The following is a 52,276-nucleotide window of genomic DNA, read 5'->3' as shown; positions in this document are numbered from 1 at the left end:
ACCCGCCAGGCTGTGTTTCTTTCCAAGATGTTCCCTGCCCTGTGTCCTCCTTCACTCCCTTTCGTGAATCTGAGACAACTGGGTAGGTGTAAGAAATAGCTCCACCACCTAGTTTCTGCCATGTTGCTTTAAGATATCCAGTCTGATCAGGTATTTTAAGGGTAGTGAATAAGGGTAGAGTGGAGGAAACACCTTCCTGGAATGAAGAGTAGCCCGGAGCGAGCCAGGCAAAGACAAACAATGGGCGCCTTCCACATTGCAGCCAACTTTAAAGGCGAGTCGAGGCTGACTGATCTACAAATCATATTGCATCATACATACAGTGCCTCATAAGTATAAGTAACCCTCTTGGATGTTATTGTGTTACAAAGTGGGATTAAAATGGATTTAATTGTCATTCAAATGGATTTAATTGATGTATACATAATAATCTGTAATGGCAAAGTGGAAGAAAAATGCTATGTATTTAAAGATTTAAAGAAAAATAAAACACTATTTACCTTCATCAGATAAGTATTCAACCCCCTGAGTCAATATATGTTAGAAAGACCTTTGGCAGTGATTACAGCTGTGAGTCTTTTGGGGTAATTCTCTAAGAGCTCTGCACACCTTGATTGTTCAATATTTGCCTGTTATTCTTTTTAAAATTCTTCAAGCTCTGTCAAGGTACTGGTGATCATGATCATGATCAGCAAGTCTTGCCATATATTTTCAAGCAGTTTTAAGTCAAAACTGTAACTCGGCCACTCAGGAACATTCACTGTCTTCTTGGTGAGCAACTCCTGTGTGGATTTGGCCTTGTGTTGTAGGTTATTGTTCTGCTGAAAGGGGAATTCCTCTCACAGTGTCTGGTGTAAAGCAGACTGAAACAGGTTTTTCTTTAGTATTTTGCCTGTGCTTAGCTCCATCCCGTTTCTTTTTATCCTGAAAAACTCCCTTCTTTGCCGATGTCAAGCATACCCATACCATGATGCAGCCACCACAATGCTTGAAAATAAGGAGGCAGTTACTCAGTCATGTGTTGTGTTGGATTTGCCCCAAAGACAAGACTTTGCATTTAGGCCAAAAAGTGTGTTGCTTTGCCGTGTTGTTTTGCCGTACTACTTTAGTGCCGTGTTGCATGTTTTGGAATATTTTTATTCGGTATATTTTATTCTTCTTTTCACTCTGTTATTTGGGTCATTATTGTGGAGTCACTACAATGTTGTGGATCTGTCCTTCGTTTTCTCTCATCACAGCCATTGAACTCATGGTGACTTCCCTGAGCAGTTTCCTTCCTGTCCCGCAGCTCAGTTCAGAAGGATGACTATCTTTGATGTGTCTGGGTGGTTTAACACATCACCACAGCATAATTATTCACTTGACCATGCTTAAAGAGATACTCAATTTCTGATTTGTTATAGTTACCCATCTACCAATCACTGCCCTTCTTTGTGATGCTTTCGAAAATCTCCCTGCTCTCTGTAGTTGAATCTGTGCATGAAATTCAATACTTGACTGAGGGACCTTAAATATGTTGTATGTATAGCGGACAGAAGGGGTAGGCATTCAAACATCTTTGTCAACCCCTATTACCATGTACCATATGTCATTTGTTAAAGCCTAATTTAGGCTTGCCTAAACGAAGGGAGTGAATACTTGTGCAACAACTATATTTTAGTTATTTAATTTGTATTAATAAGTAACATTTTCTTTTCGCTGACATTATAGAGTATTTTGCGTAGATCAATTACAAAAAGAATCACTGTTAAGTCTATTTCAATCCCACTTTGTAACTCATAAAATCTGAAAACAATCCAAGGGGGGATAAATACTTACGATACCCACTGTAACTACTACTACTATTAACTCGTATTATTTGTCGAGCGATTGGTCAGGTCACAATTTACCCACGATGCATCACGGTTTTGACGCTCTCGACCGTGGCCTTTCCCCGCAGCGGGGTGACATCTCGCCTGTCCTGGTCTGACGCTGACTGTGGGAGAGGAACAGTTGTGCAAACAGACTGTCGTGATAGGGGTGTCACAGCACCTGAAGGCCTCGGGTGTCACAGAAGCATTGTGTGGCGTAGGTTTTGGTGGTCGTTTGTACCCTTTACTCAAGTTAACCATCAAGCTACATGATCCGTTTTACAACATTGAAAGACTCTATATCGAATGGATATTTTTGTTCCACCTTTTAAGGTCAATCACATTTAAAATAGTTGTAATGTATTTCTAAAAAGATTGGATTGAAAAATATAATCATATTTTTTGATTATTATATTAAAATCAGCAGAAATGTTATAACTCAAAACCTTCACATGAAAGGAAGAAACTATTTTGGCAGAGGATCCTAGGCCTATCCCAGTCCGGAGTTAGTGCTATCAGTACTGTGCAGTAATTAGGGCAATGCGTTCAGAACCTGCTATGACCTCTAGAGCAAACAGCCATGAACCTTTTGAGATCCTGCACTGTCTGCTTTCCCTGTCTGCCTGCCTGCCTTGCTTGCCTGTCTGTCTGACACCCATCTGAAATGGAGGACAAGGGATCCAGGAAGTAGCGCTGCATTAGAGAACAGCCAGAATTTCCTCGTTCTCACTCTCTCCTGGGCGTACATACCCAAATGAGAGAGCACAGCACAACACACAATCCTACTGTACAGAAACTGTTACTGTAGAGCATGAGATCGTGTGGTTCAGTCGTAGAAAGATTTTGATCCTCAAAACCAGAAAAAGGTGCCTGGTTACTGTGTACTGCCTAAGCTGGCACTGCCACGAGAGGGGTGGCTGGGAGTGGGCACTACCCCCGAAGCTTTCCCCACATGAGGGCGGAGTGTGAGAGCGAGAGCAGAGAGAGCCAGCTTGTACTGCCTTACAGAGATGTGTGTCCCCAGCACAGTGCTTTAAGAAACAAGCAGCACTCTTTTGAACCGCTGCCAATGGAGGCTGGCCCATGCTGTTGCAGCTGAAACTTTTACAAGCTCACTGCTCGCGAGCAGGAAGAGAGAGACACGGAGAAATATTTGTAAAGGGAATTTGCATGCGCAGCTCCTCTATTCTCCAGTTCTTGTCTGCGCTCGTTCCTGAAATATTGGCAAGCTTATTTCTTTGTTGATCATTGTTAGTGTTTATTAAAAGGGGAATTCATATAAGGAAACATAACTATTTTTTTGGGAGGAGTTTGCATGAAGGTTTAAATGCAAGGTACATTTGAAGGACAGAAATAAATGAGAAAATAACAAAAGAATAGATGACGTCACAGAGAGAGCTGCCCGGGATTATGCCTGAGAAAAGATGATGATGACAGTTTTTGACTGCAGCACTTGTCTATGTGACATACGTGTCTATGTCTCTCTCTCTCTCTCTCTCTCTCTCTCTCTCTCTCTCTCTCTCTCTCTCTCTCTCTCTCTCTCTCTTTCTCTCTCTCTCTCCCTCTCTCACTCTCTCTCTCTCTCTCTCTCTGGTGGACAGACGGAGGCGGAAGGGGGTGAAATACACTTTGGCACAGTGACTGGATTATTTTGGTGACTTTAACTTATTTTGGCACAGAGTCCTGCGGAACTCTGTCATTCGGGTTTATCTTACTACTACCGTCTGTTTCCAGAAGTTGACCCTTTCCTCACCCTCTGTTTTGCTTTTTCGCAGCACAGCTTGTTGCTGGGGTATCATTCCTGCAAACCACATTTAACGTACACATACAGAAACGCCCATCTGTTAGGTTGACAAAAAAGGACACTTTTTTAAAACTCACAGGTTGTTTTCTTTCTTTTCTTTTCTTTCATCTCATTGCGACCCGGGCAATTTTACCATCTTATCTGAAAGCGTGAAAGGGGTTCAAATCAAAACAAAAACACAGGCAGGTGCAGAACAGCTAAAGACGTCTGTAATGACTACTGAAAATGGGAACCGTGAGGCATGTACTACCTGGGACTGATGCCAACTGCTGACAAAAGGCTTCACTGCACGCTCTGAGAGAAGTCTTTAACTCGTTCTTTCTTCCCCCCCCAAATGCATCAGAAATCTACGGGATTGAGTTGTTTTGATGTCATAAGTCTGGCAACACTTTTTGCCATAGGTACAACAACCGATGTAAGTATTTCATTCTGGTACCTCTCTCTCCGCTCGTGTGTTTTTCCCTGCTTTCTCTGCCTCAGTGTGTTACTGTGAGATTCATTTATGATGATAGACTGTCAGTCTCTAGGTTTAAGGGCCATGTGAGGTGTCTTTTGTTTTGTTGTTCCTTACAGCCATTCTTTTAGAGAGGATTTCAAAGTTTAAGATCTCAATTTCCGCTATGAAACTACTTGCGGTTCGAACCCAAAATAAGATTTTTCTTTTTCGAAAGTCATCTGTTCGAGCAGGCTGTTGTGACCTCATGCTTTCTCTCTCTCTCTCTCTCTCTCTCTCTCTCTCTCTCTCTCTCTCTCTCTCTCTCTCTCTCTCTCTCTCTCCTTCTTTCTTCCTCTCTTCCTCTCCCTGTTTCTGCCTCTTGGCAGCTGGGCCAAAGTGGGCAGGGAGAGAGGAGGGCACGGCCGAGACTGCTCTCAAGCCCCAGCCCTTGTTCGAGTGGGGTTGCTCGCCAGCACGCTGCTCAGCCTTTCCCTCATCTTGCAGACGAAAGAGAGGGACGTGGAAATGCGCTCTCCTCTCTTTTCTTCCCCGCCCTTTTTTTCACCACCACCATGGCCTGTTCACTTCGGGTCATCTCTGCGGAGATCCCTGCTCTGTCCTTTACAAAATCTACTTCCAGGTATTTCCATTTTTGATACTGCTTCTATGCCAGGGCCCTGTAACTTTTCGTTTTTGATCTACCTCTCCTTTACTCGTATCGTTTATATTTTACCCTTTTGCACTTTTCCTATTTTTCACCATCATCTTCCTCCTGTACACGTGTCTGCCTCGCCCCCGCCGCAATGTCGAAATCCTTGCCATTACTGTATGGTAGAAATTATGCTGATTTCCGTATGAAGAAGTAGAGAGAATTAGTTAGACCATGAGCATATTGTGCATTTTGTAAACCCATTGAAGGTTGATATAGTGATAGCTATTCACTTCGGGGTACAATAGAGCATAAGACAGCGCCCAGGACAAGATGCGTTATTTTGGGCAATGTTGTTTGTGTAGAAGGTTTTAAATACAACAGACACCAAAGAAAAATAAATAGGCCTCTTAGTGGTCTCGTGGTCGGGTCTGGCCTTTGAAGTACCTTTTTGGTTATTTCCTTTTGTTGTGTGTGAACAATAACATTTAATGCATCGTTATAAGGCAAAGAGAGCTTAGTCACACTATTATGCCATAAATCCTATCCCCAAAGCCCTAAAAAGAAACAAAACGGCACCAGTACTACCTCTCGAAGGTTTAAAAGGGAAATATTTTGAGACAAAATGTCTTCTGCAATATTTACACTGCGTTTTATCTTTCGTGCAGGATTCAATTCCATAAGGTTTTTAAACATAGTGAACAATCCACAACCAGTCTCCTACATTGTCCATAGTGGAGGAAACACTGGCATATACAATAGGTATGACCAAAAGATGAGGACTCCCAGAAAAAAGAGAAGCTCGAGTGAACATAATGAACTCAAGAAGTTTTCCCATTTTTCAAATCCTCTGACTCTCGTATTAGCAGCCACAATATGAATATATAAAAAAATGTTGTTCTTTTGATTATATACCAGCATTCAAAGTCTCTTACTGCAAATATGTTACGGACACATTGTATCTCCACACACAAAACACTTACATGCTGATGTTTTGGGTGATTTGATTTCTTTTCAACGCGGAGACCCTGATCTCGCCTCAGAGTTTTTGTGTGAATTATTATGACAGTTCAAGTCATAATACAGTCACATAATCTAAAAAGGTAACCAGTTAGAAGGGCCCCCGGAGGCTTTGTTTCACAATGCGACGAATGTGTTAAAAGGTGAAACAGAGATGTCAAACTAAATGACAACGTTAATTGAGCTAAAAAAAAAAAGAAAAAGAAGTGTTGGAACAATTGCTATCTACTAATTTGGTTGCTAAACAGTCAAGTTGCTGCTGTTCCTCTAGACCTGTGCAGAAACCAGTATGAACCAGATCATTCTGATGCAAGCATTGTTCTATACGTGAAGGAGCTTGTATTGTCGGCTCTCAATTTCGGATGGAGCACGTTTGAATGCTTTTTCAGCCTTTCTGCACTAACAATTGAGGTTTAAGTTGTTATTGTTGTTGGCATGTCGTTTTTTGTTAGATCCTGCAGAATTATCACATTAATGGGGACGACTTTAAAATAAAATAAAAAGTATGGATTTATGTTGAAGTGGCTCGTATTTATTTATAGTAGATCTACTTTCAGTAAAGGAGTACATGTAGGTCTACTACAATGCACAGCATTCAATTGCTCAAGTAGCCAAGTTCTACTGTACCTACAAAATGTTTCTCTAGTTTTTGTATGTTACCTACAGTCTATTTGCTTAGTCTGCGAGTGCGTTTGTGTATGTGTGCGTGTGAAAGAGAGCATGGCATACAGAAAGTCAAAGCTACAGTAATAGAGGAAAATAGAAAAAGGGTGGGGGTGGGGGGCAGGGAAGGGAAGGCGGGGAGACAGAAAGAGAGACAGAAAATGAGCTGATTTCCCTCCTCCCCCATCCGTTCTGTTTTCCTCAGATGAACTTGTCATGTTACTTGATGATATGTTTTTTTGGAAGCCAGGCCATTCATATCCCCTACTATTTGTGTGTCTCACCCCCCCCCCCGGTTACACGGACGTGTTGGTTACCAGGAACAAAGTCTGTTTGCCTTTATCAGGAACTATAAGCATACTCAAACACTCCAATTTGATAACACTTGAAGGCCACTGAGAAGGAAAAAAAGTAACAATATTGAATGTTTCGTTTTAACTCTTTGACGTATTCAACTTCTACAAAATAGAGGGAACAGTTTTAGATTTAGGTGAACATATTTTATTGTTTTTTTGAAATAGTAGACAATGTAACATGATTCTGAAAAAATAAATAATTGGTGTTGTACTAACAAGCTTGGTAACTTGAATTCAGAAGAAGACCTCAATTGTCACATTTGATATCAATATGCATAAGTGATATGGGCCTGTATAAAATACAATTATTTGTGTTCTTTGTAACTATGGGGATGAGTATTGAACAAAGTGAAACATGCCGCTATTAAATATTAAACAGCCATCTAGGCCTGTCTCGTGGTTGAGTGCAGTTAGGTGCTGCATGTTATCACAAACAGAGGGATGGCTATGCTACGCTGAGGCCTCCGGAGACCACATGATGGAGTCAAACAAGGTCAACGCCAGACATACTTCCTGTTTGGGGCCCGCTATTTTTGCAACCAGGGCGTTCTCCCCCGGTCGAGCCGATTTGACATTATGAATCGTTTCTCTCTCAGTCAATATAGGGAACAGAAGTAGGCTACTGTAATACAGAAAAGTTGACTTGCTTTAGCCCATGTGTTAAACATATAGTATGCTTCTATTTATAGTGGAGGACTTTACAACTCTCCTACAGTAGGCTCAATAGGAAATTGAACTTTGGGGGGGGGGGGGGGACACGTGTGGAGCCTGATTCTGGTGTTAGCAGAAAAGGTAGTCTGGAGGGCTGGGACATGAACACGAGGAAGACGGTGAACTTGGACTACTTGGCTAGGTGAAGAAGGATCCCACCTGGTCCAGTGTACAGTACAGAACACTATGGTAATCTTTTTTTCATTGTACATGCATAGTTAATATGTTATATTGTTTATATATTATAGTTAAGACTGGAAGACGAATGCTGATTGACTCCCAACAATACATTAACTTAACAATGCGGACTGATTTTTATTGAAAGCGTGTTTGACAGATCAACTCTGGGATCAACTATTTGTCTACTGGGGATTTGATCAACTGATCTCTGCTAAGTCTATTTTGAATATATGTGAAAAGCAAATGTTTTATCACCAGTGATTTCTGGCTTGAAAGCATTGTTCATAATTGATTGAATATGTCTTGACACAGATACTAAATAGCGTATTGTTCTTAATAAAATTAAATATTAAAATGGTCAGTTGCTTGCAAATGGGCGAGCTCAACCTGATAATAGCCACTTCCTTTTCAATAATTACCATACTGAAGTGGCAGGCGATCAAAAACGTTTCTAATTGTGAACGGGGGAAAAAAAGATCGGAAGATCAATGTAAATTCCTGGCAAATGCAGAGAGAGGAAAAATATACAGGAAATGTCACTTTAAAAAATATAAATATATATTTTAACTAGGCAAGTCAGTTAAGAACAAATTCTTATTTTCAATGACTGCCTAGGAACAGTGGGTTAACTGCCTGTTCAGGGGCAGAACGACAGATTTGTACCTTGTCAGCTCAGGGATTTGAACTTGCAACGGTTCGGTTACTAGTCCAACACTCTAACCACTAGGCTACCCCGCCGCCCCAAACCTAGTGAGATGATCATCTTCATTAGATGGAGCAGCACACAAACACTCTAAGTATTTTACTGCATTGGCATTAGACCTGTATCTGGACATTTCTCCGAATTGAAAACTTGAGTTCTGTATCTAACTGTTTTTGCGATGGTGTAAGTCTGGTCCAATTGTAAGCAATGCCATAGTAGCTACTGTATTGTCAAATAGAGACTCCCACAAACTCCTATGGCAGACTCCCATTGCTTCGGTGCCAATATTCCCCTCCCCCCTCAGTGGCGAGCATTGCCATGCTCCCTCCACTACATCACCCGCTTTTTGGTTCATTGAGATTCAGCTTGGCACACAGACAATGCCCATTTCATGGCACCCGGATATTGAAGAGAGGAGCATGCAAGATTCTTCCCCAGTCTCTACCCTCTCGGTCGTGACCAGTGTTTCGCCATGGACCACCACTCATGTTAGATATTTTTCATATTGCGCCCGGGACAAAATATTAATTGCGAGCAATTTGTTATCCAACAAATTACACCGTATGGAACATGCTAACCAAGTTAGTTTTTTGTTTTGTGACGGCTGTTTTACTCGTCCTCACAAAGATGAGAAGAGCGACTTTCTATAAGGCGACGCACAGACCGAGCATTCTGATGATGTCTTTCCCAGGGAAAGTGTGCAGCAAGTGTGACAGGAACACAGCTCCTCTCGCTTACCGCGGCAGCCATTTTATTTTGTGCAACATAGTCAGTGAGTGAGCAGTCTGGGATTTGAACACTTGATAATAAGAATACAGGTTTATAGCTGACTTGAACATTGAGTTTTTGTGAGTTTTGTCTGTCATTTTTGTTGTTGGAACGTGCTTGTTTTGGTAGGCTATATATTATGTGTACAAATATGGATTTTACTATATATCTACCAAGCCTGCAGATCTGTGTTTCTGTCATTAGGACTCGTACAGGGATCCAGTTAATACACTCAATCATTGAACATAATCTGGATTCTCAGTCACCTCCCATCCCCTGTTGTCACGCATTGAATCTTCAGGCATGACAACAAGTATCTGACAGACCTATGAGGCCCATCATTATCATGAGGCACTGTTGAGTGGCTAGTCGCCGCCTACAAGCATTTCAAGCAGGATGATGTGTTTCATACAGAAAGAAAATGGTGTGCGAAAGGTTCTATAGCTCCTTGGTACTAAACTTGGTACTAAAACGATACAAGCGATTATTGCAACGTTTATTTTGGATCAAGCGTTACTAATGTGTTAAGCTATTTTACCAAGAAATGTTTTGAAATTGGCAGCCATCTTATTTTAGGTTAGCGTGCTGTTTTGTTTGTTATTCATAAACAACCATTTGGAATTACCCCAACAAAATCCAAATGCATATCAAAATGCATTTCTTATTTGACTTCATGAAGACATCTAAGTAAGTGTACACAGTCTGGATATGACCTAAATGGTGACACTTTCTATGAAGCTTAATTTGCATAATGCATTATACAGCATGACATGTACTCACAATGCACTACGATAGAGTAATAATGCATTATAAGCATAGCTGTAGACACAGATCAAGACTCATATAAACACATCATTCCATATACCAATACTCCTAATGCACTATAGGTGTAAGCTTAATCAATTATAATGCACAACAATGTAGTGCTTCAGAATTGGGAGTCAAACCCACAACCTTAGTGTTGGTAGCGCCATGCTCTACCAGCTGAGTAACAGAGGACCACCATTTAATAACGAAGAAGAGCAGCAATATCAAGCGGAGCAACTTCTTATTTAGGACCAGCAATGGGCAACAGCTCTCCGTCCATTTTCATGTGTGAGATCTTATTTTCATCATTTGTGGTCATGGCAGAGCGGCATCTCTCCACAAAAGAGGACAGCTTCTCTACCCTCTCTGCAACATCTAGGGGCCTAAATCCTTAAATGCTTTTACTGCAGTGGGCTAAATATTGGTCAAGCAGTGTTTCTTGGTAGTCTTAAACAAATCTACTTTGAAGTAGAAGTATACACCTCACACACATGGTTATGGGCTTTAAAAAAGAAGACACCTGTACCATTTCAGATATAGAGCTAAAATGTATTACACTTTGGAGTTTGCATCCCAATATTACACTTTATATATATATCCCAGAAGACTGAAGCAAAACTGTTTGACATAGAAACACTGGATTTTGGGCTGTTTAAAAAACAATAATGGTAATTAAATAAGAAATTATGAAAAATATGAAAAACATTCCACCCATGAGGCCACTAGGTCATTTGACTGCAGGAAAGGGCTACGAATGTCTGGCGCTGCCAGATGCAGCTCGGCAACTGGAGCTGTACGGTCAATCGTGGCCCGGTCCAGTCCAACAAAGACGGGAGGCACATTAAATGTGGTTAAATAAACATTCAGGAATAACAGACAATCCACTAACACAAGTTTTAATGAATGTGTATTTGTTATCAATGATGTTGTGCTATTCATTCAAATCTCACTTATTTGCCACTTGAATCTAATTGGGCATCTTTGAGTGTGGCTTCCTTCCAATCTGTTTGTGCACTCTATGTGAGTGTTTCGGAGCAGATCTCTTCTGTTTCACTGGGCCTCTCTTGGGAGTTGAATCCACCGACGAGTCAGAAAGGGCAGAGGTGTCATGAACATCTGAATCATCAGCTGAGTGATCTGAAATATCCACTTTGGACTGCTTCACATCTGCAGATTCCAAATGGATACTTTTGACGGGGTCAAGCCAGAGAAAGAGGCTAACACAATATCCTGTACACATATCCAAGATGCATGTTTTCAAATGTGCTTTCAAGTCTGTACTTTGTCTTATTTTCATTTCTACTTCTCATACATTTTCCTAACCTAAGTGGCTTCAAGTGATTCTTCTTTTTTTTCACACTGGTGACCTCTCGGATGAAGTACTCCTTCTTGAACAGTTCCCCTTGGAGTAAGACTTTGTAATCTTTCCGGATTTTTAATTAGTCTCGTCTCGTATAGCACCTTTTTCTCTCCCTCTCTCAGTCCAGAAGCTGTGTGAGCTGTCTCACCTGGTGAACAGCAGTCGGCGCAGCAACTCTGGTTATTCACACCAACACTGGGGTTTACACCACTGAGTGTTCATTTCTGAGTCAATTGAAGTCCTGAATCAACACTAGAAATGTTACACTGAAAAATCAACCCTGGCCAGTTTGTTGGGCACTTTGTAATTGTATAGCAACAACCTATGGTGTATAATATGTGTCTGCCTTAGGCTTTTCATCACTTCACCTAAAGCAATCAAAGATGACTTTTCGTGGCTTATAAGTATGCTGCAACACACCATAACAAAGATGATGATGCAGCAATATGCTCATTGACAAAAACGTTTGAAATGCATCACACTGATGGCCATTAGAATGCTATGTGGTCCTTGAGGAAAAAGCGACCGGCAATGATTATACTCATAATGCATTAGGAGTATTGGCTATATGGAATTATGTGTTTTTAGGAGTTCTTATGTGTGTCTATAACTATGCTTATACTGCATTATCACTCTGTCCTAGTGCATTATGTGTCCATGTATAATGCTGTGTATGGACCTCATAGAAAGTGTTCCTGAATTAATCTCTCTTTCTCAAAAAGCTGAATCAAGATCAAAGTAACTCAAACTAACAAACGGACAGAAATCAAGTTAGGACTCAGATTCAGAAATCTGACTCACATTCAGAAATCAAGTTAGGACTCAGCTCTAAGCCTTCAACCATTGCCATGAACTTATTTTTTTGTCGATAGAAATCAGTGTCCCCCCTCAGTCTGTCTTATCTGTGTACAGTGGCCAGTCAAGGGAGACTGATGCCATTCAGAGTCTAATTAATTCAACATCTCAATTAAGGCCTCCACTCCCTCCCTGCCCCACTACCTTCTCATTCGGCCCCACTGAGCAGGCCCTGACACTCCTACAAACAGCCTCGCGGCCTGCCAAAACATTTCAATCACTGTCTGCCTTAATTACGCCAAAGAGGAATTCAGAATGTTAATGAACTGCCCTGGTGCCTTTCAGAGGCTATGGTTTACATGCTAATTTATGCAAAGTGGCGGGGCCTCTGCATGGTTTGACCATCGTCTCCCATAACACTGCCTGAGCCGGCCCAACCCACCCAGCCAAAGCATTGCCCTGGGGGGCATGGCTGCACTGCCCAGCTGGTACTTCAAACTCTAGTTGGCACAGTTAACACTGAGCTCTTTTTCAAAGAACTGAATGGCTTTCACACTGATAAAAACAACAATATTGTATTAGGGGGGGACTGAGACTAGGTACACAAATAGTTCACTACCAAATACCATGTCAGCATAAAAAACGATGGAATTTTATCGGTTTTCATTCATCTTCATCTCTTTAAAATTAAGGAAGCTGGAAAGTAGTAAAAGTAATTTATCTTATCCACTCAGATGGGCATAACAGTGCCACCTTTTATCCGGATAAAACAAACAGAAAAATCCATCTGGGATCCAATACGATGGATTAAAAGAAGCAGTGAGAGAGTTTCACAGGTTTCTGCCCCACAGATGTTGTCACTTAAGAATGCCAAGCAACTCCCTAAAATGGCCGAATCGCTGCCATTTTGTTTTCATCCTTTCCCCTTCCTTCCTTCCTTTGCATTTCTTGCAGGCTATCCACACTGCTCTGTGCAGGCTAGGGGGAGGCAACCGGGGGAAGCCATGTTTAAATAAGCTACCAATTAAACAGCAAGCTTCCGTGGGGTTGTAGGGCTGGAAAGAGCCAAGTTACTCGAAAAAATGGGCACTAATTCCTGGCGCGGCTCTCCTTTATTACATGCCAACCTCTCTGGATGCCAGTGAGTTACGCTTTAGGCTTGCCGAAATTAGCACACTTTCCTTAGCGCCTGCATCGTTTCGTCTTTATTTCGTTAATCTTTTGGCAAAAGCTATCTTATGCGATTCCGTTGCGATCACATGACACACCTTCTGTCCATATAACTGTAGAAGTGGCACAGACACACCTGTCGATGCCATAATACCAACGGATGATTCCTCTGGATGTTGTGAACTGACGCAGTTTAGTAGCACAGTTCACACGAAGGAAAGCAGTCGAGCTTTCACAGCTTCGTTCTGTAGTGGCGAATTTGAACCAGGCCCAGGATTAAACAGCAGAGCCAGAACCAGAGAGGAAATTGCTCCTTTGAGGTAATTCCCTATAAAATTGTTACCAGGCTACCTCCTCTTCAGTCCATTGCGAGGGATGTCATTTTAGTAAACTGGATATGTGCAGGGTTTCTGTTAATGCCTGAATTTAATTCAAGTTGGCTTCATGCACTGTCCTATAGTGTGTTTGTGTGTGTGTGTGCGTGTGTGTGTTTTGAGCTTTTGTACGAGTGCAAATGTGCAAGGGTGTGCGTATGTGTTTATGTACGGTAATGATCAACCACTAACCATACAAAACGCTCTCTTTCTCTATCTGTCTCTTTCTCCCACAGTTCCCTAGTAAGAACTGCTAAACCTCATCTCTGGGTCAACGCCAGACTAAGCACCTGTCCTTGAGGCTGAGGTAGTAGATTGAATAGTTGTGGGGTATATGTCCTCCCTCTGAGATAACTATACAATCTACTGTCTTTCCTAAGGAGACAGACTGATCGTCAATAACCCTGAAGAGTGACCGTTCTCCCCTGACCGTAGCACCCATCTTCCCAGCCTGGACACCTGCCTGCAGCCGGTCTCTGCTCTGTGGGGAAGTTACCCCATTATAGCATATCACCTCCATTTACACCCATTCACAGACTGTTGCAGGACAAAATGAGAACGGGTAACATTTCCTTTGTTAGACCACCCGATGCTTTATTTTGGTTATTGGGGCCTGTTGTGTTTGAGTGAAAGTGTACTTTAGGGTGAGAGCGTTTGTGTTGTCGCCTCTCGCTGTATCTATTTGAGTGTGTCTGAATGACATTCCCCCTTCATCCGTCAGTCTTTCAGGTGAATGTGTCCTGGCGAGGTGAGGTAGTAGGTTGTATAGTTTGTGGGAGGGATTTAATCCTATTCAGGTGATAACTATACAGTCTATTGCCTTCCTTGAGAGGCACAATGACAGTCTGCAGCAATGAGGAAGTCCACTGCTCTCTGAATTCCTCAATGCGTTTGATGCAATCTCACTATGATAAAGCAACAGCTGGAGCACAAATGGGTTTATAGCCTCTCCAGCGCCACTTGGTGGCCAAGGAGCAGCAGGACTCCAGAGACCTTGTAGGTTCAGGATTCAGAGCTTCTCAAGAATGAAAGGATATGAAAAGCACTCAACAGAGAATGCATCAGTGTTACAACATCTAAACAATAAATGGTTGGTTCTCCAGAACCAAATCAAGCCCTAAATAAATGTGTATAGGCTTGTGATATGTTTTATGGTAACATTATTCAATGTTGTATTAATTAATAAAGGTTAAATATAGCTATTAAACTTGCATCTAGTCTTTTAATCTGACTTTTTAGGGCATTACATACATCTGATTACTCCTAATTTCAATTCTGAAGATATGTTTTGTTGCTGTTGTCAGTAATTATACATGCTATAGGGCTATAAGGGGCGGCAGGGTAGCCTAGTGTAAAGCTTGCAAGTTCAAAGGTGTCAAGTTCAAATCCCTGAGCTGACAAGGTACAAATCTGTCGTTCTGCCCCTGAACAATGCAGTTAACCCACTGTTGCTAGGCCGTCATTGAAAATAAGAATTTGTTCTTAACTGACTTGCCTAGTTAAATAAATAAAGGTAAAATAAGCTTTATTTTGTGGTCAGTAACCACACATGATAAAGGTTTATACATTACTACATACTGCCAGTCAATTCAAAAGTTGCTGAGAGGGCATTAGTGTCGTTCCACAAAAAGAGTGTCTTTTTGCATCTCTTTGATATTCTAAGTAGAAATTGTGCACCAATATTGAATTTTAAGAGCCCGTTATACTAAATCAAGTGCCCTTTTAATATAGACCACACAGAGAATTCAACCAATCAGATATTTTATGTGAATAAAGGCTTGTTAAAGTGCCCCTTTGTCAGCCCTGTGTCACTTGTGTCACAAGATTCCAACCCCCTTTGTAGACATAAGTTGGAAAGCCCTAGTTATAAAGCCTGATTTCATCATGGGGGACAACTACATCTAAATGTACCACACCGATGACTTGAACAGACCTAGTTTGAAGTTTGACCAAACTAAACGTATGTAGCTACTTCTCTTTCAAGAAAAGAGAAACAACTGCCAGGAAGATCAGTTGAGTTCTGATACAGAGTACCCGGACATGTTGTCATTATGGCAGGAACACAATGTGTTCGTTCATCTATTGCAATATGCCGTATCGCAATAATAAAATACATATCCCACTGCCATCTACTGTGCTTACACAAGACCAGGGGAATAAATGCCCGGAGATAGGGATGTGCGGCGTGCCAATGGACGTTAAATCAAGACTCAATATTGTCATTACAACATTTGTATAATACATAACAATGTAATAATATGTCTTTTTTTACAAACCCTTTTGAAATAAAAACGTTACTTTAGATTGGATTTCTTAATCTCTGAAAATATATGATGATATCGAAGAATGTCAGAGCTATATGTATACTGTAGGTCTACACACTCTTAACGTTAAGCACAAATTTATGTGAAAAGTTGAAGTGTAAATGGTTGTGTTAAAAATAACCATAATCATAAAAAAGTTCATTAGAGAAGGGTTTCTTTATTGGATAACTGTAAGAGTACATATTATCTCCAAATCCTGGGATATCACTGTATAGAAGGTAACAATTATAAGAAATAGACAAACTATTTGATACAATACATTTTGAGGAACTGGCATTTAGACCCAGGAAATGCAACATTGAAATGAAACTTGCAAGCTTTTCATCCTCTCCTTCAGTTTCATTCACAAGACATGCAATTTGCTGTGTAATGCCAACACCGTTGAACAATGCTAAAATAAAATACGGACCTATAACAGTTATACTGTACTGGTGGGTCTCATCCTGAATGGTGATTGGTTAAAACCGCATTCCAGCCGGTGTCTATTCCTCAAGTTACCACCGGCTAAATCTATAACATTAAAATGCCTATAATTTTCTGAAATTCTACCCGTTTTGCCACGGGAGGAAAGACGTGTGCAGTTTTAAAACACATTTTATGCAACTCTACATATGTTCTTTATTTTGTAATGACTTATGCCATGTTAATATGATATCTGAGTGAGAATGACTAACAAAATCAATGGGGATCCCCTGGAGGTCAGGCCCTAACTATATAATGTATATTCCACCATGTAATGATCAGAATTAGTGTAAACGTTACAGTTTTGAAAACATTTCGACACAGGCTTAACACCTAACAAACACAAAAACGGATTGCTGTCATTTCTTGTACATAGAACGTTTACCGGGTAAAGAAAACCAATATATGATTTTTTTTTCATTTGGGTGTACTATCCCTTTCACTTTTACTGCTGTGGGCTAAATCTGGTTCACACAGAGTGTTTCTTGGTGGTCTTAAACAAATCTACTTTGGAACAATAATAAACACCTCACAGACATGGTTTAAAAAAAACACCTGTACCATGTCAGATATAGAGTTGAAATGTATTCCATTTTTGAGTTTGCATCCCAATATTACACTTTATATACATTATGGAATACTGAAATATAGCAAAACTGTTTGACATAGAAACATCAGATTATCAAAAAGAATCATGTTTATTAATGAAAAAATAGAAATAACATTCCACCCATGAGGCCATTGGGTCATTTGACTGCAGGAAAGGGCTATGGTTAATTAAAGCTGGAATCTGCATGTGTGTTATTGTTTTTGTTTTGTTGGGGGAAACAGAGAGGAGCGTCCAGCATCATGGTAAAAACATGCAGTACGTACGCTGATGTTCTATCGCGCGTGCAATGATGTCAGAGGGAGATAATAAATAATAAAAAGAGTCGCACACTCTATATATAAACTCCCTGTAATTTATTGGGTAAATCACAAACGTTTCGGCATCCACTGTGCCTTCTTCAGGGTAGTGATTCCGTAACGTTGGATGATTTACCCAATAAATTACCGGGAGTTTATATAGAGTGTGCGACTCTCTTTGTTTTTATAGCTTAGTTTATTCACAGCTTTAGTTTATAGTTTATTCAACAACTCTACATGAAATCATTTTCTCTGGGTGTGCGCCAGCTCATGTTGTTTATTCGAGTAATATCGCAAACGGAAATGTCGGTTTCGCCATTAAGGTGAAGCATAATTTTGTGATGTTAAGGTAAGGGTTAGGGAAATGCATAGAAGTTACCATTGCTAGCTTAATTTAACCCCGTCCGCTGCCATTCATTTTCTACCGGTCTGTTACAAACAGAGGGTGATGATAGTACATGATGACTTGTCATATACTGTTTAAATGTATCAACAAATCAACAACCTGCTGAATTTCCGTGGCACTGCACACACAAATTTCACTATCGTGACGTCCCCTCTCTGTCTCACACTGGCAAAGAATATAGGCTACCTATCGACATAAGATGGAGCAGCCCGTTTGTTTGGTATTATCTGTTTCCAAATCAGACAAACTCACGCACATTTATTGATCCCTTTCTTGTAGTTCTACCTTTTCAGGAGGTCTGATTTAAAACAACGAAAATCCAGCATGGATTGTAATAACTACCATCCATCGCAGACAGCTTGTGCCATTCAAAGCACGGAGACGAGACAAATCCAACATGTGGTCGTCTGTATAATGTTTGATCAAATCAATGAAAACAGAAGTGAAAACGTAAAAATAACCATTTTTTGCCAGCTAAGGTTTTTAGTAGAGAATCCAAATATAATGGGTGTATGGTTTTGATGATAAGATCATGCTCGTTATGATATTAATGATGTAGACCACTTTATCTGATCTGCATCCCTGGGATTGTCTTTTTCAAAGTATCAGAGAATAAATCTGCGGGATTAGCGTTTAGCGCATCGTTGACTATCCCTTGCTCACATTGTTAGGGTTGCTGCTGATATTGTGCTCAGTGGAACGATTGCTCTGAGAGCCCTGGTTGTCATCACGACACACAAAGAACCTCCTCCAGATCCTCAGGTACGCTCCCTGGATCCTGCGGATCTTGAAGGCATAGACGACTGGGTTGACCGCTGAATTGGCATGGGAAAGGAGGATGCCCACATAGAAGGCGGTGTGGGGTATGTCTGACGGGCTGCCAAAGTAGGCAGCACAGTTCATAATGTGCAAGGGGAGCCAGCAGAAGGCGAACAGCACCAGGACCAGAGCCAGGGATTGGGCCAGGCTCCTCTCATTCCTGAAGTAGGTGTGGGACTGGGCTCCGTGCCCTGCTTTCTCCCTCAGGTTCCTCCAGATGGTACAGAAGATGTAGATGTACAGGACAGCCATGACAATTAACGGGGTGAGGATGCAGAGGAAGAAATTGAAGTAAACAATGTATGACATGGGGATCACAGCCAGGAAATGGCAGAGGATTGCGGTCGAGTTCTCTGAGTGAGACAACGTTTCTCGATTGTACCATCCAAACATGGGAGGGAAGCTCAATATAAAAGCAACAAACCAACATGTTGCTACTACCACCCAAGATCTTCTCTCTGTTACTGTCTTCTTGTAGCTGTTGAAGCAGAAACATGTTGAGGTGTTTTAATGAATTGCTTTGCAAAAGAAAACAAGGAATCTGATTCCACTCAAGCATGACTTCCTTTCTTAGAATGTGGTTAACATGGGACACAGCTAAGAGAATAATATGTCCAACTGTAAACGTCCTGAAATGTCACCTTAACAGCTCACCTGAGAGGGATGAAGACGCGTAGGTATCGGTCCACAGCAATGGCTAGCAGTGACAAGACTGAGGCCACTGTCAACATGATGACCACACAGCTAATGAAGAGACAGACATTGAACGAGGTCTGCACCCGTCCATCCACCAGTACAGCCAGCGGCATGGCCACAGACCCTACGAGGAAGTCAGCCACAGCCAGAGAAACCATAAAGCAGAAGATGGGCTGCCGCAGAGCACTGCTTGACCACACTGCCCAGATAACCAGCACATTTCCCAGGCAGCAGGCAATGGCGATCAGCACCTCCAGCACTGTGTAGACCACCTCTCCTCCAGACATCATGTCAGCTGTCCAATGGAAGTTTACTCTATGACTGAGTATGCTTTATTGTGAATTGTTCCTCTATGACCGGCAGGCTTTTGAGGAAGTTTTCTTGCTCACTGAAAAAATTCATGAAAATGCTACGCCCCTTTGCAATTGTTCGGCGCTGTTGATATAAGGATCTGAAAGCACAAATACATCAAAACAAATATATCACAAACATTCATACACCTGCCGAGCAAACATTATAGCCCATTGACAATACATGGTAATTGTTTCAACTATGCAGAAAATAGAGTAACATTTTAGATATCCTGTGTCATAATGTTTGTAGTATATCATTGTTTCAGAAGCAAGGGCATTTTTGAACATCCTTTAAATTTAACCCTACACAAAATGTCACGAGTCACAGGAAATGCGAAAACCACAATGCGACCAGAGCTAAATATTAAAAGCCTCGCAAATCGGCCTGATCTCCCGAGCTTCCATATATGGTTCGCTGCACGAATACATTCTTGTCATTCTGGCTATTGGGAATCCTTGGGACGTACATACCCTAAACCCTTACCCTAACCTTAACTAGGCAAGTCAGTTAAGAACAAATGATTATGTACAAAACCCTGACCAAACCCTCCCCTAACCCGGACAACGCTGGTCCAATTGTGTGGCGCACTATATGACTCCTGATCACGGCCGGTTGTGATACACGCCCGGGATCAAACCCGGGTCTGGAGTGACACCTCTAGCACTGCAGTGCAGTGCCTTAGACCGTTGCGCTAAATTATTTCGCAGGCAATTGGATCAACCTTCCACCAATCAGACCAATGAACCACATGACGTAGTACCAGAGCACCGTTTCACTACATTCTCTGAGACCTAAACCCCAGCTGGAGTTTAAAGGGTTTGACCATCGAGCCTGTTGAGGAAGCTAAACTCCTACATATGACAAAAGTATATCGTTGTATTTACATTTGTGTGACTGTCCTATATCAGTGTATCAGTGTTTAGGTACTTGTCATGTTTTATTGTTGTTGTGCATCCCAGGAAGAATAGTTGCTGCCTCTGAAAACTGTATCGGGGGATCCAAACAAACAAATAAATGAACAAATATACAGGCGTCTATGTAGGCAAACAACATTACTACTAGCAGCAATTGTCAGGGAAGCAGGTCCGTGTAACTACTTAGCATGTCTCTGCCCGATTCTCGCCATCTTTGACATGAAAATGTGCGCATAAAAGGCGCCTTAGCAAACACCAATACATTATTTGATTCGACATAGGCAGCAAATTAGAGCATTTTGAACGATTGACTGATGTAATTAGGATTAACATTGCCTCGGTTCCAGGACGATCGATGAGAATTGATTAGAAGTGCCTTCGCTTGGTTGGTAGAGTAGAAGAGGATTTTGCCATTTTTAAAAGGTGGAAAGAAGCAGAGAAAGAAACAAGTCCCAATGTCGAAGCAACAACTTCAACGGATGACAAACGGGGACCGAGAGCCTACACCTTCAAAGATCCAAAGGGCTCTAAAAAAGTTGTGTCCCCCAAACCCAGGTCAGAACAAGTTGTCTACCGAGATGCCCACACAGCATAGTCTGAAGGTGGTAAGTTGTATGCTGTTGAGGAACAGAACAGAAGACACTGCAAAGTGCACCTGTTCAATTTGGGACTTTTCCTGCTTTCAACAGTAATTTAAAAATATTACAGCTATAATCTACACAATGATTCTAGAACAACACAACAAAAGTAGCACACAACTCTATTACACCTTGTCAGTCCAAATCCAATGTTGTGTATTTCATTATTTATGTTGGTTTTGTCATTTGATCTTAGTGTAGAAGAGAGCAGCTCTCATAAAAGGGAACTTTATTGCCAGAGGACATATGGGAATGATGAGGTTTTGCATCACAAATGTCCACTTGGAGTAGAACCAAGGAGCCACTGCACAGGCACTCCAGGGGGAAGTTTCCCTGAGGTACAGCTCTGCCTCCCCTCCCCTAAACCTAACCTTAACCATTCATGGGAGAAAAGCCAAATTTGCCCAAGGTTATCATCTAGGGACAACTTTACCTTACACCTGCACAAGCAGGAGGGGCCTTATAGACAGATTAGATTACTACATGGGGTTGTGGATTGGACAGTAGTGTGCGGTGATAGATAGTGAGAGAGGGACAGCAAAACCTTGTGGAATTCCCAACCCGGTACGTCACAGTATACAAGATACATATCAGTATATGTAGTCAATCACAATGTTAATCATTAGGCCTAACACATGTCATGAGTCAGTTATGCCTACTACTGATGAACCCTTTGCTTTATCTTTCAGGGCCTGGGTCCGAACATGACTGAGCAGACAGGATTAGGAAGTCTACTGGTGTCATCAAGGACTTGATGGACACAGCATATAATGAGTTGGAGGTGTCAAAGTCTAGTGGCATCCATCATGCTGCTCGCCAGACCAAGGACATTCTAGTTAGGGAGGCAGAGCTGTTAAACCATGCAAAGCGTTCACTACATTCCCTGGTTTTAACAGAAACATTCTAGCTGAAGTCAGCAAGTTGTGTGGGAGGTTAAGGTCCAAATTGAAGGAGCAGACCAAGGTACCTGATTGAATTCAATCCAATTGGTTGCCAGGCTAGCAGGGGATGAGGGCAGCTTAGTCTGACCATCAAACAATCTCTAAGAGGGAAACAGGGTAGAGGGAAAGATGGTGATTGGTAGTTAGTAATTAGCGCTAGCATGCTAACAGATACCCATTGATTCCAGCTATTTTGCTAATGCTAGTTAGCATTGGTCTTGCAAAACTACCTCTAACATCCTTCATAGTAGACACAGACATAAATGGTATCCATGAGTTCATCTGACTCTGGGGATGTAGATAAATGGCCTCATGGCCAAAATCCTGAAGTTTCCCTTTATGTTGTCACTGTCAATATGTTTTAATAATCTGTATTTGTAGACTGTTTTGTATTTATCACTACACCTTTCTCTTTATCATTGCTGTGTCTTCTGTAACAAAGTAAAAATCTAACTTTGATTTATGGTTCTTGATTAATGCATCATTATTTTAAATCCATAATGTTGACAGTTGAAATGAAACACCACTGACAGCTTTGAGTGACAGTTTTAATCAGTTGCTGTAACAATGTACGCTGAGAGAGTTGGGAAACAAGTTCAGGGAGTGAATACATTTAATTAATTAATTAATAAATGAACAAAACAAGAAACAAACAGCACACCAATACAAAGCAAAAACATACAATGACGACTGGGGAAGAAACCAAAGGGAGTCACATATAAAGGGCAGGTAATCAAGGGGCTGATTGAGTCCAGGTGAGTGAGTGTCATTATGCGCATAATGCTGGTGACAGGTGTGCGCCCTAACGAGCAGCCTGGTGACCTAGAGGCCGGAGAGGGAGCACACGTGACAGTACCCCCTAACCCGAAGCCTGGCTCCAGCCGCAGGATGTCGACCAAGATGATGAATCAGATGACCAATCACCTCTGCTAAGGCGCAGGAACCTGTCAATCCGGCTGAGGCGTGGGAGCATGACGACCTAGAGTGCTGGAGAGAGTGCATATGTGACAGTACACCCTCCCCGGCGCGTTCGGCTCCAGCTGCAGGACGCCAACCACATGGATGATCCTGGGGATCTGGAGCGGACCAGTTGCCTCTGCTGAGGCACAGAAACCTGACTAACCGGTTGCCTCGGTTGAGGCCTGGGAACCTGTTCACCCAGCTTAGGCATGGGAGCCTTCGAACAGGCTGAGGCCTTCCAGGTAGCTCCGACTCCAACACCCGGACCCGACATCACCCCCAACACAAAAACCAACAAAACAACACTCCTTGATGCTTCCCTTTGTTGAGTCGTCATTCTGTAACTATGTACGCTGAGAGTCGAGTTCAGAGAGTGAATACATTTAATAAATACATGGACAAGACAAAACAAGGAACAAAAAAAGAAACAAACAGCGCACTAACAGGAACAGAAACAATGACAGCTGGGGAAGAAACCAAAGGGAGTAACAAAAAAAAGGCAGGTAATCAAGGAGGTGATGGAGTCCAGGTGTGTGTCATTATGCTCGTACCGCTGGTGACAGGTGTGCGCCCTAATGAGCAGCCTGGTGACCTAGAAGCCGGAGAGGGAGCACACGTGACAGTTGCATTTGGACATAGTAACACAGTCTCATTGCTGAGCAGTCATCCAACTAACTAACTGGTCACGGACCCCATAAAGGGACAGTTGTTCTACAGCAGCTTCTAGTGGCTTACTGCCACATTTGTGGTGCCACATTTGTAAGTGTCCCTTTTATTTATGTCAGAGCTGTCCTCATATTCCTCATTAAAGTAACCCATGTAATCATCATCTAGCTCACTGAAGCTATCATGATGGGAAGTGGGCTCTACGTACTGTCTTTTACTACTGCCTCTATTAGTTCAGTGCTAAATCCAGCACAGGCTGCCTTGCAAGTGTAGAGGTGTGCTGTGTCCTTAACCAAATGACTCATGTACTCCTCTAACATGTCCTACCTCTCTACATTTCACTGGATTGCAAGCGTCTCCTTGTAATAACTCATGTTTGGGGTTAGGCTCTCCACAAACATCAGATGCACATGAACATGATGTATGGCAATAGGTGCAGCACATATGTCCTGGCTTAAAGCTTGTGGGGTGCTTTTTCAAAGTGACCGTATAGGGCTATTCGAAAGCAGCTCTTTGTGCCTGTGTCAAGCAGTCCTTTAAGTCTGCTTTTTTATCAACCAACATTGTTGTGTTTGACGGCATACTGAATTGCATACGATTTCAACCCATTTCTACCAGCCCTGCCAACCTGTTGAACAATAGCCTCAACAACCTCTTGTGGCCCATACTTTACATAACTACATCTCATTGAGTGCGGTTTTAGTGCCAGCATCGGTCTGTGGTATGTAAGGCAGCTACGGAAAATACAGATGAAAACTTTCTAGGTAGATAGTGTCGTCTACAGCTTATCATGATGAGATACTCTACCTCAGGTGAGCAAATCCTTGAGACTTCCTTAGATATCGTGCACCAGCTGTTGTTTACAAATATACATAGGCCGTCACCCCGTGTCTTACCAGAGGCTGCTGTTCTATCCTGCCGATAGAGTGTATAACCTGCCAGCTGTATGTTATTAATGTCATTGTTCAGCCACAACTCGGTGAAACATAAGATATTACAGTTTTTAATGTCCCGTAGGATATACGTGATTTCAGTTCATCCCATTTATTTTCCAGTGATTGAACGTTGGCTAACAGTACGGCTGTCAAAGGCAGATTAGTCTCTTATCACCGGATCCTGATCTACAGTGCCTTGCGAAAGTATTTGGCCCCCTTGAACTTTGCGACCTTTTTCCACATTTCAGGCTTCAAACATAAAGATATAAAACTGTATTTATTTGTGAAGAATCAACAACAAGTGAGACACAATCATGAAGTGGAACGACATTTATTGGATATTTCAAACTTTTTTAACAAATCAAAAACTGAAAAATTGGGCATGCAAAATTATTCAGCCCCTTTACTTTCAGTGCAGCAAACTCTCTCCAGAAGTTCAGTGAGGATCTCTGAATGATCCAATGTTGACCTAAATGACTAATGATGATAAATACAATCCACCTGTGTGTAATCAAGTCTCCGTATAAATGCACCTGCACTGTGATAGTCTCAGAAGTCCGTTAAAAGTGCAGAGAGCATCATGAAGAACAAGGAACACACCAGGCAGGTCCGAGATACTGTTGTGAAGAAGTTTAAAGCCGGATTTGGATACACAAATATTTCCCAAGCTTTAAACATCCCAAGGAGCACTGTGCAAGCGATAATATTGAAATGGAAGGAGTATCAGACCACTGCAAATCTACCAAGACCTGGCCGTCCCTCTAAACTTTCAGCTCATACAAGGAGAAGACTGATCAGAGATGCAGCCAAGAGGCCCATGATCACTCTGGATGAACTGCAGAGATCTACAGCTGAGGTGGGAGACTCTGTCCATAGGACAACAATCAGTCGTATATTGCACAAATCTGGCCTTTATGGAAGAGTGGCAAGAAGAAAGCCATTTCTTGAAGATATCCATAAAAAGTGTTGTTTAAAGTTTGCCACAAGCCACCTGGGAGACACACCAAACATGTGGAAGAAGGTGCTCTGGTCAGATGAAACCAAAATTGAACTTTTTGGCAACAATGCAAAACGTTATGTTTGGTGTAAAAGCAACACAGCTCATCACCCTGAACACACCATCCCCACTGTCAAACATGGTGGTGGCAGCATCATGGTTTGGGCCTGCTTTTCTTCAGCAGGGACAGGGAAGATGGTTCAAATTGATGGGAAGATGGATGGAGCCAAATACAGGACCATTCTGGAAGAAAACCTGATGGAGTCTGCAAAAGACCTGAGACTGGGACGGAGATTTGTCTTCCAACAAGACACTGATCCAAAACATAAAGCAAAATCTACAATGGAATGGTTAAAAAATAAACATATCCAGGTGTTAGAATGGCCAAGTCAAAGTCCAGACCTGAATCCAATCGAGAATCTGTGGAAAGAACTGAAAACTGCTGTTCACAAATGCTCTCCATCCAACCTCACTGAGCTCGAGCTGTTTTGCAAGGAATGGGAAAAAATTCAGTCTCTCGATGTGCAAAACTGATAGAGACATACCCCAAGCGACTTACAGCTATAATCGCAGCAAAAGGTGGCGCTACAAAGTATTAACTTAAAGGGGCTGAATAATTTTGCACGCCCAATTTTTCAGTTTTTGATTTGTTAAAAAAGTTTGAAATATCCATTAAATGTCATTCCACTTCATGATTGTGTCCCACTTGTTGTTGATTCTTCACAAAAAAAAACAGTTTTATATCTTTATGTTTAAATCCTGAAAATGTGGCAAAAGGTCGCAAAGTTCAAGGGGGCCGAATACTTTCGCAAGGCACTGTATGTATTAACACACAGAAACAGCATATCCATATAATTCATCTCATAGGCATAATAGTATTGTAAAGCTCTTTTTTACCCCATCTTGTCCCTAGGGGTCCACCACCCTCCAACACCCCAACCCAACACACCCCACTCAGATGAAGGATATTAGTTAAATATTCATTATTGGTTTTGAGTGTGCTTTGCCAAGGTCAGAGTGACAACCCACAGTACCGGCAGACCCCCAGGGCAAGGACTGAGCAGCCCAGCAGCTAGGGATTGCCTAAATACGTAGCTCCCCTGACATGGGCATGTTTTCAATACAGACTCCTTTAGTCGTACCTTATGAAAGTTGCATAGTATACCCTTAATCTTGTAATGAATAAAATCCAGTGATACATAACTTGACATTTCTGCCATCCGTTGTGACATTGTGGGAGCATAACCAACCTTCCAATTAATGGCAATGCATTTCTTAGATGCTTGGTTACAGTTTCATTTGATAACAGTCCCCAGTTTCAACATTTCCAAGCAAACAAAAACAGGGAGAAGGGAGAATCTGTAGACACGCTGAAATACTCTCCTTTTGTGTTTTACACCTCCAGCAGAGGAATTACATTTCTGAGTGCATGTTATTTAGTTACACTGGCATATAGTACGTTCTATGGATGGTCTTAAACTGCAGTTATTTATGTCTGAGATTATGTGAACATTACTGGGCATTCAAACCTATCTGTATCCATTCATCATTATAGTCATCGTCAATAGTTTCCACCAGGTCTTCCTCACATTATTGTTTCACATGCTTTGTATCATCGGGAAAGCCTTTATCAACCCTTGTTACAGTTTAGAAATCAACTTTGGTGGTGTGTCAGATTTTCTTAAAATAGTTTGAAGCTTTGAAGCATCTGGCTTGTCCAGTGTTTGCTGGAAAGTGAGAATAAAGTGTTGTATCTGCAAAAAATGATCATTAGCTCCGTCACAGATTGGTCTTCCCTGGCTGCCTGACCCTGCTGAGACCCGTCACCATCTGATCCTCCTAAGATGAGGCATGACCAAGAATTACATTGGTGTACATGTATACATTATATTATCCAATAATATAATCAATGGTTCAACAATTGAAATTACCATTATGCCCAGATCCCAGACTGTAGCTTTAAAATTAAGCTGCTTTCCTGTTGATACCCATCAACTCAAGATGGAACTTTGTATCATTCACTGATAATGTGAATACACTGTGTACTGCAAAATTTAACTGAGCTCCATAGACTGGTCTTCCCTAGCTGTCTGACCCTACTGGGACACCTGTCTAAATCTAATCCAGCTAAGACATTATGATCATAGTCTTGTGTACTGATGGTCCAACATGACAGTGAAGCCTGAAGAGCTGTTTATTACTGTGTCGGTGTGAAAAGTAGGGAATTAGCTAGGGAAACTGACAAATCAACATTACATTGCTATACTGACTATAATAAAAACTCACATTGCACAAAAGAAAAGTCAGAATTATCGATCTTCAATCGTTTGCTATAGTCTGAATGAGGCAATATAATACCTACTTTCGGCCAATGGTACATCAACTGGCAAAAGCTAGATTAGTTCATTTACTTCTGTTGAAATGGGACAAAAAGGCTACAAAATATTTCCATACAAACAACAGCTGTTATACAGTAATGATAGCCACCTCATATCGCTATCTGACAGGTAGCTACGGGCTAGATCTGAACTGGCTGTGGTAGCTACTAGCTAACTAATTAATTCACCTCAGTCAAGAGAGGATGAAACATTAGCTAACGTTACATCTCAGTTACACTATTAGCAGCACTGGGAATAAAAACTAGTTTAGTTTTTTTCTATTAAGTTAAACAGCAGTTACCTTGCCAGCTACATCAGTCAACTAAAGAGTAGCCAGTTTCTCCTCTGCTTGCTTTTACAACTCGGAGAAAAAGCGCAACACATACAGATTGACAGCAGCTGCTTCTGTTCAACTCTCCCGTGATGGTCCAAAAATCCTTTCAGAAGCTTTGCCTTCACACAGCACATCCGCAAGCTCTGTGATGTCCTCATGGTCCTAATTCCAGCCGGCTGAATCTCCAAACAGCCTACCTGACCACTCTGAAGCGTCGCATTGTCCTAAAGCACACCGATGCCATTTTTGGTATTAGAGTGCAATGATATCACAGTGCTATGATATAATGCAATTCCAGAATTTCAGAACGTGAGAGTCCCTACCTCCCGACTGTCACACAAGCACCAACGATTTTCCTTAAGCATATTAATATAAACTTCTTCAGAAACTCCAGAAATGACTCCTTTATTGGGTGCCCTGCTCCATAGCTCAAGGCACGACAAATCATGATCTCCAAATTGAGTGAGTTCCAACACCTGCTTTTTCTAATCCTCAGAAACCCACAAAATGGAACAAGCTCACTTCATGTGACATTCAACGATTTAACTTTACCCAAAGTTTTCTCCACCACTTTGGACATCTTCAATAGGTTCACCAAGTCAGGTGTACATAGTCCCAGAAAACGTACTCCTACCAGATATGATGGGAAATGACCACCACAAGACGTTTCCTTTCCCACGTCAATTTACATTTGTATTCTCACTGATCGAAGGTAACCTGCCTAACCTGCCTCACGTCGGTAGCGTTGAAAGGCTGGTCATGGCTCACATCAACACCATCATCCCGTACACCCACTCCAATTTGCATACTGCCCCAACAGATCCACAGATGACACAATCGCAATCTCAATCTCACTCCACACTGCCCTTTCCCACCTGGACAAAAGGAACGTCTACAGTTGAAGTCAGAAGTTTACATACACCTTAGCCAAATACATTTAAACTCAGTTTTTCACAATTCATGACATTTAATCCGAGTAAAAATTCCTTGTCTTGGGTCAGTTAGGATCACCACTTTATTTTAAGAATGTGAAATGTCAGAATAATAGTAGAGAGAATTATTTTTTCAGTTTTTATTTCTTTCATCACATTCCCAGTTGGTCTGAAGTTTACATACACTCAATTAGTATTTGGTAGCATTGCCTTTAAATTGTTTAACTTGGGTCAAATGTTTCGGGTAACCTTCCACAATTTTGTCCCATTCCTGACAGAGCTGGTGTGAGTCAGGTTGGTAGGCCACCTTGCTCGCACACCCTTTTCAGTTCTGCCCACAGATTTTCTATAGGATTGAGGTCAGGGCTTTGTGGCTACTCCAATAGCTTGACTTTGTCCTTAAGCCATTTTGCCACAACTTTGGAAGTATGCTTGGGGTCATCATGTTGTGGGGGTGCTTTGAGTAGTGGCTTCTTCCATGCTGAGCGGCCTTTCAGGTTATGTCAATATAGGACTCGTTTTACTGTGGATATAGATACTTTTGTACCTGTTTCCTCCAGCGTCTTCACAAAGTCCTCTGCTGTTGTTCTGAGATTGATTTGCACTATTTGCACCAAAGTACGTTCATCTCTAGGAGACAGAACGTGTCTCCTTCCAGAGCGGTATGACAGCTGTGTGGTCCCATGGTGTTTATACTTCCGTACTTTTGTTTGTACAGATGAACGTGGTACCTTCAGGCATTTGGAAATTGCTCCCAGGGATGAACCAGACTTGTGGAGGTCTATAATTTTATTTCTAAGGTCTTGGCTGATTTATTTTGATTTTCCATTGATGTCAAGCAAAGAGGCACTGAGTTTGAATGTAAGCCTTGAAATACATCCACAGGTTGTTATGGTTTTCTTCTGGTGAAAGAGAGGAGGACCAAAATGCAGCGTGGTTATCTTTATACATCTTTAATGAAAGATGAAAAATACAAACAATATACAAAACAAGAAACGTGAAAAACCGAAACGGCCCTATCTGGTGCAACAAACACAGAGACAGGAACAATCACCCACAAAATACCCAAAGAATATGGCTGCCTAAATATAGTTCCCAATCAGAGACAACGATAAACACCTGCCTCTGATTGAGAACCACTCTAGGCAACCATAGACTTTCCTAGACTACTTAACTACTTGACTTCCGGCGCCGACAGAGATGGCTGCCTCGCTTCGCGTTCCTAGGAAACTATGCAGTTTTTGGTTTTTTTCCCGTGTTATTTCTTACATTAGTACCCCAGGTCATCTTAGGTTTTATGACATACAGTCGAGAAGAACTACTAAATATAAGATCAGCGTCACCTCACCATCAGTACGACCAAGAATATGATTTTCACGACGCGGATCCTGTGTTCTGCCTTTCAACCAGGACAACGGAATGGATCCCATGCGGCGACCCAAAAAAACGACCCTGTAAAAGAGGGAAATGAGGCGGTCTTCTGGTCAGACTCCGGAGATGGGCACATCGTGCACCACTCCCTAGCATTCTTCCCGCCAATGTCCAGTCTCTTGACAACAAGGTTGATGAAATCCGAGCAAGGGTAGCATTCCAGAGGGACATCAGAGACTGTAACGTTCTTTGCTTCACGGAACATGGCTCACTGGAGAGACGCTATCGGAGGCGGTGCAGCCAGCGGGTTTCTCCACGCATTGCGCCGACAGAAACAAACATCTTTCTGGTAAGAAGAGGGGCGGGGGCGTATGCCTTATGGCTAACGAGACATGGTGTGATGAAAGAAACATACAGGAACTCAAATCCTTCTGTTCACCTGATTTAGAATTCCTCACAATCAAATGTCGACCACATTATCTACCAAGAGAATTCTCTTCGATTATAATCACAGCCGTATATATCCACCCCCCAAGCAGACACATCACTGGCTCTGAACGAACTTTATTTGACTCTTTGCAAACTGGAATCCATTTATCCGGAGGCTGCATTCATTGTAGCTGGGGATTTTAACAAGGCTAATCTGAAAACAAGACTCCCTAAATTTTATCAGCATATCGATTGCGCAACCAGGGGTGGAAAAACCTTGGATCATTGTTAATCTAACTTCCGCGACGCATATAAGGCCCTGCCCCGCCCTCCTTTCGGAAAAGCTGACCACGACTCCATTTTGTTGATCCCTGCCTACAGACAGAAACTAAAAAAAGAAGCTCCCACGCTGAGGTCTGTCCAACACTGGTCCGACCAAGCTGACTCCACACTCCAAGACTGCTTCCATCACGTGGACTGGGATATGTTTCGTATTGCGTCAGATAACCACATTGACGAATACGCTGATTCGGTATGCGAGTTCATTAGAACGTGCGTTGAAGATGTTGTTCCCATAGCAACGATTAAAACATTCCCTAACCAGAAACCGTGGATTGATGGCAGCATTCGCGTGAAACTGAAAGCGCGAACCACTGCTTTTAATCAGGGCAAGGTGATTGGTAACATGACCGAATACAAACAGTGCAGCTATTCCCTCCGCAAGGCTATCAAACAAGCTAAGCGTCAGTACAGAGACAAAGTAGAATCTCAATTCAACGGCTCAGACACAAGAGGCATGTGGCAGGGTCTACAGTCAATCACGGACTATACAAGAAGAAAACCAGCCCAGTCACGGACCAGGATGTCTTGCTCCCAGGCAGACTAAATAACATTTTTGCCCGCTTTGAGGACAATACAGTGCCACTGACACGGCCTGCAATGAAAACATGCGGACTCTCCTTCACTGCAGCCGAGGTGAGTAAGAAAAACGTGTTAACTCTCGCAAGGCTGCAGGCCCAGACGGCATCCCCAGCCGCGCCCTCAGAGCATGCGCAGACCAGCTGGCCGGTGTGTTTACGGACATATTCAATCAATCCCTATACCAGTCTGCTGTTCCCACATGCTTCAAGAGGGCCACCATTGTTACTGTTCCCAAGAAAGCTAAGGTAACTGAGCTAAACGACTACCGCCCCGTAGCACTCACTTCCGTCATCATGAAGTGCTTTGAGAGACTAGTCAAGGACCATATCACCTCCACCCTACCTGACACCCTAGACCCACTCCAATTTGCTTACCGCCCAAATAGGTCCACAGACGATGCAATCTCAACCACACTGCACACTGCCCTAACCCATCTGGACAAGAGGAATACCTATGTGAGAATGTTGTTCATCGACTACAGCTCGGCATTCAACACCATAGTACCCTCCAAGCTTGTCATCAAGCTCGAGACCCTGGGTCTCGACCCCGCCCTGTGCAACTGGGTACTGGACTTCCTGACGGGCCTCCCCCAGGTGGTGAGGGTAGGCAACAACATCTCCACCCCGCTGATCCTCAACACTGGGGCCCCACAAGGGTGCGTTCTGAGCCCTCTCCTGTACTCCCTGTTCACCCACGACTGCGTGGCCACGCACGCCTCCAACTCAATCATCAAGTTTGCGGATGACACAACAGTGGTAGGCTTGATTACCAACAACGACAAGATGGCCTACAGGGAGGAGGTGAGGGCCATCGGAGTGTGGTGTCAGGAAAATAACCTCACACTCAACGTCAACAAAACTAAGGAGATGATTGTGGACTTCAGGAAACAGCAGAGGGAACACCCCCCTATCCACATCGATGGAACAGTAGTGGAGAGGGTAGCTAGTTTTAAGGTCCTCGGCATACACATCACAGACAAACTGAATTGGTCCACTCACACAGACAGCATCGTGAAGAAGGCGCAGCAGCGCCTCTTCAACCTCAGGAGGCTGAAGAAATTCGGCTTGTCACCAAAAGCACTCACAAACTTCTTCAGATGCACAATCGAGAGCATCCTGGCGGGCTGTATCACCGCCTGGTACGGCAACTGCTCCGCCCACAACCGTAAGGCTCTCCAGAGGGTAGTGAGGTCTGCACAACGCATCACCGGGGGCAAACTACCTGCCCTCCAGGACACCTACACCACCCGATGTTACAGGAAGGCCATAAAGATCATCAAGGACAACAACCACCCGAGCCACTGCCTGTTCACCCCGCTATCATCCAGAAGGCGAGGTCAGTACAGGTGCATCAAAGCTGGGACCGAGAGACTGAAAAACAGCTTATATCTCAAAGCCATCAGACTGTTAAACAGCCACCACTAACATTGAGTGGCTGCTGCCAACACACTGACACTGACACTGACTCAACTCCAGCCACTTTAATAATGGGAATTGATGGGAAATGATGTAAAATATATGACTAGCCACTTTAAACAATGCTACCTAATATAATGTTACATACCCTACATTATTCATCTCATATGCATACGTACAGTGCCTTGCGAAAGTATTCGGCCCCCTTGAACTTTGCGACCTTTTGCCACATTTCAGGCTTCAAACATAAAGATATAAAAATGTTTTTTTTTGTGAAGAATCAACAACAAGTGGGACACAATCATGAAGTGGAATGAAATTTATTGGATATTTCTAACTTTTTTAACAAATCAAAAACTGAAAAATTGGGCGTGCAAAATTATTCAGCCCCCTTAAGTTAATACTTTGTAGCGCCACCTTTTGCTGCGATTACAGCTGTAAGTCGCTTGGGGTATGTCTCTATCAGTTTTGCACATCGAGAGACTGAAATCTTTTCCCATTCCTCCTTGCAAAACAGCTCGAGCTCAGTGAGGTTGGATGGAGAGCATTTGTGAACAGCAGTTTTCAGTTTTTTCCACAGATTCTCGATTGGATTCAGGTCGGGACTTTACTTGGCCATTCTAACACCTGGATATATTTATTTTTGAACCATTCCATTGTAGATTTTGCTTTATGTTTTGGATTATTGTCTTGTTGGAAGACAAATCTCCATCCCAGTCTCAGGTCTTTTGCAGACTCCATCAGGTTTTCTTCCAGAATGGTCCTGTATTTGGCTCCATCCATCTTCGCATCAATTTTAACCATCTTCCCTGTCCCTGCTGAAGAAAAGCAGGCCCAAACCATGATGCTGCCACCACCATGTTTGACAGTGCGTTTGGTGTGTTCAGGGTGATGAGCTGTGTTGCTTTTACGCCAAACATAACGTTTTGCATTGTTGCCAAAAAGTTCAATTTTGGTTTCATCTGACCAGAGCACCTTCTTCCACATGTTTGGTGTGTCTCCCAGGTGGCTTGTGGCAAACGTTAAACGACACTTTTTATGGATATCTTTAAGAAATGGCTTTCTTCTTGCCACTCTTCCATAAAGGCCAGATTTGTGCAATATACGACTGATTGTTGTCCTATGGACAGAGTCTCCCACCTCAGCTATAGATCTCTGCAGTTCATCCAGAGTGATCATGGGCCTCTTGGCTGCATCTCTGATCAGCCTTCTCCTTGTATGAGCTGAAAGTTTAGAGGAACGGCCAGGTCTTGGTAGATTTGCAATGGTCTGATGCTCCTTCCATTTCAATATTATCGCTTGCACAGTGCTCCTTGGGATGTTTAAAGCTTGGAAAATCTTTTTGTATCCAAATCCGGCTTTAAACTTCTTCACAACAGTATCTCGGACCTGCCTGGTGTGTTCCTTGTTCTTCATGATGCTCTCTGCACTTTTAACGGACCTCTGAGACTATCACAGTGCAGGTGCATTTATACTGAGACTTGATTTCACACAGGTGGATTGTATTTATCATCATTAGTCATTTAGGTCAACATTGGATCATTCAGAGATCCTCACTCAACTTCTGGAGAGAGTTTGCTGCACTGAAAGTAAAGGGGCTGAATAATTTTGCACGCCCAATTTTTCAGTTTTTGATTTGTTAAAAAAGTTTGAAATATCCAATAAATGTCGTTCCACTTCATGATTGTGTCCCACTTGTTGTTGATTCTTCACAAATAAATACAGTTTTATATCTTTATGTTTGAAGCCTGAAATGTGGCAAAAGGTCGCAAAGTTCAAGGGGGCCGAATACTTTCGCAAGGCACTGTATATACTGTACTCTAAATCATCTACTGCATCCTTATGTAATACATGTATCACTAGCCACTTTAACTATGCCACTTTGTTTACATACTCATCTCATATGTATATACTGTACTCGATACCATCTACTGTATCTTGCCTATGCTGCTCTGTACCATCACTCATTCATATATCTTTATGTACATATTCTTTATCCCCTTACACTGTGTATAAGACAGTAGTTTTGGAATTGTTAGTTAGATTACTTGTTGGTTATTACTGCATTGTCGGAACTAGAAGCACAAGCATTTCGCTACACTCGCATTAACATCTGCTAACCATGTGTATGTGACAAATAACATTTGATTTTATTTGATTTTATTTGATTTTAACTAAACATAATCCCATAAACTACAAAACCCCAAGACAAAACAAACCACATAAATCACCCATGTCACACCCTGGCTTAACCAAAATAATAAAGAGAACACAGAATACTAAGACCAGGGCGTGACACGGGTACACCTCCAATTGACGCAAATTATGTCAATTAGCCTATCAGAAGCTTCCAAAGCCATGACATCCTTTTCTGGAATTTTCAAAGCTGTTTTAAAGGCACAGTCAACTTAGTGTATTTAAACTTCTGACCCACTGGAATTGTGATACAGTGAATTATAAGTGAAATAATCTCTCTGTAAACAATTGTTGGAAAAATGACTTGTGTCATGCACAAAGTAGATGTCCTAACCGTCTTGCAAAAACTATAGTTTGTTAACAAGAAATTGTTGGCGTGGTTGAAAAACGAGTTTAATGACTTCAACCTAAGTGTTTTTAAACTTCTACTATAGATGTCCGGGGCAGGGTGTGTGTGGAGCCAGAGACAGCATTTCCTACATTTTAATATAAAAATGGATTTTGTCAAACAAAACTATGCTACATTTTTATCTCTGGGACCCTCAGGGTGACAAATCAGAGCAAGATTAGTACATTTTTTACCTTCAGAGGTGAATGTATCAAACCAGTTGCCATGATAAAAGGGTTTTGCTGCACTCTCCACAAACAATAGCACATTATTTTTTTCACTGTAATAGCAACTGAAAATTATACAGTTCAGTTAGATTAACAAGAATTTAAGCTTGATGCCCACATAAACATGTCTATGTCCTGGAAAGTTGGCTGTTACTTACAGCGTCATAGTAATCACATTAGCGCATGTTAACTCAACCGTCCCGGTATAGGGACACCGGTCCCGTAGAGGATGAAACCAGGGCTTTCAGAGCAACCAGACCACTGAGAACAATATCAGCAGCATCCCTAACAGTGCAGCCAGAAGTATTGACAGAGATGCTACACAGTTGAGGATACAACATGGTAATAGTGTAGGCAGCCATTAGAGGCGATAGTCCCTTAGCAACGAGTATCAATACCTTATTTAGAACCTGTATAATTCTCATATGGTAAATCTATTGCCAAGGGTATATATATTTGCCTTTTGTTTTAAAAAATGCATTTGTTAATAAACAAAAAGGGTGAGAATAAAAATGGACATGGAGGCAGGTGAGGATGTCAGGTGGGTGGGCACTGGGTTCTTATAAGTTTAATTTTACTTTTATAGATTTCCTGTTTACAGGTGAAAGAACATCTGTATGATTAAGTTGCTCAGAAATAGAAATATGATGCAGTATTTTCCAGTTATCCAATTAATAAGTTTGATCTCCAATGTAAAGGTGCATGTTTGAGGGGCAGATGAAACAAGGAAATAAAAATTGCATTCTCATGATAATGATTTGTTTGCTTCAGCAGTAAATGGTTATATTCCATTTGATCCAGTTGAGTGACAGTGACCAGGGATGTGGGTTGTTGTTGGATAATATTCCACAATGTTCCAGTACAGATGTCAAAAGTGTATACCCACAATCCCTGGGGGGTAACAAGGGAATCAACACTTTCACTTCTCCTGAAGGACACATTGCTGAGGTGTCCTTAAATTCTACTTAATTTATGAAAGCAGAAATGACAACCAAAAAATGGATATGCAACCAAAGCAAACAAACACATTATTACAAACACAAGAACCACTATAAGAGATGAAACACTCATACAAACAGAAAAATAAATGAGATAGCATGCTTACCAGTGACTTGGTTATTTGTCTTTGTTTAATATTGATTTCTTTCTAGCTTGTAGACAAGCTTTTAAATTAAATATAACACTGACAGAGTGATTTTCCTTTGTCTAGTCTCGTCTGTCAAATATGCCCCAGCCCATAACTGAAGTTGTTGTGTGGGCGATGATGCAGGAGCAGCTTGTGCTCCTCCTAGCCTTCTGAGATGCTATTGGTATTTTGGCTTTCAATGCCATTGTTTTATTGCTGGTTCCCCCAGAGCAAAACAACAATATCTGGTGACTCATTGTGCTTTATGTTTCACCATTGAAACACATTCATCCAGGCTACGACCATCTTCGTTGTGTGGAGGTGCATTACATCAGTCTTTGTAAGACAGAAAGTGCTCTGTACTGTAGCTTCAGAGCTGCATTAGCACTAATGGGTAATTCGAGGCATCCATCATCTCTAGAATAGGACTTTTGGTGAGGATGTGGAGAACATTGCACTCATTTGGTGAACCGGTAATAGGACCACCTCACCACAGTCACATAATCCCAGAGGAACCTGACGGATATCTGCATGGTACTAATCTAATTCATGACAGATATTCATAGTGATACAGTCTCAGAGGTGTAATCACTGGCCAGTTGTTTTCTGTCGCAAAATGTACCCAGAAGTCAGAAGTCTGATGCCTTTTCACTAGAGGTCTACTGTAGATAATATAACATTTAGCAAAACTTTCTCTTAAGCATCTCCACTCCAAAGGTGAAAGTTTTTTTTTTGTATGGGTGGTCCCGCCGGGATTTGGGCTCACAATCCTGCCGTTGCAAGTGCCATGCTATACCAACTGAGCCACTCATTGGCCTGAAACATCTCTTCTATAGGTGTATTACATATTATACAACGGCTGGGTCTAATCCTGAATGCTGATGGGTTAAAACTGCATTCCAGCCGGTGTCTTTTCCACAAGTTACCACCGGCTAAATCTGTGACGTAAGAATTTCTATTTACCCTGTTCCATTTTACTGCCCAATCCACTGTCTCATCAGCCAAGCCAGGCAATTTATAAACTTGATTTCCACTATATAAAGCATATAGACATTATCTCACATTTATTTTAGACTAACATTTAGTTTTCAACAGCGGAGGTTTGTATAAACCTGGCTGTCTGTTGCTCTGTCATTTGCAACATTGTTTCAATATTCAAATTAGATCTCAAGTTGTCACATAGTAATGAACGTGTCGGGAGTCAGGATGAGACAGACAGGTATGCAGCTTTTCTCAGCCAGTCAAAACATTTTATGGATATATAGTAAAAAATATCAATAGAAAACAGGTCAAATGAAACAAACTGCAGCTAGTCTTTCAAGCTTCAGTTTGAAGTGATTGTGTTACCTGTGTTGTTGGCAAGCTTCTCTAAACAGCAGTGTCCTGATGAGAGAGCACATTTTCTATGCCAGATTAAATCATGCATCATTTGCTAATTGCTATGGAGGCAGCGCTCCTAGTGGCCGGGGACTTTAAATGTGGGGAAACTTAAATCCATTTTTACCTAATTTCTACCAGCATGTTAAATGTGAAACCAGAGGGAAAAACTCTAGACCACCTTTACTCAAATCAAATCAAATTTTATTTGTCACATGTGCTGAATACAACAGGTGTAGGTAGACCTTACAGTGAAATGCTTACTTACAAGTCCTTAACCAACAATGCTTTAAGAAGTTAAGAACAAATAAATAAAAATACGTTTTAAGTAAAAAATAAATAAGAAAAAATAGAAAATAAAAGTAACAAATAATTAAACAGCAGCAGTAAAATAACAAGCGAGGCTATAAACAGGGGGCACCGGGGGCACCGGTACAGAGTCAATGTGCGGGGGCACCAGTTAGTCAATGTAATTGAGGTAATATGTACATGTAGGTAGAGTTGAAGTGACTATGCATAGATTATAAACAGAGAGTAGCAGCAGCGTAAGAGGGGTCTGGGTAGCCATTTGATTACCTGTTCAGGAATCTTATGGCTTGGGGGTAGAGGCTGCCTTTTGGACCTCAACTTGGCGCTCTGGTACCGCTTGCCATGCTGTAGCAGAGAGAACAGTCTATGGCTAGGGTGGCTGGAGCCTTTGACAATTTTTTGGACCTTCCTCTGACACCGCCTAATATAGAGGCTCCGTGAAGCATATGATATTACAGTTTTGAATGTCCCGTTGGTAGTTTAATCTTGAACGTAGGTCATCGATTTTATTCTCCAAAGACTGCACGTTTGCTAGCAGAATGGAAGGAAGTGGGGGTTTATTCGCCTATGAATTTTAAGAAGGCAGACCGCCCTCTGACCCCCTTTTCTCCGCCTCCTCTTCACGCAAATCCCAGTGATCTGGGCCTTTTCCCAAAAAAGCAGTATATCGTTTGCGCCAGTCTTGTTAAAGAAAAAAAAGGATTCTGCCAGTCCGTGGTGAGTAATCACAGGCCCGATGTCAAGAAGATATTATCGGTCATAAAATAAGATTGTGTACAAAATAAGTACAAAAATAAATGACAAGAAATGGAAATGAACAAACAAAAAACATAATCGGTTGGGGACATGTAAAACGTCTTCCTTCTTCTCCGGCGCCATTGCTAAACTTAAAAGATTTGGCATGGGTCCTCAGATCTTCAAAAGGTTATACAGCTGCACCATGGAGAGCATCCTGACTGGTTGCTACACTGCCTGGTATGGCTACTGCTCAGCCTCCGACCGCAAGGCACTACAGAGGGTAGTGCGTACGGCCCAGTACATCACTGGGTCCAAGCTTCCTGCCATCCAGGACCTCTATATCAGGCGGTGTCAGGAAGGTCGTAAAAATTGTCAAAGCCACACTAGTCATAGACTGTTCTCTCTGCTACCACACGGCAAGCGGTACCGGAGTGCCAAATCTATGTCCAAAAGGCTTCTCAACAGCATCTACCCCGAATCCATAAAACTCCTGAACAGCTAATAAAATGGCTAACCAGACTATTTGCATTGCCCCTCCCCTCTTTTACCCGGTTCCTATTCTCTGTTTATTATCTATGCATAGTCACTTTAACTCTACCTACATGTACATATTACCTCAATTATCTCGACTAACCGGTATATTGAATCTGTACCACTACCCCCTGTAAATAGCCCTATTGTTATTTAGCTATACCGCTACCCCCTGTAAATATCCCTATTGTTATTGACTATATTTTGTGGAAGGATGACATAGTATGAATAAATTAATAAAAATAACGTTTTTAATTAAAATATGTCAAAACATTATTTGAATATGTTGGTAACCTGTTGTATAAAAGGGATAATACCCTGGAAGCATTCGGGGAGTATCACTTAATTATACACAATAAAAGCTTGTCACTATACCTTTACCAACCCTTACATCAAAGCTCACTGTTGCTACGTTACGATTATTACTCTATCATAGAGACCAATGAGACCAATGTTCCCTCTAAATTGCGCGCATGCATCTCCTCCAGGACTGTGTAGCAGAAGAAATGCCGTGCCATGCGGAGACGCAAGAGATTGAACTTCACTGAGTTTGTCCCATTAGTTTGCAGTGTTTAGATTCACGTTTTTTTTCTGTAATCGAATCTACGTTATATCAACCCCTTTTCAATGCAACAAACCAAAACAAATCTCATTTCGCAAGATTGAGTCTGTGATTTTGTTGTAGGCAGAGCCAGAGTGCAGTTCTATTGGCGTTGGTAGCTCACAAGCAGTATTTTGATCCCCCGCGAGTGAATGTGTTTTTCAGATCAGATTAGAGCGCAGAGCCGAGCGTGTTCATATTTATTGATATTATTTCCTAGTTATCGAGTTATTAGCCCAGTTATAGATAAGTATTGGTCAGCAATGGGGAGTTACTGCTTCCTACAAGAGCACAAAACAAGTAGGCCACATTTCAAGCTGTCTTCTGAAAAGCCAATGAAGTAAAACGCTTATGTCTTAAGTAAATGGGCAGTGTTGTATTTTGAGACAGGCTTGAATATGCAAATAAGCCTAAAGGCAGAGGGGTAGTCTACACTGTCTAATTTTCTGTATGGTAATAATAATACATTTGATTTTGTAAAGTGTTTTCTTGCATCATACAACACAATACAATGCAATTTATAGTCAGCTATTTGGCCAATGGTGTTACAGACCAAGTTAAAATAGATAATATCAAGCCCTTCATAATGTAAAAAAGTCACATGCAATGTAGGCCTGCATTGAACACCACATATACTGTAGGCTATATCATAGAAATCAAAGCTATTTCCATGTGAAAATGGTATGTGATTTGCCCCATTGGTTTTGTTGGTAGGCCTACATTATGCTCAAATAGCCACAATAGGCTATTGGCTATTGTCAAAAACGGTAGGGGTACAGCCTCAGTGTTCCCTGTAAATGTGCGTTGGAAGTTGCACAGAATTCTCACAACTTTCAAGTGTCCGCTCAAATGATAAAAAATGTGTTCAGTGCCTCAGGAAATTACAGGGGACATTGCCTGGGACCCTCTCTGCAGATGTCATACAGCACATGGGAAAGGTGATACCATCTCCAAGACAAGTGATTTACTTCTGTGTCTGCTCACCAACACGCTAACGCACAGCGCACAGTCTGAGGTCAGAGGCAATGATCCCCCAAAAAGTCCAGAGTCATCGGTTTCCTCCAAAAAAGAGAGTATAAAATGAATGTGTTTACAGCAGACGTTGAAACCTCTACTCTCCTTAATGGATTGAGAGGGGCCATCACAGAGATTGCTTCATTACTGCATCTTTTGAAGTGGCTGCCAACTGCCAAGATTTTCTGATTCAGAGATGAACATTGCCTTATTGAGAGAACTATGTTTTAGGTTAATTAAATGTTTTTGACTACAGGCTTGCTTAACCTCGAACACACCATCCTGATCTTCTGAGCTCACGTTAAGCTTGGGAGATCAGAATGGTTCGTACGAGGCTACGGCTTGCTGGCAGTTATCAAAATTCTGCTATTCCACTCCAATTATTTTCCATGCATATGATATCTCAATATGTGAATGTTTTAATTGTGTGTCCCTTTTCTAGCTCCATGACTATTCTAGCAAAGCGCTGGTCCAGAATGTTCAAGTTGATGGAGCGAATAAACAGAATGAGGCTTGAAGTACAACTGGCGGGCTGTTAGCCTGTGTGAAGTTAAAGTTTAAAAAAAATCACATAAAAATGTGTGTTGTATGAGCATAAAGAAAATGTGTGTTGTATGAGCATAAATCTGCCTGCTGTTCATCTGCCTGCCGATATAGAATAACAACTGCAGTGCATCTCCTCCTCATGGGCTACACCAGATGTGCCAGTTCTTGCTGTGAGATGTTACCCCTCTGTAACGGTTTTCGTCGTCGGATGAGGAAGAGTAGTCGGACCAAAGCACAGCGTGGTAAGTGTTCATGTTTGTTTATTGAACTGAACACTCATACAAAATAACAAGAGAATAAATTAAACCGAAACACTCCTGTAAAGCGCAAACACTAAACAGAAAACAACTACCCACAACAACCCTGTGGGAAAAGCTACCTAAGTATGGTTCCCAATCAGAGACAACGATAGACAGCTGTCCCTGATTGAGAACCATACCCGGCCAAAACAAAGAAATACAAAAACATAGAAAAGGGAACATAGAATGCCCACTCAAACCACACCCTGACCAAACCAAAATAAGGACATAAAAAGCTCTAAGGTTCCACTAAGGCACCTGCAAGTTCCCGGACATTTCTGGGGGGAATGGCACTAGCCCTCACCTCCGATCCAACAGGTCCCAGACGTGCTCAATGGGATTGAGATCCGGGCTCTTCGCTGGCCATGGCAGAACACTGACATTCCTGTCTTGCAGGAAATCACGCACAGAACGAGCAGTATGGCTGGTGGCATTGTCATGTTGGAGGGTCATGTCAGGATGAGCCTGCAGGAAGGGTACCACATGAGGGAGGGGGAGGTCTTCCCTGTAACGCACAGCGCTGAGATTGCCTGCAGTGACAACAAGCTCAGTTCGATGATGCTGTGACACACCGCCCCAGACCATGATGGACCTTCCACCTCCAAATTGATCCTGCTTCAGAGTACAGGCCTTGGTGTAACGCTCATTCCTTCAACGATAAACGCAAATCCAACCATCACCCCTGGGGAGACAAAACCGTGACTCAACAGAGAAGATAACTTTTTGCCAGTCCTGTCAGGTCCAGTGACGGTGGGTTTGTGCCCATAGGCGACGTTGTTGCCAGTGATCTCTAGTGAGGACCTGCCCTACAAGCCCTCAGTCCAGCCTCTCTCAGCCTATTGAGGACAGTCTGAGCACTGATGGAGGGATTGTGTGTTCCTGGTGTATGTCGGGCAGTTGCTGTTGCCATCCTGTACCTGTCCCGCAGGTGTGATGTTTGGATGTACAGATCCTGTGCAGGTGTTGTTACACGTGGTCTGCCACTGCGAGGACGATCAGCTGTATGTCCTGTCTCCCTGTATCGCTGTCTTAGGCGTCTCACAGTACGGACATTGCAGTTTATTGCCCTGGCCAAATCTGCAGTCCTCATACCTCCTTGCAGCATGCCTAAGACACGTTGACGCAGATGAGCAGGGACCCTGGGCATCTTTCTTTTGGTGTTTTCCAGAGTCAGTAGAAAGGCCTGTTTAGTGTCCTAAATTTTAATAATTTTGACCTTATAATTGCCTACCGTCTGTACAGTCATGTTGCATTTCTACGTCAAACCCACTTGGAGTTACAAGACCAACTGAGCTTCAAAGCTGTTAGGTGCATGTTCTTAATTGTTTATGGTTAATTGAACAAGCATGGGCAAACATTGTTTAAACCCTTTACAATGAAGACAATTATTTGAATTTGTATGATTTATCTTTGAAACATAGAGTCCTGAAAAAGGGATGTTTCTGTTTTTTGCTGAGTTTATCTTTCTCACAAGTTAATTAGCTGGGGTATGAAATTAAACCATGGATTGCTCCTGAAGAACCACAAATCATAACTTGCACATTACATAATTCTAATTTCTCCCATGTAGCTTGTGTACTGATGCTTTCTGATTAAGGAGAAATCGATATCAGCATTGTAGGTTCGCCTTAAGACTGGGATGCACTCCAGCCACCCTAAAGATGATTTATTAATTTATTAATTCACCTTTAAGGCTAAAGGCAAAAATGCAGGGTATAACATTAATCTATAGGGGATTTAAGGTTCTATATCTCTACAGATTCTCTTTGTGCATATTCAGGAAGTAAAAACGTCACATCACTTACAGAACATCTGGACACAGTGTAAGGTCCATTAATTCATGCAAAGCTATTTGAGAGGATGACAGCGGTCTTGGTTAGCACAAATGCGTGGGGGGCAGATTGTTAGTTTGGTTCTTCACAAATCTTCTTGGGTAAGTGGGCTCCGAGTGGCGCAGCAGTCTAAGGCACTGCATCTCAGTGATAGAGGTGACACGTGTTTGATTCCAGGCTGTATCACAACCGGCTGTGATTGGGAGTCCCATAGGGCGGCGCACAATTGGCCCAGCGTTATACGGGTTTGGCAGGGGTAGGCCGTCATTGTAAATAAGATTTTTTTCTTAACTGACTTTAAATAAATTAAATAAATACAAAAATAAAGTGTTACGGTCATATTTGTAGTGCATCTCAGGTGACAGAGTACTAAAAACTTAAGATGGCACCTTGGCACTCCAACTTTATTTGATACCCTATTAGCTTGAGTGGCCCTGACGAAAAGCATGCAATCTCCCAAATGCTTGTTTTATAAGACCCACCTGCCAGACCATAGTCACAGCTCCCCTCTATAACACACACACACACACATCATGTACGCGCCCACACACACACACACACACACACACACACACACACACACACACACACACACACACACACACACACACACACACACACACACACACACACACACACACACACACACACACACACACACACACACACACACACACACACACACACACACACACACACACACACACACACACACGCATACACTTATGATGGTATGTGGGGAGCTCGCTACTGTTCCAGAGGAGTGATGGGAGGTGGTGGTGCTGCAGACTGCTGCAAAGAGAATGAGGCCCCTCCCTTGTTTCAGAGAGAGCCTCTCTCCAAGAGTGAGAGGAAGTGAGGAGGAGGAGGAGTGGAGGAGAGAAGCAGGGGATCAGCCTGTCAGTCAGTCAGTGTGGAGCTAGAAGAGGACGCTGGACATTCATCTCCCCAGATGCTCTCATTGACATAGGGCCCACTCAATCAATGCCAGATCAGCGACAACCCACGCTTCTCTCAACAGCAGCAACTCAGAGGGACCACATAGAATGGAGGAGGACACAATGAAATTAGTTGAATCCATAGGACCAATTGAAGAAAAACCTCTTAAACCATTTCCATTCTGAGGCAAGGCAAGCGGAGATCTGAGGACTTTTAAAATGTTTTCCTTTCCCGGTATCCAGCCACGGGAGCATGTGGACATGATTTACATCTCCATGGAGACAGCCATCGCCCTGGCCTCTGTGCTGGGAAATGTGCTGGTGGTGCTGGTGGTTTGTGTAAACCGCGCCCTGAGAGACACCACGTTCTGCTTCATCGTGTCTCTAGCAGTGGCCGACATCGCTGTGGGAGTCTTGGTCATTCCCCTGGCTATAGTGATTAGTCTGGGGCTGAAGACTCAATTCTACACCTGCCTCTTCCTCTCCTGTCTGCTCCTCATCATCACCCAGGGTTCCATCCTGTCTCTAATGGCCATCGCCATTGACCGCTACCTCCGGGTCAAGATTCCCATCAAGTGAGTTCACTATATAGCCACCGGTTGCATGCTATTTATTGAAAAACACCTGCCAAATTCACGACAAAAAAATATACCTTAACTGAAATACATCACATGAAATACATTTATCTGGTCTGCAGCACCACCTGTCATGAAATTACAGAGTATTCTGGGTTTTAAACTTTTAATAGAGGATTGTCCATAATGAGATGGATTTTGCTTGAGTGCAACAAATTAAGAATTTTACTGTATTCCTATTGAGGACCATTTTCTGTTAATTCTAATTATACATTAACTTAGAGTGCCTTCAGAAAGTATTCACAGCCCTCGACTTCTTTTTCCACATGTTTAATTAAAATTGATAACATTTTGATTTTGTTTCACTGGCCCGCACACAATACCGCATAATGTCAAAGTGGAATTATGTTTTTGTACATTTTCACAAATGAATTAAAAACGAAACGCTGAAATGTCTTGGGTCATTAAGTATTCAAATGCCTTTGTTATGGCACGCCTAAATAAGTTCAGGAGTAAAAATGTGCTTAACAAGTCACATAATATGTTTGTATGCAATAATAGTGTGCACTCTGTGTGCAATAATAGTGTTTACATCATTTTTTATGACTACCTCATCTCTGTACCCCACACATCTGTTAGGTCCCTCAGTCAAGCAGGGAATTTCAAACACAGATTCAACTACAAAGACCAGGGAGGTTTTCCAATGCTTCACAAAGAAGGGCTCCTATTGGTCGATGGTTAAAAATAGAAGGAAAAAAACACATTTAATATCCCATTGAGCATAGTGATGTTAGTAATAACACGTTGGATGGTGTATCAATACGCCCAGTGACTACAAAGTTACAGGCGTCTTTCCTAACTCAGTTGCTCAAAGGTTTCACCATGAGGCCAATGGGGACTTTATAACAGTTACTGAGTTTAATGGCTGCGATAGGAGAGAACTGAGGATGGATAAACAACATTGTAGTTACCACACAATACTAATCTAAATGACAGAGTGAAATGAAGGAAAATGAAGAGTGAAATGAAGGAAGCCTGTACAGATGACGGAAGCTTATACAGAAAAGTAAAGTAAAACTGCAAAAAATGTGTTCAAAAAAAGTACATCATGTCCTGAATACAAAGTGTTATATTTGGGGCAAATCCAACACAACACATCACTGAGTACCACTCTTCATATTTCCATGCATGGTGGTGGCTGCATCATGTTATGGGTATGTTTGCCATCAACAAGGACTAGCAAGTTTTTTGGGGGATAAAAATAAACGGAACAGAGCTAAGCACAGGCAAAATCCTGTAGGAAAACCTGGTTCAGTGTGCTTTCCAGCAGATGCTCGGAGAAAAATTCACCTTTCAGCAGGATAATAACCTAAAACACAAGGCCAACTATACACTGGAGTTGCTTACCAAGATGACATTTAATGTTATTGAGTGGTCTTGTTACAGATTTTACTTAAATCGTCTTGAAAATCTATGGGAAGTTTTGAAAATGTGTTTCTAGCAATGATCAACAACCAACTTGACAGAGCTTGAAGAATTTCTTAAAGAATAATGTGCAAATATTGTATAATCCAGGAGTGCAAAGCTCTTAGAGACTTAACCAGAAAGATTCACAGCTGTAATCACTGCCAAAGGGTATTCTAACATGTATTGATTCAAGGGTGTGATTACTTTATGAGGCGCTGTATAAGTGGACTTTTTCAATGGCCTCTTCATATTGATGTGTGAGGGATACCAAGGGAGTATGCGGTAGCAATGTGCACTATATATACAAAAGTATGTGGACATCCATTCAAATGAGTGGATTTGGCTATTTCAGCCACACACGTTGCTGACTTGTGTATAAAATCAAGCGCACAGCCATGCAATCTCCATAGACAAACATTGGCAGTAGAATGGCCTTACTGAAGAGCTCAGTGACTTTCAACATGGCATCGTCATAGGATATCAACATTTCAGCAAGTCAGTTCGTAAAATTTCTGCCCTGCTAGAGCTGTCCCAGTCAACTGTAAGTGCTGTTATTGTTAATCTGGGTTTGGCGGATGCTAAAAGAATGCTACCTGCCCCAATGCATAGTGCCAATTGTTTCATTGTTCGGGCTAGGCCCCTTAGTTCCAGTGAAGGGAAATCTTAACTCTACAGCATACAATGACATTCTAGAAGATTTTGTGCTTCAGTTTGGGGAAGGCCCTTTCCGGTTTCAGCATGGCAATGCCTCGTGCACAAAGCAAGGTCCATACAGAAATAGTTTGTCTAGATGGGTGTGGCAGGACTTGACTGGCCTGCACAGAGCCCTGACCTCAACCCCATCGAACACCTTTGGGATGAATTTGAACGCCGACTGCGAGCCAGGCTTAATCGCTCAACATCAGTGCCTGACCAGTGCCTGACCATTCAGCCACCCCTTTTGTGGATGAATGGAAGCAAGTCCTCACAGCAATGTTCCAACATCTAATGGAAAGCCTTCCCAGAAGAGTGGAGGCTGTTGTAGCAGCAAAGGGGGGGACAAACTCCATATTAATGCCCATGATTTTGGAATGAAATGTTGGACGAGCAGGTAACCGCATACTTTGGTAATGTAGTGTATCTGAGGAGAATTTCTCTCAGACTGCGGAAAGCCATATATCTATGCTTAGTTGAATAGAAATCAATGGGCCAGACATTGAAAGCTTTTAAGTATATTAAAATGTTCTTGTCTGTCCCAAGGAGTGATTTTTAAGGCTGGTTCGTTTGGCATTATTGGCAAAGTTCCTGGTGCGTCTTATTTATTTGTATTGTCATGTGGACAGGGGACCAATCAAATAGGGTACACACTAGTTGAATCAACGTTGTTTCCATGTCATTACAATGAAATGACATTGAACCAATGTGAAATAGATGTTGATTTGGCATTTGTGCCCAGTGGGAACTTACTATTAAAGGGAAAGGTTCCTTAATTTGGCTGTTTAATATTAAATTATCATACATTTGGTTTAAATTGTATTGGTTTCATAGTGCCACCTTTTATTTTCTCACGTAAAAAAATATTTTTAAAAAATCGGGAAAGAAATGTAGATGTTTACATTTGCTTAGCTTTCAGTATTTTGCATCCCAAAAATCCATATCTTTGTCCTCAGGAAATTTGGTGACTCTTTATAAATCACCATCAATTAATAAATGAATGCATTGTGCTTCTGTCACAGAATACGTTTGACACCCTGTTAGCTTGAGTGGCACTGAAGCAAATGGGTATAACAGTGTGACAGTCCATACATTAATTTAATTCATAATGCAATAAACCGAGATTGTACATCATTGTTATTCATAACATCTCATGCTTTGCTACTTATAACAACATGTACTTTAAAAATGCATCTATCAAGCATTTCACACAGATGGCTTATGAGAAGATATTTCTAGATATATTTGACTGGAGATTATCTGGAGTCTAAGCGAAACTTTATCTCCAACTGTTTTGCATGTTCCATGTTTGACTGTGTAGTTTTTCAAACTGACTTTGATCATTCCTCTGGTCCCCTTCAGGTACAGCATCATCGTGACCCAGAACAGGGCATGGGTGGCAGTGTTCCTGTGCTGGCTCCTCTCTGCCCTGACCGGGCTGGTGCCAATGTTGGGCTGGCACAACGAGCACACACATGGTAACCTCAGCACCACCAGTGATGACATAATAGTTTGCACATTTACCACGGTCATGCGCATGGACTACATGGTCTACTTCAACTTCTTCGGCTGGGTGGTGGTTCCTCTGACCATCATGATCGCGCTGTACGCTGAGATCTTCAGGGTGATCCGGAAGCAGCTCAACATGCGTGCAGAGGCCACCTGCGACACCAGCAAGTACTTGCACAAGGAGCTAAAATTAGCCAAGTCCCTGGCGCTCGTCGTCTTGCTATTCGCTCTATGCTGGTTGCCCCTGCATGTCATGAACTGCATCCTCTTCTTCTGCCCGGAGTGTGGGATGCCCAAGAGCGCCATGTACGTGGGCATCTTTATGTCCCATGTCAACTCTGCCCTCAATCCGCTGGTCTATGCCTTCCGGATACAGCGGTTCCGCGCCACGCTAGTCCAGATCGCCCGCCGCTGCATGCTGTGTAAACACAAGGAGACCAGCCCCTGCCCCAACCAGCCCAGCCCGCCACCCCTGTCTGATAAATCTCCAGTCCACCCTTAGCCATGACCTTCATTGTTTCTATGCTTTTCCTGCGGAATAGTTGTGTTAAAGAAGTAGCCATAGTGCAATGAGGAGGAAACTTGTGTTAAGCAACCGTGTGAGAGACATCTGGGATGCAGGAAACAGTATGTGGACGCCCACAATTACTGGAATGAACTCCAACAAAGAGCGCTTCACTGAATTATGGAAACGAAATGAAATTACAATTGATATAGGCCCCACCTGGGAAAGACAATCTAGGCAAAATAAGACTTTAAATAAGAATTAACCCAGCCCATATCTGTAATTTCACTCACTGATGCCAGCTGCAATGCGTATTGAATAATTTGCTGTATATCGAGATCCTTGTCAAATTGGCCTGTAACACACTCATCCTCTTTCAGCTTTAGTGCCAAGCTAGTGGCATGTGTATGGGTGGGGTGCTGTTACCTTGCCAACTGTTTTGGCAAATGGCGTTGTAACAAAAATAACGATTTACAAGAGTTGGTTCAGTATTACTGTAAAATCCCATGCTTTCCCAGGAAGATCACTCAATATGCCTATATCCGTTTTACAGTCAAGCTATTGTCCATCACGGTCCACAAAGGAAATGTAAATCAAGACAATTCTCTGTAAACCAAGCTCCACGGATTATTCTAAAGAAGAACGCTGTTTTCAGGTGAACAGGTTCAACAATGCTTTGTTTGAGAAGAATGATCTGTAGTATTTTCTCCTGAGCCTGGTTGTGCCATCATTTTTATAACACTGACAGGGTGTTGGAAAAGGCTCCGGGCATCTGAGTGAGCCCGATTTAAATCTAGAGTGAATTAATTACATGCAGTGCATTATGGCTGTGTGATTTATACAACCTTTATGCAAGCCTTTGTCAGTTCTGCTTCCTCATCAACTTGACCCTCACAAGGCACTTCCATATAACTGATACACATAGGGGTAGGTGGTTGGAAAGAGAGTCTGGGGATATTGCATTTGCATTCAAAGTTAATAAATAATCACATCCTACTAATTACACACTAGCTAAATTGCTTGACAATCTGCATCATCAGCATTGTTTTATATGGCTATCGGAGTACGAGATTTTTTGAGATTCTGATATTACCTCCAAATGTTTCCTAAATGTAGAAATACTGAAAGCATGCACTGTCCCTGTTTATGATGTACTTCGACATCATCTTTATCACAAAGTACAAATACATCTCTGACTGAGGAGCACGCGAAATGTGGGTATCCCACCACTTGGCAAAGCACGCCGCAGAAACCAATCAATCCTGAGCCCAAAGGGGGTTAACACCTAACCCCAGAGAGTGAAGCGGTGGACTCAAATAAAGAGAGGGCTCAGATCCTGCATGGATCTGTTAGAAATGGACAGTCCACACAGACAAATTACTTCATGACAGGACATGGGAGAGGTGACACTGAGGCAAGGGCTTGTGCAATTTGCTCCTGTCACTCATGTTGTCGGTGAAAGAGGAGACTGACCTGATTGACAAAAGCCACACACACACACACACACACACACACACACACACACACACACACACACACACACACACACACACACACACACACACACACACACACACACACACACACACACACACACACACACACACACACACACACACACACACACACACACACACACACACACACACAAAATACAAGTATTCAGAAGGGACACTCTAGCAGTATTGATGCTGTAAAATTATAATCACCAGACACTTTGCATTACTCTTTCGTTTTGTGAATGTTGAAATCTTGAAATCCTAAGAGGATTTAGGGTGATATGATTCATAGAATCACCCAATGGAGGACGTCTTAAAGAAATGTCGCAGGAAGACCAACCAGGAGAAGAGTACCTACTGCATGGACCGTTGCTTTCTTGTCTTTGTCATCTTCCTCCTCTTTGTGCTGTTTGGGGAGGTTATCTACAAAACGTGGTGGGAGTCAAACGAGCATAAGCTTAA

The 52,276-nt window shown here is 42.2% G+C and overlaps 2 protein-coding genes across 10 annotated transcripts; one reads left to right on the top strand and one right to left on the bottom strand.

Moving 5' to 3' along the window:
- The first annotated feature begins 2,978 nt into the window (after positions 1–2,978).
- LOC124031600 (adenosine receptor A1) lies at positions 2,979–51,885 on the top strand. Of its 9 annotated transcripts, none has more exons than XM_046343034.1 (3): positions 2,979–4,069; positions 4,477–4,730; positions 49,664–51,885. In XM_046343034.1, the coding sequence occupies exons 1-3, from the start codon at positions 3,989–3,991 to the stop codon at positions 50,310–50,312; spliced, it is 984 nt and encodes a 327-aa protein (XP_046198990.1). In that variant the 5' UTR covers positions 2,979–3,988; the 3' UTR covers positions 50,313–51,885. The 9 variants fall into 9 exon arrangements, 2 of the variants coding, with proteins under 2 accessions (XP_046198990.1, XP_046198989.1); XR_006838141.1 differs by lacking the exons at positions 2,979–4,069; positions 49,664–51,885 and adding exons at positions 13,883–13,953; positions 14,027–14,857 and having other exon boundaries at positions 4,591–4,730; XR_006838142.1 differs by lacking the exons at positions 2,979–4,069; positions 4,477–4,730; positions 49,664–51,885 and adding exons at positions 10,512–13,592; positions 13,883–13,953; positions 14,027–14,857.
- On the bottom strand, positions 17,411–19,679 carry LOC124031601 (adenosine receptor A1-like). The gene is made up of 2 exons (XM_046343036.1): positions 19,218–19,679; positions 17,411–19,041 (listed from the first exon to the last, which is right to left on the bottom strand). Exons 1-2 carry the CDS (start codon positions 19,547–19,549, stop codon positions 18,393–18,395), a joined length of 981 nt encoding a protein of 326 aa, XP_046198992.1. The 5' UTR covers positions 19,550–19,679; the 3' UTR covers positions 17,411–18,392.
- Positions 51,886–52,276: the final 391 nt, after the last annotated feature.

This window comes from Oncorhynchus gorbuscha, linkage group LG03 (genome assembly GCF_021184085.1).
Source record: "Oncorhynchus gorbuscha isolate QuinsamMale2020 ecotype Even-year linkage group LG03, OgorEven_v1.0, whole genome shotgun sequence".
Classification (NCBI taxonomy): domain Eukaryota; kingdom Metazoa; phylum Chordata; class Actinopteri; order Salmoniformes; family Salmonidae; genus Oncorhynchus; species Oncorhynchus gorbuscha.
This window is presented reverse-complemented; position numbering and strand designations above follow the sequence as displayed.

Coding starts and splice junctions, on each gene's coding strand:
- LOC124031600 (XM_046343033.1), top strand. CDS start 45,786: ATGTTTTCCTTTCCCGGTATCCAGCCACGGGAGCATGTGGACATGATT. Junction 46,142..49,663: donor CGGGTCAAGATTCCCATCAA/GTGAGTTCACTA, acceptor GGTCCCCTTCAG/GTACAGCATCATCGTGACCC.
- LOC124031601 (XM_046343036.1), bottom strand. CDS start 19,549: ATGATGTCTGGAGGAGAGGTGGTCTACACAGTGCTGGAGGTGCTGATC. Junction 19,042..19,217: donor CGCGTCTTCATCCCTCTCAG/GTGAGCTGTTAA, acceptor CTGCTTCAACAG/CTACAAGAAGACAGTAACAG.